Source organism: Gymnoscopelus braueri (genome assembly GCF_963280865.1).
Source record: "Gymnoscopelus braueri genome assembly, chromosome: 3".
Taxonomy (NCBI): domain Eukaryota; kingdom Metazoa; phylum Chordata; class Actinopteri; order Myctophiformes; family Myctophidae; genus Gymnoscopelus; species Gymnoscopelus braueri.
Window position 1 is genome coordinate 6,968,868 of NC_137612.1, and position 71,807 is coordinate 7,040,674.

Consider the following 71,807-nt stretch of genomic DNA (forward strand, 5'->3'; position numbering starts at 1 on the left):
GGTACTATAGGCCTACTGTGTGGTGATACTTTTATCTTGTGGTCACAACTGAAAGTGAACCAACTGGTTTTATGCAAACTGTGGGGCCGTTTTCTCATATATATGGGTGGAAAACTCATACTTTAAGTCCAAAACTGTGTTCAGGATACAAATTGAAAAATAGCAAAAGTAGCAGATCTACAAGCTCTTGCGGACTTGCAGAGTCTCCTACCCGGTCATCAAATTATTGGCTCAGGAATGCGACAAAAACACAGAAATCTCCTTGAATTCAAGGCTGCATGGGGTGTGTAATTGATAGAAAAATAAGTACTTTTTAGGGGTGAACTACTCCTTTAAAACATCAAGCACAGGCTTTGCCTGCCCGACGCAGACCTCTTGCACTCATGTATGTGTGTGTGATAAGTTGTTGCCCTCTGGTGGTCACAGTGTGGAAGGACTGGATACAGCTTGTTTGAGAGCTGTAGCTATAGTAGGGTTCACTGCTGCTCCCAAACTGCAGGACATTAATACATAGAAATATTTCCGTTAGACAACATTCAACTCGGCCACAGAGGGAAGCCGTTTGTACTATTGAAACTATACATAAATTCACAGTATTTCATTAAATACACAGATTAAATGTATATGAATAATATGTTATATGAATGCGCAAATATGACGTGAGAGCAATAATGTCCGCTGTGTGAATATAGTCTATAGAGTACAGAAGTCCTGACGTCACTATAGTTCATCCCCTGGGTCGTGGAAGTCATTTCTCTATGGAGAATAACATTGGGTCATCTTAGAATCGTCTCATATAAGAATTGTGGTCCAAAAATAAACAAACTGTCTCGGCGGTATTGTCAGGGAGCTGGCTCTCTATCGTTTATGATAGTCACTCATATTTGACACAGTCTGTTTCTGGCGAAAATGTTACTAATTCGGCGGAAGTATTAGCGTTTTCTCACCGTCAGTTGATGCTGCATATCCATGTGAGTCAAACCGCCGGGATCATTTGCTTATTTTTGGAACACAGTTCTTATGTGACGCAATATTAAACACGTCTATGGGAATTCAGTATATGGGGGGGACAAACCGCGACCCAGGTAGGATGCGTAAATTACGTCAGACTTCGGTGCTCTATAGCAGGGGATCTTCAACGTTTTCAGGCCAAGGACCCCTTAGCTGAGAGAGAGAGATGAAGCGGGGACCCCCAAATACATGTTGTATAAAATCATGTTGCATATTAAACATTTTCATAGATAGCTTCATACTATTCATAGACGTGTGTATTTTCAGACAGTTAATCACTTGAACCCTCAATACTTAGAAAACTCTCATCTTTTTTTTCCCCTACCCCAAAAAGCTGAAAATAGCCGATCTACAAGCTCACAACGCCTCGCAGCGCGAGGCGTTGTGAGCTTGTAGATCTGCTATTTTCGGCTAACGTTCCCTTCAGAATAAAGTGGTTAATGTAAAAAAAAAAAGTTCCTATCACACAAAGATTTGGCGGCCCCCCTGTAGTATCTCTGAGGACCCCCTGGGGGTCCCGGACCCCCTGTTGAAGACCCCTGCTCTATAGCACCGTCAACTCTGAGAGTGTACAAATGTAACCAAATGGACCCAAGGTGTGTTGTGTTGTCTGTGTGAACAGCCTAGAGCCAAACAGAGCTGACCCTGAGCTGTTCCACATCTGTTGGGCCTTGTGTTGCAACAGTCACATAAACAACCGTCTGGAGTATAGCAATAACAACAATACAATAACAGACCTACAGTATGTTCAATTCCTGGTAGGATACATTTATCTTTTATACTAAAAATGGTTGAGTTTATGCTTGGGTGTTACATTACAAATGGTTACATTTAGGTATAATGTTACAAACGGCAGTGGTTAGGCATAACGTTAGACATGGTGAAAGTTTGGTATTGGTTTGTGTTGCAATCCATAACCTTTGTGTTCCCACCAGCATCTGAACCCAGCACTCCCACGAGGGAGAGAGCAAACATCTAGCGCTGAAGCTATGACAGAATCCCTGCTCAGCCAGGGGACATGTAGGGTTTATGAGCTTCAGTGGTGGAAAGTAAGTAACTAAGTACATTTACTCAAAGTACTTTACGTTTACTCAAGTGCAATTTTGAGGTACTTTTACTTTACTGGAGTATTTCCAATTTTCTATACTTTTACCTCTACTCCAATACATCTCAGAGACAAATGTTATACTTTTACTCCGCTACAGAATATTTGAAAACTTTAGTTATAGTTACTTTGTAGATTTTGATTATTATTACAAAAAATACATTAACTACTTTTTTTACTCAAGTACATTTTTTTATTTAACCTGTAATTTTCTGATGAGCTTGCACTAGCTGTGTTTGGTGCTTCAAGGGCAGATGTTTACAAAGATAAAACTGCATATCATGCAAAAACATCTAATACCTTTCTCCTAACTGCTATATAACGAGAGAAACAATTAATCATGTTTTCTAAATCCATTGCATTCACAGGGGATGTAGCTCAGTGGTAGAGCGCATGCTTTGCATGTGTGAGGTCCTGGGTTCAATCCCCAGCATCTCCAGTCCTTATACATGATTAAATAGATGGACAATCCTTCCTGTTCTGTGCTGGTCAACAGGCCCACGGCTGAATGTGCTCGTGCATCTATTTATAACAGTAAATCTGTACCTCGCTCTTTAGTTGCCCTTGACGAGACAATGAAACTCTTGCCAAAGGTACAGCCACGTATTCTGCATTCTAACCGCTCTTCTTGTGAAATGAGCACAGGGAGGTTTCTGTCTGAGGGATATTTAAAGAAACTAATTCATAGTGTGCATAATAACACACACAATTAAATGCTTTTAAAAAAAGATCATTTTAGTTCCAGTTGCAGTATGGCGCCCTCTGCTGAATAACTCTTGGCATACCATCTACTACCGTTTATCACTCTCATTGTCTGACTTTTTAATGCCAACAAAGGAAGTTGAAAACATGTAGTAAGACTGTTTTGCTTTACAGTCACACTATTGCTCAGACAACAGAGCTCTCGTTCCAAATATATCTACATATAAGCATATATCAAAATATCAAAATATCAAAAATATTCAAAATAAGGTACAAGAAACACAAGACCGTTACTTCAAAATAAGCCGTAGAAACACAGATACCGACAGTTTAATGAGCTGATGGGAGAAGTACATGAAACATTCAGGGTGGCGGTACTGGTACAGCAGTAGTAGCAGGGAGAAAGCATACATATATATAATACACCCGAAATAATGATAATTGGTGTTTTTTTAATGTCTGTATAGACAACATTTAATAAAGGCCTTTAAATCCACCTTGAGTGCCTGGACCTGGATTTTTGTATGCCTTTTTTTTTTGGCATATTTTCTCCTCTCTCTTGAACATTATTCCCTTCCATGAGCACCGGTGGTCTGAGGGATACCAGTAGCGATCTCCTGTTACTTATTTTTTTCTACACCCCCAAATAATGTTCAATAGTAATACACTGTAAGAAAAAAAACACCCCAGAAGAAATAAAAACACAACACAAAATATGTAAACTATAAAATAAACAGTTTTGACAGGTGATTTAAATTTTTTTTATAGATGATAGCGAGTTTGCAAACGGCCTGATCACCTTTTGTCTTCAGTGTGGACAAAAGGGATCTAAAAATGCAAAAACGTGTTGGTAAATGAACAAACACTGTCTGGAAATCTCTGTTGGAACTGTTACCCCCGCGACCCGATTCCGGATAAGCGGTTGAAGATGGCTGGATGGATGGATCGAGCCTATCCTATGAGCATGACCACGGGTTACATAATAATAATAACAAGGAGAGCTACAGCAAAACAAATATTTACAATGTAGACAACAGGAGTGATGATGTCTCTGGCTGTGTTGGATTTGGATTCATCCTAGAATTCACAGAGTAGAGAAAGTAGTGAAAAAAGACGTCAATTATAGCATCGAGGTACAATTGAAGCTGGTTGTATTGAAGTTCATGAGACGTTTTGCTTCTGATTTAAATATGCTCACATAACAAGTCATTCATGTAATTCAATATATAATGCACCGTTTCCCAAACAGTGGGTTAGGGACCCACTTTTGGGTCGCGGCCGCATTTTTAAGGGTCACGACTCGAGACCCTTAAAATTGGAATTTGTTTCCTAAATATATCTTAAATATAAAATATATCTATCATTTCAAAAGATTGTAAAACTAAATGAAACAAAACAAAACAAAAACTGTCATAAATAAAAAGAAAAAATCAAACATCTGTCAAAAATAATTTCATAAATAAAATTGCAAAAGATACACTAACTTTTTTTTGTTCTATTAAGTAGTAGTAAAAATAGCAGATTGCGACGCGTTGTGAACTTGTGGATCGGCTATTTTCACTAGTTTGGGTCCCAGGATCTTGAGCTAAAATGTTTGGATCTTGAGCTACAATGTTTGGGAACCACTGATATAATATTCATGACAAGTCATTCATGTAATTCAATAATATAATGTGTATACATCTCACCTATAGATATTCCGTCCTGCAACAGAAAGAAATTCCAAAAAGTATTATACTGCGCTCTAATCAACCACTGTTAAAAAAAAAACTGTAGGCCTACTGTATTTACAGTGGTGTAAAGTAACTAAGTACATGTACTCAAGTACTGTACTTAAGTACAATTTTGAGGTATTTTCTACTTTACTGGAGTATTTCCAATTTTCTGTACTTTTAATTCTACTCCACTACATCTCAGAGGCAAATATTGTACTTTTACTCCACTACAATTATTTGAAAACTTTAGTTACTAGTTACTTTGCAATGATCAATTATTATATTATAAAACATACATTAACCACTTTAGCCCTATTTTATACACAGGCTATTTGAAAATAGACGATCTACAAGCTCACAACGCGTCGCATCGCGACACGTTGTGAGCTTGTAGATCTACTATTTTCTAAAAAGATCTAGAAGGAAGGAAGTCAGTCGGGCAGCAGCAACACTGAAAATTAAAAAGACAACACAGCAGATTGTTACTGTCATAATGGGCTCATGTATACACGGCCCCTAAGACTTTCAGAGACTTACAGTTTTGTATTAGGTTTATGCTCCGTGTTTGTGTCCTTGTTTGGTGTTTATTCCGGATATTAAGATGACAGCCAGAGTGCGCAAGATCATCACTGCGACAAGAGCGAACACACACACACACACACACACACACACACACACACACACACACACACACACACACACACACACACACACACACACACACACACACACACACACACACACACACACACACACACACACACACACACACACACACACACACACACACACACACACACACACACACACACACACACACACACACACACACACACACACACACACACACACACACACACACACACACACACACACACACACACACACACACACACACACACACACACACACACACACAATTGTATCACATTTGACTTGCAATTATCTTGAGGTATTGCACACTCTATTTGTCCTTTAATAAATAATTCAATATCAAACTCACAATAAAATATCAATGCACAGTAAAGTGCTGGGTGCGTACTTATTGTGAGTCCAATCTGAATATTGTTTAGTTTGTCGACTACGCCACCTTTTTTATAGAGGAGGGTCCTTTAAATACACCTTTACTTCTACAGGCTTTCACAGGTTCGAGTTACTGGTAAGTTTCAATACTTTGGTTTTGAGAACACAACACTTTAGAAAATTCCCCTGACTGAGAAACTGGACACGGATGCAAAATGTATCAAAAAGGTAAGTATATTTATTGGTCCCTAATACAGTGGCTTCTGTGCCTTAAAAACAATCAAAATAAACACTATACTAATAAAACCTAACTAAAACACAACAAAGCAATTTACACAACAACTATAAAATGAATTATAAAGTTGTGCAAATTACGCAGGGCTTGGTCAACAGGTTTTCAATTAGCAGGGGTTTCTGTGCAACAATACTTCATAAGAAAAGTGCTGTGCCAATAAAGTGCTTTGAGATACTCAACACGTTTCGTTTCAGGGGGAAATGCTGCATGTCCATATATGGGGGTAGGTAGGAAGAGGGTTTTTAGGCCAGTCGTCTTTGTCTTCTTTTCTTCTTTCTCTCCTTCTGCAATGATAGAAACTATGACCAGTTCACTGTGCATTGGTAACGTACATGCGCGTTTTCACAGTTGGTGGTTATACAAGGATGAACGTTGCATGGATCGGTACTTACTGACAGGCCAGGCTTTTACACCTGGCGCTGAGTAGGTTGCGTATGCAACGTTTATCACCACTCTCCGTCTCAGCGCTCCTTTTATGGTCTGGTCTCGGTTCGTATGGTCCTCTCCTTATGGTCTGGTCTCGCTCTCTCTTCCTCCCCTTCGGTTCGATCGTTCCTCCCTCTTTGCTCATAGATAGGTACACCTCGGCTTCCAACTGCTTGGTGGCTGGTGTAACTCGCTCAAGTTCCCTCACTTTATTCCGGGGCTCTCATACAACCTCCTCCTCTGCTTCCTCTCTCCGTCTGACCCTCTGTCTCTCTGGGGCTCTGCTTCTCCTTTCAACTGTCCCGCCTCCTCTTTTATACCTGTCAAAACCACACCTCTCTCTTCCTTCATTTGTCCGTGGTGACATAATGTCTGGGGACATTGGCCATGACCGTGGCCTTGGGCGGGACCTCGTGACCACCTCTCTGCCACTGAATGTCTCTCAATGAGTGAACCAAGGGACCGGGGGAAAACAATTGTAACCCAATGCAGTGCAAAACGGTTGTACAAAAATAATAAGATGGTGGTTAAATGAGCAAATAATTATACATTAAGCACCAATAAAAACATTTACAAAAGTTTTAAGAAACCCCCGTTTCACCTTTGTCACACACACACACACACACACACACACACACACACACACACACACACAAAGAGAGAGAGACTCACGCACACACACACACACACACACACACACACACACACACACACACACACACACACACACACACACACACACACACACACACACACACACACACACACACACACACACACAAGATATCATTCCTTTTACCAGCACTCACATGTATGGATTCCAACTGATAAAACAAAGCCAAAGCAGCAACATCAGCTGACAGAGACATCAAATTCAGAGGTTGGAAAGAATCCTTGAGTAGATCGAGTATGTTTTTTTTTCATCTTCTTGAAAGAGAGAGAGAGAGAGAGAGAGAGAGAGAGAGAGAGAGAGAGAGAGAGAGAGAGAGAGAGAGAGAGAGAGAGAGAGAGAGAGAGAGAGAGAGAGAGAGAGAGAGAGAGAGAGAGAGAGAGAGAGAGACAGACAAACAGAGAGAGAGAGAGAGAGAGAGAGAGAGAGAGAGCGTTTGAAAGCATGACTAATGACAAATAAACTCCCATATCTGTTGGGTGAACAATGTGAAACAAACACAGCAGCAAGATGTGTGAGATCTGTTGTGACAAGGAGAAGGATGTCTAATGGTCAACTGTAGCCTGAGTAGACGATAAAATGACCCAATTTATTCTTTAAAGTGAAATATCCATTTAGGTATGGGTTTCAAATGGTTAAATTCATTTTGATGCCATATTAACACATTTTACTAGGGACCCCCTGAAACACCATCAAGGACCCTCTGGGGGTCCCCGAACTCCACTTTGAGAACCACTGTTTTATGTCATGACACCATGTTGTTAGCACTCACATTTGTGACCCACTCCAGGAACTTCTCTACCGCAGAAAGGGCCTTGATTGTTTTTCCCACAGTATCCCAGCAAGTATCACACGCCTAGAAAATGTAAAGTACAGTTGTTGGTTAACAAACTAACAAACCTAAGGAGCCTACACGTAAATGTGAAAGTGACAAATAATGTAAAAAAAATTAAAGTCATTTGCCATGCCAGCCTGAGCCTCACCCCCCGAAACGGAGAACTGGTCCAAATCAAGGTGTGGAAAGGAATGCTGCCAACCATGAGCAGACAGACAGACAGACAGACCGGTTAGTGCACATGAAATGATAGAAGTTCATACGTCAATGCAAATAATTTAACCCATTAAGACCGGGGAAGTATCTGTGTCATTTTTAGATTTATTTGGGCTATTCAAAAATAGTTTTTTTTTTAACACAATAACCTGGTGTTTTCTTTATTATTATTTACAGTAGCTCTTCTAGCCCCCAATAACTCACATCTGGCCATCAAAGACCACAGGACCTTTTTTATTGTGTAAAAAAGACATATTTAGCCACCGAACAGAATGCCCCCGCCCACTGTAAAAAAGATCGCAAAAATTGCTAAAACTATAGAAAGCAATAAATGAAAAAATATATAACACTCATCTTTTATTTACTTTAATTACAAGCTCAAATATAAACCTTGGTTGTAAAAAAACTAAATTGTCCTTTAAGACAGACAGAAGTCACTTGAGGGTCCATATTGTACCAAGTGTTAAGTCTTGTCTTTATTGTTGAAACAATTAATATAATCATTCATACTTTAAGATCCGGTGTCTTTGTGTGTGTTGCACTTACATGCTAAACAGAGTTCCAACACTCAAGGACAACTGACTTAAAAACCATGAGGTTCATGCTCAGCTTCATTCATCACAAAGTCAAATGGATAACTCAGAATGAATGAAATGGACTCCTGCTATTATCAACAATGATTAAAAGCAAACAGTCTTACCGGCGATCCATCACAGTCCAGTAGACGAGACAAGTTATCATCCAGCAAGGTAAATGTTCCAACAGAACGCTTTGTCTGGGGGTCCCGCGCCTCCAACATAAACCCCCTGAAATACCTGGATGGACTGCTCTGTAGATGCACTGGGAAATGAGTTGGACAATTAAACTGATGCTTTAATTCATATATATGAGACAGAGAGAGAGAGAGAGAGAGAGAGAGAGAGAGAGAGAGAGAGAGAGAGAGAGAGAGAGAGAGAGAGAGAGAGAGAGAGAGAGAGAGAGAGAGAGAGAGAGAGAGAGAGAGACTGTATCTGTACCTGTAATCAAGTCATCCATGTTGGAGTGAGTGAATGTGATCTTAAATGGTGGCTCACTGCTCTGAGGCTCATAATGTGAGTCGTGTCCATGTTTAAGTTGTGGAAACATTGATTCACAATCCTGTGGGAAGTTCCTGAGACTGAAACCTGACACATTTGTAAAGATGTGAAGGATCATTGAAATGCCAACGAATCCAGAGAAGATATACATCTGGAAAGAAAAACATTAACATATGTAGAAACATTACATTTACAATAATAGTTCCTCTAAACTGGATCGCTCAAAAAAGCACAATGGCCTGTTTAAAATGAGATCCCCACGCACTCAAATCATGATGACATTTAAGAAAACAGACAGATATACAGTACTATGCAGAACATACAATCAGCTTACAGGTTACTGGTATGAAAAACAAGAAATATGTACAATAAACAGTTTGAGGAGGGGGGGGGGGGTATCTGTACTATTGAGGAGCATTTACAACACCGATAGTTTTTCCCCCCCTCATCAATGGTGATGAAATATTAAATACAGCAGAGCCTACATAGGCAGCATTCCTCTTACCTTAGAAAAGTGCAACTTGACAACCCAGATGAGTCAATAAGGAGCTTAATGAGTTAAATAAACGACCACCGCTGGTTGTCTGGATAAACTGTAGTAAGAGACTCCAGAGGAAAACTGTGCACTTATACTGTATGGAGGTTATTAGTACAGATAGTAACCATCTCCACATCTAATTACGGCGTTATCTATAGTTATGGAAGGCCAAAGTACACACACATGTGCAGTATTTACAGTAACACAGTGCAATACAAATAGCCTCGCGTAGCCAGACTATATCACTGCATGGATAGAGTCTGGTGCTTCTATGAGGACGTTTTTTTTCCAAGGGGGCGGGATCAAAACAATGGCTCTGGACGCAATTGGTTAGACCTACAACCAACTACTAATCACAGTCTCCCATATTTAAATACTGGGCCCTGATTGGTCACCCCAGACTTCTGGAGCAGGAAATGGATTCACAACGGAGCGGTGCCGGACCCAGATCGCAGAGTGCAATCTTTTTTTGCACTGGCAGATTCGTCTGGTCCCAGGCTACATCATGGGCTACACACACACTCGGTATGCACACATGCACATGCGCTCCCATACGCACGCACGCACGCATGCATGCATGCACGCATGCACGCACACACGCACGCACACACGCGCACACACACACACACGCACGCACACACACGCACACACACACTATATGTTCTGCCAATGATCCTGTCCTTGCGGTACTGCTGGATGGATTATAATCAACTTGTCTTGAAGGACCTTCATCTTCTCCTGGCTGTGGGAGTGAGAGAGGTGAGCGTTCAGATCACCACACAGACATGATGATGTCATGGGCTGTTACTCCCATAGCTCCTCCCCCCATCACCACACAGACATGATGATGTCATAGGCTGTTGTTACTCCCATAGCTCCTCCCCCCATCACCACACAGACATGATGATGTCATGGGCTGTTACTCCCATAGCTCCTCCCCCCATCACCACACAGACAAGATGATGTCATGGGCTGTTACTTCCATAGCTCCTCCCCCCATCACCACACAGACAAGATGATGTCATGGGCTGTTACTACCATAGCTCCTCCCCCCATCACCACACAGACATGATGATGTCATGGGCTGTTACTCCCAGCTCCTCCCCCCCATCCATCATCATACCTCTTGTCATTGGCCAGACTCTCAGGTTTGGCCTGCTCTATGAGTAGATGTTCCGGTCGCTTCTGAAACTCCTGGATCCCTGCGTAGCGGCGTACATCGGCACGTGATCCCTGAGCTGAAAGGACAGCAGTGTCAGTGGCTCTGATCACCCATCTTCTACACTCAAGCATACAGTTGCTGCCTAAAATTAATAGGGGATGTAGCTCAGTGGTAGAGCGTGTGCTTCGCATGTACGAGGTCCTGGGTTCAATTCCCAGTATCTCCAATCTGAAGATAATTATGGAAACATCTGTCACCAAAACCTCTTCTCCTCAATGGCTGGAGCGATTGATCTGCATTTTGCACACGGGCATTGACCATTAGCATGTGCACGGAGCAGTGACGCCCGTTTTTCACTCTCCCAAAAATGTAAGCTGTTTATTAACGCTTTTACGTAAAATAATTCGGGGTATGGTAAGCTATTCTTACAGCCGTCGCCATGGTTACAGCCCCCCAAGCTATGGGATGAATGATCAACCTGCGCATACGTCAAATCCATATAGACCCACTCTGTTAGGCTGTTGCCGTCTGCCACTTATAAAGGACTTTCATTTACGGGCCGTGTACACTCACACTGTTTTTTAAAGAGGTGGTGCCATGGTTTTGCACTTTTTCTGTTTTTCATGTGTCTATGAAGTTGATAGAACTTCATTAAGCCCCCTGGTGGTGTTTTTATGGTGTTTTATGTCTTCTCTGACTACTTTGAGTTTCTTCCTGGAGGCTGAAACCTTGAGGGTCAAACGTGCCAATAGAGAAACAGCGCTTTAGTGACATAGTAAAAACATACCCTCCCCCTCATTATCATAACACGGCAGGTGTGAGCATGAGGAGGAGGAGGGACAAGGACAGGTGGGTGGTGCTAAGGTGGTGGAGGAGGTGCTAAGGTGAGAACCAGGTATACTTAATGAACTGGAGGCGTGTCCACATAAAAACATAATTTTAACACTTTCTGTACACTTTTTTGAAAAAATCTTCCTCCTAGTATAAACATAATACCTGATGATTATGTTTTAGGGGGGGAAAAATCACTGAAAATCACGGCACCCCGTCTTTAAGAGAGGGAGGGCGCTTTGGATATCATCTTCATGCCACAAGCACGCAGATTCACACGCAGGATGTTCTAATCCAGGTGCGACGGGTCCGGCCGTGTGAAGATAAAGATAACAGATAAAACTGAAGATCATGCAACTAGTAAAAAAATCACACCCTGTGTGAAGTGGGCGGTGTCTTGCTAGCTAATCACAATACTGAATGGAGTCAACCAATCATGTACAAAAGATAAATACATTTATTGAAACACTCTTTATGATGGACGAAACCATAACTTGAAAAAAACAAAATTATGTTTTTTTTCAAGTTATGGTTTCTTATATAGGGCTATGCACATGTGTCATGTGACACTGGCCAATCACAGTCCTGAATAGATTGTGATTGGCCAATCACGGTGCAGGATAATTGTACAAATTTCCAAACCTCACTTATAGGGGCGGTTTCACAGCGCAGGATATTTGTACATTTTTCCAAACCTCACTTATAGGGGCGGTTTCACCGCCCAAAAAATATGTCCGACCTCTATATAAAGGGAGAAACAATAAATCACGCTTTCTAATGCAATGCATCAATAGGGCAGGTGTTCTCAAAGTGGTGTCCGGGGACCCCCAATTAAGGGTCCATGAGAGGGTTCCAGGGGGATCCCCAGCTAAATGATTCATAGTTAGGAACCAAAATGGTTCCTTTACAGGTCTGTACGAGAGTGTACAAACGGAACCAAGTGGACCCTTGGTTCAATTTGTGCACTCTCAGTTATGAGGGTCTGTGGCCTAATAAATACGAAATTGGGGGTCCTTAGAAATGTATACAACTGGGGAGGAGCGCATGCTTCGCATGTATGAGGTCCTGGGTTCAATCCCCAGCATCTCCAGTCTTTAAAGGATTTTGAATAGTGTAACACATACATGGGCAACTGGTGGCCCCCAACCTCACCTAATGCGGCCCGCAGGTTAATATTACTACTTAAGAGACTTCATTTTACTGATATATTATTGATTTCAGCTGTTACAATTCCAAACATGCAAACATGACCCGCTTTAATTATTTCAGTCTATATTAGTAGCTTAATGACTAGTATAAAAATTCTATTGTCTTTTTTATGTCCAATGTATTTGTATTTAAGTTCATAAAGGTAACATAAGCATAACTAAATGCATTTGAAATTAACTTAAAAAATGTACTTTTCAGGATTCCAATTCAAAAATAGCAACAAAAAAAATCTGCATTCCAATAAAAAAATAGCTAAAGTAGATCTACAAGCTCAAAACGCGTCGCACTTGAGCTTGTAGATCGGCTATTTTTGCTACTTTTGTGTGACATAGAATGGCGAAAAAAGTGAATATACGGAGATTGTGTGTGGAAAGATAGTGTGGAAATATAGTGGCCCTCTCCATCATCAAAGTTGCATCACCCCTGGTGTATATGTACCCTGTGTATTAGTCTCTTGAGACAGATTTGCTCACATAATTTTCGAACGCTTCCGCTGAACAGTCTGTGCAACGGAAGCACTGAAAATGCACACAGCTTAAAGCAGATGTCCGCCTCGATCCCCCCGACTTCCATTTCATCTTTGAAGTTGTGTAAATGCTACTGTAAATTAATCAAATTAGTCGAAGATTATCTGGTCTTGCTGCTCAGCAGAAAAGGAAACTCAAAAATATATTTTAAAGATATTTTAAAATATATTTTCTTTTCCTTTTAATGGAAATGACAAGTGGACTCGCAAGGGTCCACTTGGTTTCAGTTATACACTCTCAGAGTTATGGGGGTCCATGGCCTAATGAATACCAGCACCCACACATGTGGCACGGGTGGTGGCTCCCCCACAAAGGACTACACCCCAGAAGAGGAGCTGACCCCTGGCCTTACAGTAAATAAAGGCAGGCCAGTGGTGGAGGGGATCTCTGTGCCCCTGGCCTGAAGAGTCTGCCCCCTTCAGCAGGTCGGTCTACATTTGTTCAGAAGGCCATCGTTTAAATGGTCAATTAAGTTACATCCAGTGCAGGTGTGATTGTTTTTTGCACAGGTGCTCTTAATGAGAGCTTTTCTTTCAGTTTAGAACAAGGACTTTTTAAGGACTCTTGACTTTTTAATAAGTTATAAGTTCACTACCTGCCTAGGATTGAAGATGTGTGCATCACTGACCCAAAGTAAGTCATCCAAAATGATGTTATTTCTGTTTTGCTTCATCTAAATGACAGCGTGGTTGGGCTTGATTTCAACTGGCAACCATGTGCTGAATATACTGTATCCATGTGATTTGATGCTACAGAATGTGAGTGAAATATTATAGTTTCCTTATGTTATAGCAGAGGTCTTCAACAGGGAGTCCGGGACCCATAGAGGGTCCTCAAAGTTACTACAGGGGGTCCGCCAAATCTTTGTGTGACATGATATTTTTTTACCCTAGCATCCCTTTTCTGAGGAGAACTTTAGCCAAAAATAGCAGATCTACAAGCTCACAACGCCTCTTGTAGATCTGCTATTTTTGGCAAAGAGGTTTGGTGTAGAGGGGAAAAATAGCAGACCAAGTAAAACAAAAAAGATGACACACAATTTTATACATAGAGGGGGTCCCTGCTTCATCTCTCTCTCAGCTAGGGGGTCCTTGGCCTGAAAATGTTGAAGACCCCTGCGTTATAGTATTTGCTGGTAATGATAATTCCTTTTAATGTGATTGATACATATGTGAATATCTTAACTGCATTATTAAAGGTCTGACGTTGTCTTGCAGAGTCAGGAAAGACCATGATCGTTGTGGAGCCACCAGATGATCCAGTGAGTATTATAATTTAATGACACCTGTCACCACTAGGTCAATAAAGGCTATTACATTCCACTGTTCTATTGAATGTGCAGGTGGAGGGCATTTCTGAAGAGGAGGCAGATGATGAGGAGGAGACTGCGTCGGTGCAGGTGGAGGTATCTGTAAATAGCCTATACTTTTTAAGTGCATAATGGCTAAGAAGTCAGTGATGTGGTTGTCATAGAAAATATAATTTCCTAACAGGAACCAACAGATGCAGAAGCTGGACAGAGCCAGTCTGAGGGCCAGCCTGGCAATGCAGTGAGTATTAACTCAAGGACATGAATTCACCCCCAATGTACAATTCCTGCTGATTGATAATGTGTTTTAACAGAATTCACAACAAACTATCAGAAGTCTCTACGCCACACACCTAAAAAAACAGATTGAGTTGGCTGATCTCCAAATAAGAAATGAGAAGCGAAGACTCCAGGAGACGGAACTGGATGTGGAGCTAAAAAGGCGGAAGATCCAAAAGTTGGACCTTGAAATCAAAATACTAGAAAAACAAGTACGATCATCATTTCAATGCACAATGCTCATGTAAGCATGACTTATAACACAATGTAGTAATCATATTTCCACCCCTCTCTCCCAAGGTTTCAGCTGACTAAATAAAAAGAAATAAAAAATGCACGTCATCTCTCTCATTATTGTACAGTGCACTATAATTATTGGTCCACAAGTAGTCTGGGACCAAGGTTATTATAGTCTTAACTTTTTCATTGGTTTTATTTTGTTCTTAATTTTAAGGTCAGTTTAATATTACTTCTGAATGTGGTTTATCTTCTTAAAGCTTAAAGATAATTTGAGTGTATTTTTTTCTTTTTCATAATGCATTTGTCAGGTGTGAGATTCAAAATAAGGTCATAAGAGTGTTGTGTATTTTCATTATACTTGTAGTTTGAGTTAGTTGGAAAAGGATTATACAAAAATTAAAACCAAATGGTGTGCTTCAATGCCAAATAAGGTCGACACAAAGAGTAACCTAAATTATGCTTTTTAGGCCAACTGCATGTTCAACATAAATTATCCTTCAAGGAAATAAAAAATATACGCAAAAATAGTTATTTGTGTATTGTTCCCTGACAACTGTCCCTTCAGGGTTGTCTGGGAAATCATCAGTGGTGGAAAGTAACAAGTACATTTACTAAAGCTCTGTACTTCAATACTTTTACAAAACATACATTAACCACTTCAGCCCTATATACATTTTGGCCATTTGAAAATAGCAGATCTACAAGCTCACAATGCGTCACAGTGCTACACATTGAGAGCTTGTAGATCTGCTATTTTCAAAAGATATTTATACATTTGAAAAGTTGTGAAATGGGACATTCTGCATAATGAGTACTTTTAACTTTTGGTACTTTAAGTATATTTTGATGCAAAAAAAAAATTGGCATCAAATTTTGAACTTTTACTTGTAACAGAATATTTCTATATTGCTGTATTCATACTTTTACAATGGATAAAATAAATGGGAGTACTTTTTCCACCACTGGAAACAGGCCTACACCATAAGGTGAAAGTAAGGCCACAGTACAATTGCGCAGTACCTAACTCAAACAGTGAGAGGCAGCAACACGCAGATGGGCGTCTAGTCTGCCGGAAAGATAAATCAAAGGGGAAGAAGAAGAACTCTCTACGTCACTTCCACAACAACATCAACATGGTGGTTGAGAGGAAACCCTCCGGTCAGTTTATAAACCCTTATAATTATTTTATTCTTATTGTATATCCTTTTATATCACATCATAATAAAGTATAAATGTTTATTCTGCTTGTGGAGATAATTATCAGGCTGTTTTCAGGCGTTTTAGTATGATAACCACAACCTATCCGCAAGCAACTTAGATGCTATAAATGCTAATGCTATCTGCATCCATCCAACAGTTCATTCATCAAACAGAAAAGTCATGTTATATCTGATTCAAAAATAGCAGATCTACAAGCTCGTAGCGCGGCACTCGAGCTTGTAGATCTGCTATTTTTGAAAAATCGTGAAAATGTGTGCAAATCTTTGAATATGTATATTTTTTAAGTGAACATTTGTAACTCAAATCTTTGCTTCTGGGGGGTCCCTGGAACAACATATTTTGAGATGGGGGTCCTTGACATGAAAAAGTTTGAGAACCACTGTACAAACATCATTTTTTTTCCAAAAAACAGTTCGGCTTCAGGTCTCAATGGTAAAACTTATGTTACTATATCAGTGGTTCTCAAACTTTTTCATGTCAAGGATCCCAAAATGTATATGAATTTGGCAGCGGACCCCCATCTCAAAATATGTTGTTCCAGGGACCCCCCAGAAGCAAAGATTTGAGTGACAAATGTTCGCTTTAAAAATATATATATTCAAAGATTTGCACACATTTTCTCGATTTTTCAAAAATAGCAGATCTACAAGCTCGTAGTGCGGCACCAGCCAAAGTGTAAAATAATGCTTTTTTTTTTTTTTTATCTCAAATCAAAAAGTGACACAGATGCGTTCCAGGTCTTAAAGGGTTAAGAGCAGTGGTGGTGGTACTTAAGTAAAAGTATCAATACTGCAATGTAGATATACTCTGTTACTTACAAGTAGAAGTCCGGAATGTTTTGGAGTAAAAGTATAATGTTTCTCTCTGTCTCTCTCTCTCTCTCTCTCTCTCTCTCTCTCTCTCTCTTGCTGTTTCTCTGTCTGTCTGTCTGTCTGTCTGTCTCTCTGTCTGCCTGTCTGTCTGTCTCTGTTTCTCCGAATGTCTGTCTGTCTGTCTCTCTCTCTCTTTCTGTCTGTCTGTCTGTCTGTCTGTCTGTCTGTCTGTCTGTCTGTCTGTCTCTCTGTCTGTCTGTCTCTCTGTCTCTCTGTCTGTCTGTCTGTCTCTCTGTCTCTCTCTCTGTCTGTCTGTATCTCTGTCTGTCTCTCTGTCTGTGTGTCTGTCTCTCTGTCTCTCTGTCTGTCTGTCTGTCTGTCTGTCTCTCTGTCTGTCTGTCTCTGTTTCTCTGACTGTCTGTCTGTCTGTCTGTCTCTCTCTCTCTCTCTCTCTCTCTTGCTGTCTGTCTGTCTGTCTGTCTCTCTGTCCGTCTCTCTCTTGCTGTCTGTCTGTCTGTCTGTCTGTCTCTCTACCTGTCTGTCTGTCAGCTCGTGTGGAGTCCGGTCAGCGTAGAGTTCTAGATGAAGCCACCAGACAGAGGAGACTGAACAGACAGCTGGACGCTCTGGAGAAAGACAACTTCCAGGTGTGTGTGTGTGAGTGTGTGTGCGTGCGTGCGTGCGCGTGTGTGCGAGTGTGACTGCGTGTGTGTGAATGCAAGAACGCTCGCCCCAGAACACGCTCACCCCGGGTCAAATCCGGTGACCTCGGAATGGTCTTATCCTAACCTTAATCCTAAAGACATAGTACAGTATTTTTTTATTTATTATTTGGTCATTTATCAGTCATTTTTAAAGTTATTTGTCATATCTGCCCTGCATGTGCAATTTTGATTTACAAAGCCTAAAAGCCAAACAGAAAATACGTTTTACTTCTATGTTCCAATGTTCAATGCCAAAAACACATTCAAATAGTTAATTGCAATTATATGTGTGACTATTAATCGTCAACGACTAGATTAAATAACGCTGGTTTCCATTAGACACTTGTTTATTGTCATAATGCATATGCATTGTAGTGCAATGATTATGGCATAAAAAATATCATTTTTATTTCTTAACTTTTTATAGGTAAATCAGAACTTTTAATTCACAGATGACAGAATTATCACAATACTCAGTGAAACTGATATACAATAGAATATACAAAAGATTGCTATCGGGCAGAAACCTTGTCCAACCATCTCCATATTTAAACGTTTTAACATTATTTTTACGTAAATTAATGCCCTATGTATGTCATTATACAAGAGCGTCACACAAAAGTAGTGAAAATAGCAGATCTACAAGCTCACAATGCGACGTGTTGTGAGCTTGGAGATCGGCTATTTTCACTATTTTATAACATTGTGTTATGCCGAAACTAGTGACCTATCTAGATGAGTTACCTGTTTAAAAAAAGAAGGGGTTTACTTTGGACATAAAAGGTTTCCACCCGACTGAGGCCATTGATTGGTTGACATTAATAATAATAATGTTTGTGTTGGTTTCCAGGACGATCCACTGTCCTCACTGCCTCCCCCGGGTCCTACTGCCCGCCTGCCTGCGTTCAGCGACACAGAACAACCTGGTGAGACCCCCGCTCGCAGAGCCGTCCTTTTCTTGCACTATTATGCCTGAACTGCACCTACCTAATCTGCTGTATATAGAATATACTGTTAAGGGGGGCACGGTGGCGCAGTCGGTAGCGCTGTCGCCTCACAGCTTGAAGGTCCTGGGTTTGATTCACGCTGTGGGTGCTGGGGCCGTGTTCTCTCCTCCGCGTCATCAGTGCCCTGTGTGGAGTTTGCATGTTCTCCCCGTGTTCCCTAGGGTAGGCACCCTCACAAAAACATGTAGTAATCCTGGTCTCTATACTGCCTCCCCCTGGTCAGCCGCGGCGCCTGATGGAGGGGAAAGGAACTGGTTGGAATAACGTGTTCCTTCCACGCGCTACGTCTAACCAGGGAACCTCTCCCCTGTCGGGTGATAAGAAGCGGCTCGCTAGCTCTCATGCATTGAAGGAGGCATGAGCTTGGCTCTAGGCTCTCCCTAGGCTGGCAGAGGGAGTGTAGCGCCCAGGATTACATAGGCAATTGGCACTGGATGAAAAAATGGGTTACAAAATCGTGGGATAAAAACAAATTAAGTAAAAAAAAAAGAATATACTGTGAAGATGTTTACAAAAAGTTAGGTGGCAGCTACAGGGAAAAAAGTGTTGGTGTATACGATATACCAAGTTTTTATGCACATGTACATTTGATGATGCTTGTATTTGATTCTGTTTTTGCTCTCCTTTTGCGCTCTTTCTTTTCTATAAATATTTTTACGATTTCTGTCATTATTCTGTTGTTGTTATCGATGCTGCTGCATTGTCTGAAGGAAGCCAAACCAAAATAGGTTTTACTCTTATGTACCTGTACACAAGATGTAACAATAAAGTACAACCTTGAACCAATATTTACAAGTGACTTTACAGAAACACAAGCCCAAAGTCGCTTATAATAAGCAGACATGGCAACACTGGTTCTAATCTAGACCTAACCGTTTGTCTGTCTCTCTCTCTAGGTAAGAAGAAGAGGAAAACCAGAGGAGATCATTTTAAACAACGTTTCAGGAAGAACTTCAGCACTCTGCTGGAGGAGGAGGTGAGACTGATCACTCTGATTGGCCTGTCTGTCTGTCTGTCTGTCTGTCTGACTGACTGATTGTACAAACGAATGCTTGCTACCACTTGATCAGACCTAAAACCTACTTTATTGACTACTTTTTGATGTCATTTTAGTCTGTTTTTTGAATACAATTCCATTTAGTTTTAGTCATATTTTAGTCATCTGAAATGTTTTACTGTTAGTCTAGTTTTAGTGGACTATAAAGAAAAACATTCACATGGATGCAACTGGGACGTATCATCAGTGTTGTAGCCTGGGGTCGACGGGTGTTTCGGGTCTCGCAAAACATACACCCTCGCCCAGGTGACCCAGCCGGGATTGATCAAGCCCCGCCTTACGTCCCAGGTAGCTACCCACGGTCAGTCCTCTTAGGGAAAGACAGGGCCACTCAGTCCGCTTCTCCGGAACTACTCTGCCGGGACTGGGGAGAGGAGAGGCTCTGGCACGTGGAGGGACTAGGCTCTGTGGATGGCCTCCTGGCCTGGCTCCTCCTCTGTCTCACCAGGTCCAGGACCTGAGCGTGGCACCAGACTCCCCCCGGCTCCAAACATTACCTTCTGGCGTGATGGTGTCTTGGGCCGTGGTGGTACTGCAGGCTCCACTCGCGGCTTGCTTTGACTGGCCCTCCTTCAAGGCCTCACCGTGGATTTGTTGGGCTTCTTCTTCCTCACGGAAGACCAGTGGTGGAAAAAGTACTCAAATTCTGTACTTAAGTAAAAGTACCAATACTGCAATATAAAAATACTCTGTTACAAGTAAAAATCCAAAATTTAAAATTTACTTGAGTAAAAGTACAAAAGTATTGGCATCAAAATGTACTTAAAGTACCAAAAGTAAAAGTACTAAATATTTGAAAATAGCCGATCTACAAGCTCACAACGCGTCGCGATGCGACGCGTTGTGAGCTTGTAGATCTGCTATTTTCAAATAGCCTATGTATAAAATAGGGCTAAAATGGTTAATGTATGTTTCATTATATCATAGTTTATATCTGAAAAGTAACTAGCAACTAAAGTTTTCAAATAATTGTAGTGGAGTAAAAGTACATTATTTGCCTCTGAGATGTAGTGGAGTAGAAGTAAAAGTATTGGAAATTGGAAATACTCAAGTAAAGTACAAATACCTCAAAATTGTACTTAAGTACAGTACTTGAGTAAATGTACTTAGTTACTTTCCACCACTGTGAGCCACTATAGATAGAATAACTATAAGATCTGCAGTTGATTTAGTCGACTAAGGTTTATGTTGTTGGGCCTTGATGGCGTCGTAATGTCTGATTTATACTTAGCTGTGAAAATATAAAAAAACGTTTAAAAAATATTCCAAATTCTTTTCCCTAGATGTTATTGGAATTAGCCGATGTATAATAGGGTTTCCTCGCTTTGCCGGGGACCCTCTGGAACCCCCTGAAGGACCCCAGGTCCTATACATACATATATATATATACGTGTTTTTATTGCCTACTATCCTGTCACCTGACCTGACTGTGTCTGATTGGTAGAACCTGTCGGAGCGCCCGGAGCCCAACTACCAATCGGCTGAGGCCCCGCCCTCCTCTCTGCCGCCCCGCCAATTCTGCTCGGCGTGCGGCTTCCCCTCGCAGTACACCTGCACCTCCTGTGGAGGGCGCTACTGCACCACCAAATGCCTCCTCACGCACAGAGAAACCAGGTACATATTTATGTGTGTGTGTGTGTGTATATATGCTACAGCATTGGTTCTCAAAGTGGGGTCCTTGGGGGGGTTCCAGGGGGTCCCCAGCGACATGTGTTAATATGGCGTTACAATAATTTTAACCTTTTATACTTTGGATATTCAAAAACAGCAGATCTACAAGCTCATAGCGCGGCACTATGAACTTGTAGATCTGCTATTTTTGAAAAATCTATATTCAAAAATCGTTATTCAAACCTTTGAATATATATTTTTTTAAAGTGAACATTTGTAACTCAAATCTTTGCTTCTGTGGCGGTCCCTGGAACAACATACTTTGAGATGTGTGTCTTTGGCCAATTACATATCATTTTGGGGGTCCTTGACATGAAAAAGTTTGAGAGCCGCTGTGTTACAGTACATGTGAGAAACCAGTATAAGCAAGAAAACAACGGAACTGGGAGCCGTACTTTCGGCACGGGGGACGAACCCTTTGAGTCCCTATTTTTGCTGCTCTTTGTGTGACCCTGTGCTATGACGACAGCAACCATGTAAAAGTGTAGTAAACTGGTGTAGTTTTAACAACATCTCAAGCTTTTGTGTGTAAACGGGACAGATTTTCAATATTCAATATGTAAATATTTTATATTTTTTTATCAGACACCCAATCAACTTCAAACTACATTTTAACCATGTTGGAGTCATTTAAAACACGTCCCTGCTTCTGGTGACCGATATTGTCCTTCTAATGAATGTTAGACTCATTGAAAACACACGACCCTGCTTCTGGTGACTGATATTGTCCTTCTAATGAATGTTAGACTCATTTAAAACACACGTCTCTGCTTCTGGTGACTGATATTGTTCTGGGGTGGACGCAAAAGTGCCTGAGTACTCACTTTCTGTCTCTCATTCTGTCTGTCTGTCTGTCTGTCTGTCTCTCTCTCAGGTGTTTGAAGTGGACACTATAGCTGTATCCATGACAGCAACAGAATGGAGGAGGATTATGGGATGGTGAGACCCGAGCGGCACCACGTGTTAGATGTTAGAGGTCACAGCTACATTGTGTTGATGTATTTTTTTCTTTAATACTTAATAGATTATTTAATGTTGTTTAAACTGAAAATTAAAACATGTAAATAAAAAAGGATAACTGTAAGAATGTCTGTCTTTATAATGTTTGATGATTTCACATCAGAGAAGCCCAGGCTAGTTGGCTCGTTTCAAAATGGATTTCTTGCTGCGCCAAAGAAGAGGAAAAGGTAGCCGTGACTGACGCACGCTTTTTGCGAAATATGTAGGGAACTATTAGAGACATTACATTAAAAATCTATGTTAATTAGCTGCACGCCGGGTGGTGTGAATGGGGCTTTAGGATAGTTGTCCTCAATGTCCTGGAATTCACAACAGAAATATTTGAATGGTTTAAAAAAAGGTTTTAGAGTTAGGCCTACATTACAATTGGTAAAAGAGTCAGGTTGGGATTAGGGTAAAGGGGTTACAATTAGGCATTTAGAGGTTAGGGTTAAGATTAGCCATTTAGGGTTAAGATAGGCATTTAGATGTTAGGGTTAAGATTAGGCATTTAGAGGTTGGGGTTAGAGTTGTGTCTGATTTATACTTAGTTGTGCGCACCGAATATATGTCCAGTCTTTAAATCATTCATAAACACTGTAGATGCTGGGGATTAAACCCAGGACTTCATACATGCGAAGCATGCGCTCTACCACTGAGCTACATCCCCTGTGCTATTAGTACTCAAACTCACACAATTTCGTCTGTGATGCATTGTGAGTTTGCAGATCGGCTATTTTCGGCATAAGGTTTATGGTTAAAAATGGCAACGTGTGTGTGTGTTTGTGTGCTTGCGTGCCTGATATTTAATACATTTATGCCTAAGAGAAAGCATTATTGAAATAGCCGATCTACAAACTTCAAGTTAAAGGCCCTGCACTCAATCATTCAGTATCGTTGAACAGAGACTGCTAATAGATTACGAAGATCTTTTCCCATTCATTTTGATCAATATTTCAACTGCTGACCTCCAAAGTAAGAAGGATTGTCTATCCACAGGCTAGCAGATAGATAACGCGCTATTTATAATCATCTACTGTATAAAGATTGGAGATGCTGGGGATTGAACCCAGGACCTCATACATGCGAAGCATGCGCTCTACCACTGAGCTACATCCCCTGTGAAAGCATGCCTTTAGAAAACATGATTTGTTTCTCTCGCTATATAGAAGTTGGGGAAATTGTACTAAGATGTTTTGCGTGATCTTTAGTTTTATCTTGATCTATTCTGTCGTCATGGCATCAGGCACAAACAAATCAGTCAGCTCCATATATGGGCACAAAAGGGGCATGCCCATATATGGGCATATACTGATGACATCATGGATCTCCATATATGGGCATAAAAGGGACAAGGACTGACAGATACAGCGATCTCCATATTTGGGCATAAAAGTGACAAGGACTGAGATCTCCATATATGGGCATAAAAGGGACAAGGACTGACAGATACAGAGATCTCCATTACATTACATTACATTACATTACAGTCATTTAGCAGACGCTTTTATCCAAAGCGACTTACAATAAGTGTATTCAACATGGGTAGGGAACGAAAACTACTAATCACCAGAAGTCTTTAGTGCATTTTCTGCAAAAACAAGCAACCAAGAGTATACCTAGCGCTAAGGTAAAAGTGCAATATATCAGCTACCTATTTCCTTAAACAGATGAGACAAAATAGCTAAATCAAATGAGCATGAGCTAAAACAAATAAGTGTATCGACTAAACAAGATCCAATAAACAATACAACAATAGAAAACAAGCGTTCGTACAACTAGTTAACAACAAGTAGGTCAGGCAGAGAGGAAGGGTAGTGTTTCCTGAAGAGGTGGGTTTTCAGCCTGCGGCGAAATATGGGCAGTGACTCTGCTGTCCTAACATCAGTGGGAAGTTCATTCCACCACTGTGGGGCCAGAACAGAAAAGAGTCGTGACCGTGTGGATCGGCCAGAAGGACCCTTGAGTGACGAGGCAATCAGTCGCCCCGAGGTGGCAGACCGAAGTGGTCGGGCAGGGGTGTAGGCATCGACCATAGCCCGGAGGTAAGAAGGAGCTGTTCCTTTCACTGCCCTATAGGCTAGCACCAGGGTTTTGAACTGGATGCGAGCCGCTACGGGGAGCCAGTGTAGAGAACGGAGAAGGATGGTTGTGTGGGAGAACTTGGGGCGGTTGAACACCAGACGAGTCGCAGCTTTCTGAACAAGCTCCAGAGGTCTGATGGCAGATGCCGGAGCACCAGCAAGGAGGGAGTTGCAGTAGTCCAGGCGGGAGATGACAAGAGCCTGGATGAAGCCAAAGGGACAAGGACTGACAGATACAGAGATCTCCATATAAGGGCATAAAAGGGACTAAGGACTGACATACAGACATCTCCATATATGAGATATGGCGGTGCGATGTAGGTGTGAGGGCCGGAACTGTAGATGTTTGTGATTTTTTTCCACATTTTCATTTATTTTTAAAGTTTTTTTTGGTTTCACTCTAAACTCTAGAGTTTAGAGTGATTTTATTTAACTATTTAACGCCCCAAACGTAACGTCCAAACCTGTAGTTAATAAATGTAGTAGAGGTGCTCCGATCAGGTTCTTGGGGACCAATCACCGATCATCTGAAGCCTGATCGTCCATTTAATGTTTTCATTTAATTTCATTTAATTTTTTTTTTTTTTAATTATCCTTATTATTATTATTCATTTATTTATTGTGTAGCAATAGAAGACAACATGTCTCAAAACACTGGCTTAAATAAATATGAATTCAAGAAAGTAAGACCAATACTGACAATGCCGATCCGAACATTGGCTTGCAGTTATTGCACATAGCCAAAACTAAATAATAATATTAGGCTGTGGTGGGGAAATACATGCACAGGTATTTGTCCACACTAAGTTTCTTTCTTGCTGCTAGCATGCACAAGAAATTTGACGTTTGTCCCATTTGATGCATGTCCCACCCAAATGTCTGCCCACATTTCTTGTTTGTGAGATATGCATTTGAGAAAACTCTATATTTGGGCAAAAATACATATAATCTTGCTTCATCAATATGACATCATATTGAGCTCCGCATGGCTCCATATTTGGGACAGACTGATCGGTGGGACTGTGGATCTGAGATTATTAATTCACAATTAAGATGAATGAAATATTCAGCCCCTTCCAAAAAAAAAGTATAAAAATCACAATCATACAATCAAAAAATATTCAGGGATTTTTCTTCCTTGGCCTACTGGCAGCATGGACAAAAAACAGCAAAACCAGTCAGTCGCTGTCACACAAAGATTTGGGACACAGTATGTATGTGCTTTTCATACTGTACAGACAAAACGCTCTTCCAGACAGCTTGCCCTTTAGGCGCTATGCCGTAACAAAAAAAAAAGAAAAATAAATTCCACTCCTCTACCTTCTTCATCTGAGGACAGATTCGCCCAGATTGCCTTTAACGTCAGACACTGTAACCCAGAACATGGCATACAAACATTAAGCATAGGACGTCAGGTCCAGGGACCACTAGCGGTTGAAATGTGGGTCAAATATTGTACACTCTTGAGACCACAGTGTCTATTGGGGTATTAGAGACAATAAACTGGGGGTCCGTGGGCTAATCAAACTGTGGGCCCTTGAAATGAGTATGAGTACAACAATGCTTGTGTAATTGCTCAGTGGTTTAATCATCAGAGGCAGGGCCGGTGCTACGAACTGTTTCGGTGCCCCCCGGGACCGTTTTGTCAACGGGGGGGGGGGGGGGAGGGGGGGAATTGACACTTCACCGCCACGGTTCACTGTTCTAGCGGTCCTTCAGCAGCCGCTGCTTCTAAATTTCGGTGCTAGTTCTGTCTTCTTTCACTTTCTCCCCGCCGTTTGGTGCCCCCCCAAGGCTGGTGCCCTGTGCTTCAGCACCTAAAGCCCTCCCGTTAATCCTGCACTGATCAGAGGAGGGGGAGGAGTCTGGCTCGATGCTGTAAGCCATGAAGAAGGCGTCGGGGTGGGCGGGAACGAGGGGATGCCCCGGCGACACGACCTCGAAGCCCAGGAAACCGAAGGTTCGCAGCAGGGCGGCCCTGTCGTGGCGCTTCTTGTGGAAACAGATGAACACTCGATCTTTCCGCAGCTGCTCTTCCGCAAACTCCAGCAGGAGGGCGAAGCTGTCTTTGCTGCCCTCGGGCAAAGGCCCGGGAGGGATCTCGACGTAGAGGTGGCCGCCCTTCAGCGCCGCCCTCCAGACGCAGTGCTTGGCCCCCGTCGAGCGGCACGGCGCAAAGAGCAGGCAACGCATTCTGCAGTTGGCGGGCGGGGGACTTTCCAGAACCAGTAGCTTGGCGTCGGAGTAGAACAGCTGCAGCTGATCATCGTGTCGGCCACCCGGGATCTTTAGCGGTGCGTGGGGGGTGTCAGGAGCACCACAGAGGCCCCGGACCGGGGTTACTGCAGCGGGGGGTGGACCTCGTGATGGGGGAGGAGGAGGTCCCTTCACTTTCAGGTTTACTGCTCTGTTCGGTTTGTAACGACATGTTGGATAAGTCTTTCTCTTTCTTTCGTATGAAACAGTGGCTATTCAATATTGTTTGCAGGTTGGATTTAATCATGTGGTAATCTTGATGAATCTCCTTTGGATCTTCTCGAAGTCAAACGATTGGGCTGTGTTTTGTCTTTCCTCCCTGCAGCTGCTAATGCTATATATGGGCTAGACCCCCCGCAGTGAGTGATGTAATCGTGACGTCACTGGAGCGTCATTGTCGTGTCACGAATTCCCCGCCTCCTCATTAGGGAGAAGACCGGAAGACACTCCCTTCTGCACGTCTTAGCCATTCACAGCGAATGCCTTTTTTATATGAGCAACTTTTTAGCAAGACCCGTTGTACCCGTCTGTCTGTCAGTGTCCCCTTTATGCCCATAAATGGAGATCTCGGTATCAGTCTGTCTGTCTGGATGTGACCCTTTTATCTGTCTTAAGTGTCTTATGTGTCCCTTTTCTGCCCATATATGGCGAGCCCAAACGCTGGTCTGACCATACTCTATGGGGATTTGCGGTTCTATCAATGTTTTATTTCTGTGTGTATCGATATCCGCGATACACACAGTTAGCTTGAATTTGATTGGTCATAGGACAGATACACAGACACACGCTCACACGCACAGAGATTTGCGTAAGTTATAGATCATAATAAAACATTTTCTATTTATTAAACTACATTATGTGGCTCTCAGGATCCACATGGGAACGGCTCCATTGTGGATCTGGGACTATGTGACCAGCCTGTGACATCACTCATCTGTGACATCAGTCATCTTCAGTGACATCACTCATCTTTTGTGACATCACTCATCTATGATGTATCTATGAAGATACAGTAGTCCAAATTTGGACATGGTTTACAGCCCCATTGACTTCCATTATAATATTAAATCTTTCCAAAAGTATAAAACGTGAAAAAAAATAAAGCAGCAGTTAGTGAGATTGAGATTAGCCCCAGACCAAACAGACATGGCTAGCTTCTTGCAGAGCCACAGCGTAAAAGATAAATACATTAATAAATAGAAATAGACTTGCCCAAAACTATAGGGACTCCAGGATGAAAGTGGATAATACGGTTGTAGTCCAGTTCTTTCTTTTTTTAAACTTTTATTTAAACAGGTGAAGTCGGTCCCATTGGAGCTGATTCCACGACCATGAAAACTCAAAGCCTTCCCCCCATATTCTGTGGACAAACGAGGGACAAGTGGCGGGTTCAGGGAACGGAAATTAAAAAGGGTTAGGGTTTGAATAGCCCAAGTGGACCATTGATGGCTTCATACTGTAAATGAAATGTGCCAATGAAGGCAACTGCAATGGGATGTTGACGCCAGTATTGCAATACTGTCCTTTAGTACATATTTTCCCCCCTCAATTGCTTGTTTCACCATTGAAGTTTCCTCTTTTTTTTATGACATGAGCTCCTCAAAGGTGAGCCGTCTCTGTCTACTTTTTTTAATTTCAAGGAACCCCAGTTTGAGATGCATCTTTTTTTGAATATCAGGGACCCCAATCTACACTGTAAAGTCCTCAGTGTTTAACTCTGTCTGATTAAAAATTTGGACGCCCGGTGGTTCCCGTGACTAGACGAAACAGTGGTCTAGAATAGGATATTTTCCCACATCATTTATATATATTCTTTGAATTATTAACTTCAATTTTATAATTGAAGTCAATTAGGCTGACCTGAAATCTTGCTCAAGCCTGTGACTGGCATCACAGGCTGGCATCACAGGCTGGCATCACAGGCTGCCCACATACAGTATGAAGTCCAAGTCCACCACATGATTCCCTGAAATCCACATGATTCGATCTTTACATTTTTGTTCAGTTCAGTCAGCAAGACAAAATTAAATGATACATTGTGTGAAAAAAGAAAAGAAGATATTTTGCAAGCATTGACTCAAGAAGATTTGGCATTTTTTTTTAAAGTTTTTTAAAAGTCATGCATTTGTTTCAAAACCTTCCACATGCATGAACCAAAACGAGCATGCCCCAACACAACTGGGCTTGGGGTATCACTGGCACGCTTGCAATTTGAATGTTTTGTTTTCCTAGTGGCTCATCTCCGTTATTTCTTGCTGTTTAATCAGTTGGCTTTTTTCAGGACCAACTTGTTCTTGATGTGTCCTTGCTTCCTGTGGGAAGTCTTTTTGGATGTGTACGCATGCTTGGGATTGAAACTGCTCAGTTTGTGGTCCAGAGGTTCCCTGTTCTCCGGGTCCTTGACCTTGTAGATTCGGACCAGCCAGTGTTCTGAGGTAAACGCCTCCTCCAGATGTTTGAACGTTATGTCTTTGCTGCCGATCACGTAGCCGCGTGCTCGGTCATAGCCGGGCTGTTTCTGGGGGTTCACCTGCAGCTCCCCGAAGCGATAGTAGCACATCTTGTACACGAGGGAGTTGAACATCGTGGTTGTACCGGCCTCATCCACCCTGTACTCTCCCTGGGCGGTGAGGTAGTCACTCTCCCTGATGTCTTTGGGGTGTTCCCCCTCCGCTATCCGCACCATCCACAGGAACTTGCTGATGTCATCACCCTGGGCCATCACTCCCCCAAAGATGACTAGAACATAGTCTACATCCAGGGACCTCAAGATCTCATAAGCTGCGCTCTCATTGGACGCCATGGCTTTTCCCACCAGTGCTATATGACTATTGTTCCATGTGTTGTTGTCGACTATCGTGGTTCTGTTAGCCATGCCGGCGATCTGGTAGCCGTAGTCCCACCACGACATGATCCGTGCGTGATCATCGGTGTTCTTTCTCAACCAATAGTACGCCTCCCTGTAGTCATCGATGATGTTGGTCGATCCATCACGGTTCCCTGTAGTCAGTACCACACTGGGGTGGGAGTAAGCAGACTTGGTGACATTGGTACAGTGCATGGCAAACAGCACGAGTAGCATCAACATCGTAACGCACACTGCGGTCTTGGTTTTGGACCCAAGACCCTTCTCTATCTGCTCTATCTCTGGCTTCTGCTCAGGCACATGTTGTTTACGCACCTTTCCAGACCCCTCGATCTGCCCTCTCTCTGGCCTCTCCTTCTCGAGCACATGTTGTTTACGCACCTTTCCAGACCCCTCGTTCTGCCCTCTCTCTGGCCTCTCCTTCTCAGACACGTGTTGTTTACGCACCTTTCCAGACTTATCAGAGAGCTTCCCAGAGTTCCTCTTGTCCTCTGCGGGGGGTTTGTCGTCTCTGTTGGTGTCGTCCGCCAGGTAACAATCGAACACGCTGGAGAACGCCACCGCGGACAGAACGCACACCACCGGAGTCAACGTCAAGATCAGCCGCGACATTACACCGGCGAAGTACACCGCACTGATGGCGTACAACGCAACGAAGACTCGCTCGTCATTGATGTTCTTGATGCAGAACCAGAGGCCTGCCGGGAAAGTGCACACCAAGACATGCAGGTTGAAGAAGAAGGGCCACCAGGTTGGCGTTTGATGCTCTGCCACCGACGCTATCAAGGGGATGTGGACCATAGCATAGCCGGTGTCCCAGAGCGAGTAGAAACGCCCGCTCCACGGAGCGATGTAACCGGCGTACGTCAGGTAGATGAGAGCGAGGGTGCCGACGACGGCCGCGGTCGGGATACAGAGGAAGAACAGAGTCAGGAACTCCCGTCTGGTCAGACGATCCCTCAAGTAGTGGATGAAGGCGTAGGCCTGCAGCAGGCCAAACACACCTGCAGCGGCCATGTGCTCGCTGGTCCTGACTGGCTGGAAGCCCACAAAAGGAATCTGCAGGGAAAGCACAAGGCCCATGATGTAGAACGTACTGTAGGCCACGTACACTCGACTGCTATAGCGCTGCATCAGCAGTAGTACGAGCACATGCAGAGGGATCAGATTGATAATGAACACATAACCTCCCCATGCAGATACCATGTAGAAGTAAGAGATACTGCAGAAAATGGTCCAGAGCACAGAGCCGGTCTTCACTGATTTCACCCATAGGTAGTAGGTGAACTGGAGGGCAAAAATGGCAATGCCCTCGTTGTCGTAGGAGCCCGCCACCGAACGCTGGGTGTAACCGGGCACGATGGCGATGAAGCAGGCGGCCAGCAAGCCGGCGCTGTGGCTCCACAGCTCCCTGGTCAGCAGGAACGTGGAAATGGAGGTTAAGCCACTGAACACCGGCGCCAAGAACACACAAACGTCACGGATGTGAACGGTGATGTGCAGCAGGTTGAGGACGTAGTGGATCAGTCCCGCAGTGACCATCAACCCTGGAAATACCGTTCCCCCGACAATCCTGCCCAGCGGGTACCAAGCTCTCTCGTCGAACCAGTTAAGGAACTCGTAGAAGCCATTGGTGGTGAGATATTGCGTTGCTCTGTAGTTGAACCACGGGTCAAACTCGTGGATGATGCTCTCGAACCGGATCACTGCAAAAAGTCTTGAGCTGAATCCTACCAACCAGGCCAGGAGAAGGATGGCAAACGAAAGTAAAGACAGCCACCCGGACGCTTTGTGCTTCCCATCGCTGGATGTGTGGTGCTCCGCCTTGTCCGCTTGATTTATGCGGGGTGTCGGTGCGTTCGGCAAAGTGCGCCCTCCTGCCATGCTCCCTTGTGGCCTGCTTTAATGATTTTCACTCTTCTTTTCTTTCCCAGTCCCTTTGTTTTAATGAAGAAGTACCATTAAAACATCACCCAAATACTGACTCTCACTACAATTCTCAAACTACTTAAAAACCTGCCAACGACTGAACAACGGTGAAGAGGGCACACCTGATATAATATGGCTGTTGCGCTGATGTCACAATGACGTCACTGCGGGGACCCGGGCCACTGCAGTGGTGGGTGGACCTCATGGGACTGGAGATTTATTTGTTTTGGTCCAATAACAGCAGGGCTTCATATGGATCTCAGACAGTCTACAGTATGACACCAATCGTCTATGACATCACTCCATATATGGGCAAGGTCTCTGCCCGATTCGACCAACATTCACTTCCTTACAGACGGCTAGATAAAGAAAATGACGTCGGCGTCTCTTCCTTATAAAATAAATTCCTTGACAGACGGCTGAAAGAATCTAGCTGATGATGTCATCCGAGCCATTATAAAAAGTGATTTAAAGAAGTGTAGAACCTGTGACAAAAAAAGTTAGCCTATAGTGACAGCGAGCGTGTACAAGAAATTTGGCAAAGATAAGCTCCAAGATAAGCTCCGGACAGACACAGACAGGCAAGACAGACATGTAACTATTTATATGTCTGTCTTGCCTGTCTGTCTGTGTCTTTCCGGAGCTAACTTGTCCTGTCACTAGGCTAACTTAGAGCCTCACCAATCAAGCAAAGCAGGATGTAAAGCTCAATGTATGGCACTAAAAGGTTTGGTAACAATCCAAGTATCCAACCCTATTCAACCTTACAAGTTAAATATTTCCTTCAGTGTCCATGATAGCTAATTTGTGATTGAGCAGTAGTACCTTCCGAACCATTTCACAACAATAAACCCTATATAGCAGTTCAGAGCATATTTCGGTTCAGTACAAAACAAACTAAAAATAAATCCAAAAACAGAACATATTTTTTTGTGTGCTGTGTTGAATATTAAGGATTGACATACTCCTGGAGCACAGAAGAGCAACAAACACTGTGGAGGCCTACTCTTACGTATGGTGTCGTATAGGCTGGTTTAAATGATGGAAATGGAGGAAAAAGGAGAATTCTTGGCAGGTACGCATGCACGCGCACGCACATTTCTTTCATCACTCCAGCTTTTAAGACTTATTCTTTTTATGAATTACACAAAATATTAATTTCATGTCATGTTAATGTGGTGGGTTCCCTTGAGGAAATTAGCACTTTGAGCACAGATGACAGACCAGTCTATGTTCACTATTTGTTCAGCACAAAGTAGAATTTACACATTAGTTCTAGGTCTAATCTAAGCAAGTGCGAGAGCAGGCGGCAGTGGCGGGCGGCCCCTCAATACAGAGGCCGCCACTGTATTGAGGCTGCTTACAGTATAATTATACTCTCTTTCTTTCCCTATCAAGCAGAAAGAATCAGATCGATTCTTACCTATACCAATCACAAGGTGTTTTAATCTTTATGAGTATCCTGCATCTATCATCAGCATTCATGTTGCTGTCCTAATATGTCCAGTCTTCTCGTCTTTATTTGAATCGCAGACCTTTAGTGACCAGGACAAACCAATGTCTTGTAACTGGTCAGTGTGACCTTTCCAGATATCATGTGTCATCATGTTTCATTACTCTTAATGTAGCAGTTCAAGCAGACAGTGGTTAAGCAATCTACTAACTAGTACTAGTCTGTAGTCTGACCAATAATCATATGTCTATGTATTTATTCAAATACATGCACAGTATAGTATGAATCTTGCATTCTACCACATAGTATAGAAATTCCCTAAAATTAGCATGTTCGTTAAAAAGAAAAAAAAAGAGAAAAAAAATACATCCTTCAGGATACGCTCCTTGACCCAGGCAGTTGGCATCATAGATATAGAAACCTCATTGGCCGCTGCAGTTCATTGGAGCGACCTGTATTGCGGCCGCCATTTTGGAGAAGACAAGCTTCCTGACTACTGGCCAATCACAGCGCATCTTTTACGGTATCTTTTCCGGTATTGGCAGAATCTAGTTGTATAAATATATTTTTTATACAACTAGATTCTGCTACATCTGTCTCTGGCAAAACTGGCAAAGCAGAGATGCCTGTAGTCATGCTGGCCGTGCTAACAGCTGATGTATTTCCACTGGGCGAGTTCGCCGAATATGACTTGCAAGACTGATCCTTCACGATGGGGAAAAAGTAAGGGTGGTCCATGGCCTCGCGGGCAGTCAGTCGGACCTGGTGGTCGTAACGCAGCAGCTTGTCCAGGAAGTCCAGAGCCTCGGGGCTCACCAGGTGCTGGTTCTCACTGTTCACAAAGCGCTCCCACTTCTTACGAGAATGTCTTCCTAGGATGTTGTTGAAGCGAGCTTCTAGCTCGATGTTGTACTTGTCGATGTAGTCGTACAGGTCTTCGGTACCGAGTACCTTGGCTATTTTCACCAACTGGTCATAGTTGTCGTGACCTTGGAAGAAATGCTCCTTCCTGAAGATCATGCTGGCCAGCATGCAGCCCAGGCTCCACATGTCCAGACTGTAGTCGTACATCTGATAGTCCACGAGGAGCTCTGGGCCTTTGAAGTAGCGTGAAGCCACTCTCACGTTGTATTCCTTCCCTGGGTGGTAGAACTCGGCCAGACCCCAGTCGATGAGACGCAGCTTGCGGTGTTGGTGATCGATCATGACATTCTGCGGCTTCACGTCCCGATGGATGATTCCCATGCTGTGGCAGCAATCCAGGGCCTTGAGAATCTCGTACATGTAGAATCGGATGTCGTGGTCGGTCAGGTTCGGGTAGAGTTGCCTGTTGTCTGTGTTGTTAACGTGCTCGAAGACCAGGGCGGGCGTTTGAGACACAGGGTCTTTAACGATATCGATCAGGGAGATGATGTTGGGTCCTCCGCGCAGGTTCTCCAAAATCTTGATCTCACGCTTGATTTTGATCTTATTCTTCACCGGCTTGAGTATCTTCACCACCACCATCTCGCTGTTTGTAACGTTGATCGCCTCAAAGACCTCGCTGTATTTGCCCCGCCCTACCTTCCTAACCAACTGAAAGTCATCCTGATTTCCCCATTGGACCACCAGGGACTCGTAGTCCCAGTACTCCCTGGGCTGGTGCAGTGTGTTGACCTCGGTGTACACGCGTGCTTGGCTTGGCATGAGTCCTGCCATGTCTGACAACTTTTGCAGCGTTGGTGGGTAGCTGCTACTGGCAACAAAGATAGGGAGGCAGGGAGTAAAAGGATGGGTTGGGTTATTTTTGTTCCAAACAGGACAGGGGGTATGGGGGGGAGGCTTTGGCTGTTGTGTGGGGGCCTCTATAGGGACTTCTTTGGACAGCTATCTGCCCGACTCAACAATCAAAACTCTTCCCGTTGCAGCTGAGTTTTTACCAGGTTGGTGACTCTGTACGGTCGTCCCCGCATCGCCAGTGGATCCACTTGTGTGTGCGATTTCCCGCGTTCTCGGAGACAATATGGCCGAGCAGCGCTCCTATTTACTCAGATGACAATCAATCTGGTCCCTGTTGATGTCAACAATGACATCATGAGGAGGGCGACCAACAATGGTGTCCCTTCTCGATGATGTCACTGGTAGGCAGGTTTCTGAAGTGTCCACAGCCCTCCTCTGAGAAACAGACTGAGTAGTCACAAATTGTACCATCGTATAATGAGCATTAGTGAGGACCACTTATATGAAGATAGGTTGAAAATGGGTGAAGTGGTCTAGCAATACCACATGTAGAAATGCTCTGTTACAAGTGAAAGTCCTGCATAAAACTACAAAAGTATTGGTGTTAGTATATACATAAAGTGCCAAAAGTAAAACTATTATGAAGAATGTCCCATTTCCCCTTTTTTCAAAGCTTTCCAAATTTGTCAAATCTTTAAAAAATAGCAGATACTGTTTACAAGCGTACAATGTGTCACGATGCGACGCATTGTGTGCTCGTAGATCAGCTTCTCGACTAGCCTAAATGTAGGGATTAATTAGTTAATATATGTTTTGTAATTGTAAAAAACAATGGTTGAAAATATCTCAAACATGTGACCATTGATACTTTTTAATTATTAGATGTGTCAAAATAGGTTTGGATTTTCTATTAGCTAGATATTAGACTATACAGTAAGCATTTAGGTTGTTGGTTAGACTTAAATTAGGTATGATATTTGTATTATTAATTTGTAGGCAGCTGTATGTTGTTTTTCTCTTTGTCATGTTGTCACTGTGGTGTATTTGTAAGTGGGACTATATACGGATGGAAATTAGCTTCTAGCTAAATCCGGTATATTTACATTCCATTAATGTGCACTGTCCCGGTAAACAAAAGAAGAAAGAAATAATAAACCTCCCAAGTAACTTGGTCACACATAGATGGACACACTCATGGGTGGGACTTGGGAGGCTTGTTGATGCAGTAGAAGTGGAGCTCTGTTCGGCTTGGTCACGTTGGTGAGGATGAACACAGATTCTAAGCATTGTGAGCTTGGAAGGTTTTCGAAGGTTTTTGAAAACGTAACAAAATGTAAAAAGTTTTTTTGAAAATGTGTGAAAATGTTTTAAAAATGTTCTCCAATGATGACATGCCCAAAACACGGATGCCAGGTTGACAGTGGTTAAATCGCAAAACCTAAGAAAATGCCCAAATGTTGTGTTGTGAACTGCGGAGACGATATCTGAAAAAGCCCAAATGGTGTTTTAGCATGTTTGTCATGTTGGTCCTCCTACATGGCTACAGGCAGTGGTGGAAAGTAACGAAGTACATTTACTTAAGTACTGTACTTAAGTACGATTTTGAGGTATTTGTGCTTTACTTGAGTATTTCCAATTTCCAATACTTTTACTTCTACTCCACTACATCTCAGAGGCAAATATTGTACTTTTACTCCACTACATTTATTTGAAAACTTTAGTTACTAGTTACTTTTCAGATATAAATCATGATATAATGAAACATACATTAACCACTTTAACCCTATTTTATACATAGGCTATTTGAAAATAGCCGATCTACAAGCTCACAACGCGTCGCGATGCGACGCGTTGTGAGCTTGTAGATCTGCTATTTTCAAATATTTAGTACTTTTACTTTTGGTACTTTAAGTACATTTTGATGCCAATACTTTTGTACTTTTACTCAAGTAAATTTTTAATTCTGGACTTTTACTTGTAACAGAGTATTTTTATATTGCAGTATTGGTACTTTTACCTAAGTAAAGAATTTGAGTACTTTTTCCACCACTGGCTACAGGCCACATACAGAAAGCCTATCCACACCCATGTACACTTGGTTCATTTCCTGAACCTGTGGAAATGAAGTTGCTTTGCCATCAGTGCGGTGCGGCAGCGGGTACAGGTGTCCCCGGGGTGTTGCTTGTAATCATGCTGGCCGTGCTAACAGCCAGTGGTGGAAAAAGTACTCAAATTCTGTACTTAAGTAAAAGTACCAATACTGCGATATAAAAATACTCTGTTACAAGTAAAAATCCAAAATTTAAAATTTACTTGAGTAAAAGTACAAAAGTATTGGCATCAAAATGTACTTAAAGTACCAAAAGTAAAAGTACTAAATATTTGAAAATAGCCGATCTACAAGCTCACAACGCGTCGCGATGCGACGCGTTGTGAGCTTGTAGATCTGCTATTTTCAAATAGCCTATGTATAAAATAGGGCTAAAATGGTTAATGTATGTTTCATTATATCATAGTTTATATCTGAAAAGTAACTAGCAACTAAAGTTTTCAAATAATTGTAGTGGAGTAAAAGTACATTATTTGCCTCTGAGATGTAGTGGAGTAGAAGTAAAAGTATTGGAAATTGGAAATACTCAAGTAAAGTACAAATACCTCAAAATTGTACTTAAGTACAGTACTTGAGTAAATGTACTTAGTTACTTTCCACCACTGCTAACAGCTGATGTATTCCCACTGGGCAAGTTCACCGAATATGACTTTCAAGACTGATCTTTCACGATGGGGAAGAAGTAAGGGTGGTCCATGGCCTCGCGGGCAGTCAGTCGGACCTGGTGGTCGTAACGCAGCAGCTTGTCCAGGAAGTCCAGCGCCTCGGGGCTCACCAGGTGCTGGTTCTCACTGTTCACAAAGCGCTCCCACTTCTTACGAGAATGTCTTCCTAGGATGTTGTTGAAGCGAGCATCTAGCTCGATGTTGTACTTGTCGATGTAGTCGTACAGGTCTTCGGTGCCGAGTACCTTGGCTATTTTCACCAGCTGGTCATAGTTGTCGTGACCTTGGAAGAAATGCTCCTTCCTGAAGATCATGCTGGCCAGCATGCAGCCCAGGCTCCACATGTCCAGACTGTAGTCGTACATCTTATAGTCCACCAGGAGCTCTGGGCCTTTGAAGTTTTTTGAAGCCACTCTCACGCTGTATTCCCTCCCTGGGTGGTAGAACTCGGCCAGACCCCAGTCGATGAGGCGCAGCTTGCGGTGTTGGTGATCAATCACGACGTTCTGCGGCTTCACATCCCGATGGATGATTCCCATGCTGTGGCAGCAATCCAGGGCCTTGAGAATCTCGTACATGTAGAATCGGATGTCGTGGTCGGTCAGGTTCGGGTACAGTTGCCTGTAGTCTGTGTTGTTAACGTGCTCGAAGACCAGGGCGGCCGTTTGAGATACAGGGTCTTTAACGATATCGATCAGGGAGATGATATTGGGTCCTCCGCGCAGGTTCTCCAAAATCTTGATCTCACGCTTGATTTTCATCTTAATCTTCACCGGCTTGAGTATCTTCACCACCACCATCTCGCTGTTTGTGACGTTGATCGCCTCAAAGACCTCGCTGTATTTTCCATGCCCTACCTTCCTGACCAACTGAAATTCGTCCTGATTTCCCCATCGGACCACCAGGGACTCGTAGTCCCAATACTCCCTGGGCCGGTGCAGTTTGTTGACCTCGGTGTACACGCGTGCTAGGCTTGACACGGGTCCTGCCATGTCTGACAACTCTGGCAGCGGTGGTTGGTAGCTGCTACCGCCAACAAAGATGGGGAGGCAGGGAGCAGAAGGATGAGAGGTTGGGTTATTTCTGTTCCAAACAGGACAGGGGGTATGGGGGGAAGGCTTTGGCTGTTGGCCACTCTACGGACTCCTTTGGACAGCTATCTGCCCGACTCAACAATCAAAACTCTTCCCGTTGCAGCTGAGTTTTTACCAGGTTGATGACTCTGTTCCCTCATTCCCGCATCGCCAGTGAATCCAGTTTTGTGCGATTTCCCGCAGTCTCAGAGACAATATAGCCGAGCAGCGCTCCTATTTACTCCTAAGATGACAATAAATCTGGCCCCTGTTGATGTCATCGATGACGTCATGAGGAGGGCGACAATGGTGTCCCTTCTCGATGATGTCACTGGTAGGCGGGTTTCTGAACTGTCCACAGCCCTCCTCTGAGAAACAGACTGAGTAGTCACAAATTGTACCATCGTATAATGACCATTAGTGAGGACCAGTTATATGAAGATCGGTTGCAAGTGGTCCTTTAAGTAAATGCAGCAATACCACATGTAGAAATACTCTATTACAAGTGAAAGTCCTGCATAAAACTACAAAAGTATTGGTGTTAATATATATGTTAGAGGGAAATTGGAAAACCAGTGAAATTGAAAAAGGAGCGCTCGTTTTCACCCCCCCTCGCTTCCCCCTTTGTTATCGATTCACTTTGATTGCGACTGGTGACGTTAATCTGTCTATGTAATCAACACACCTGTTACGTAGAGCCCCCCCCCCACACACACACACAGACACACACGCATGCACATGCACACACGCACACGCACACGCACAGCGCACACGCACACGCACACGCACACGCACACACACACACACACACACACACACACACACACACACACACTATGTGCACAGGCAGAAAGCCCTGTCTGCCCGCTAATTAGAGTGTCGTGGATAGTAACCCATGAAAATATCTATTCTCCCCCTATCGGTTTACAACTCGGACGGCGCTGATTCGACTAGCAGACCATCGGCCGGTCGGCGCGGGCCATGTTATTGGTGTTAATATATATATGTTAGAGGGAAATTGGAAAACGGGTGAAATTGAAAAAGGAGCGCTCGTTTTCACGCCCCCCTCGCTTCCCCCTTTGTTATCGATTCACTTTGATTGCGACTGGTGACGTTAATCTGTCTCAGAGGTCGCGTTAGACCGGTAATTGACGGTTTTGACCGATTTGTTAGGGCAAAGACCGGTAAATAAAATTCCCGTCGGACATCCGGACCCGTAAAAAATAAAACACAGCCATTCATTATTATCACCGCACCGCACATCAAACACATTTCAAATCAGTCTGTCATACAAGCTCACTGTTGCAGACACTTTGCCTCTAGATGTCGCTGTCGGATTGAGTGTAGTAGAGTAGACTTGTCACGTGCCTAAAATAGCAGATCTACAAGCTCACAACACATTGCGCACCTGACATGTTGTGAGCTTGTAGATCTGCTGTGTTTGGAGCGACTCCAGAGAGCGACGTTACGCCATCAAAACACCGGTCAATGGCATGTGGTGGTGGTCCGCTGGTGGTCCGCGTAGACTACACGATTAAGACAATTTAGAATGGCGAAACAATCGTCTCTTAGTGCATTTTTCGGTTGCAAAACGAACAGAAAGAATGAAAAGCAGCCCCGTTTATCTGATGCAGAGCAAGAAGAAGTAGAAGATGAGCCCCCTGCGTCTGCAATACCTGCGCTGCCTGCAGGAAGCAAAAGAGGTTTCAAGGCTGAATGGAAAGAGACATACAAATGGTTAAGATGTGAAAAACATGATGGCGAAGTTGAGAAAATGTTCTGCTCGTACCGTGAGAAAACTGGTAGGAAGAATGGGTTCACAAAGGGATCTTCAAACATGAGATCTTCAGCGCTTTCTGAACACAGTAAAGGTAACGACCATATTGTTGCTGTGGAGTTAATGCGCCAGCAGGCAGCGATGAAACAGCACTCTGATACGGCTTTACAAGCGTCCAGCAACACACTCGATTCGCAGCTGAAAGTAGCTTTCTACATGGCCAAACATGATGTTCCCTGTCATCAATTTGAACCACTGACTGAGCTGCTGAAAGTTGTCAAAGCCCCTGATTTCTTAACGGCAAAGGGCATTTACAAACACCACGACTCCTTTGATGACATGGAGAAATCACTGGAGTCTGTCATTATGAAAGAGATGGATGAAAAAATACAGAAGAGTGACTTCATTGGTGTCATAATTGATGAGACAATTGATGGATCGAAAACTGATTATGTATCTGAAACTGGAAAATGCAGGGAAAGTTGAGACCTGTTTTCTTGGGAATTATACTGTTGAAGCTGGAGATGCACAATGCATATATGACATGGTAGTGGGTGCACTGGACGAGAGAGGGGTAGACATGAGTCGGGTCACTGGTCTGGGCTCAGATGGGGCCAGTGTTATGACAGGGAAACGCGCAGGAGTAGGCGCTTTACTAAAAAAAGTCAGTCCCTATTCCATCCAAGTGCACTGCATTGCACATCGAGCTGCGTTAGCAGCAGTTGATGCAGCGAAGGCCGTGAGCAAAATAGATGACTATAAACGTACTGTTAGTTCAGTATACTCATTCTACAAACACTCTGCCACACGAACCAACCGCCTCCGCCATTTTGTGGCCCTCAGCGACGAGGACACAAAGAGCCTGAAACAACCATGTGCCGTGCGCTGGCTTTCCCTGCATCGCGCAGTAGAGAGCATCCAATCCAGCTGGCCTTATGTTGTCAGGGAGCTCAGTGAAGAAGCTGCTGGAGGTAATGCATCAGCACAAGGAATCCTGAACAAGATCCAGACCTTCTCATACATCGCCCTTACTCATGCTCTATGTGACATCCTCCCTGTCATGACCAAGCTCAGTCTTGTATTTCAGAAAGACGATGTCAATCTTTTCACTATCCGCCCCATATGGTGCAGGCGTCTATCACGGCACTGTCACAGCTACGTGAAGCCCCAGGCCCAGAGGAACAAAAGTTCCATGATGAGTGCAACAATGATGTCTACAAAGATGTGACAATGACACAGGCAGGTGACCGGTATGTTACAGCGTTCAAGACGATCAAGGAGCGCTACATTGTCCATCTGATTGATGGCCTGAAGACCCGCTTCCCCGAAGAGGACCTAAATCTTCTTAATTGCCTAGATGTAATCCTAAACCCAGCTAGATACCCACAGAATCCGGGTGAGTCCTGTTATTGTGGCTATTGCAGCCTTTATTTCATGTTTAAATCATTGTATTCAGCCATAACATAACACATTAAATGAAAATGATATAGGCTTATAAATAAAACTAATACATTTAATAAGACACTTTAAAACGATTTAAAGAGATAATAAGCCCCACCTGTAGTAGGCCTAATACATACATAAAAAGATAAATAAAAAGCCTAAATGGATGACTGGTTGAAGCCCTCTAAAATAGGGTATCTACTGGTTTGGATTATAGGCTAGCCTAATAATTATTGGCTACTAATTATCTTTCATTTCCACACAGATCTTCGGCAGTATGCTGCACCAGCTGTGGAGCGCATTAAGGATTATTTCACAGGCGACCCAGGACTAATCAATGGCGCAAATGCAAAACGCGACGCTGTTCCAATGATGACAGCTCTCCGAGGCTAGGGAGGCTTGAGATTTTTAACGGTGTGTGAAGTTTTGATCCGAGAATTCCACGACATTTATCCGGACTGGGTGAAGGTGGCAAAGGTGGCCTGTGTCATTCCAGTCTCAAGTGTGCCAGCTGAGCGTGGATTTTCGCTGCAGAACCGGATCAAAATTGGACTCAGAAGCCGCCTGAAGGAGGAGAAGGTTACACGTCTCATGCGTATTACAAGTTGCACAAAAGATTATCAGACATTCGATTTTAAATCAGCAGCTACTCAATTCAATGAACTGAAGCCTCGCCGCAAATGAGCATATGGACTGATCATTTTTCTTTTATTGGCCTACTTTAAGCACTTTTTTGTCTTCTCAAATTGATAACCACCCTACACTGACTGTAGGCTATGGATTGCAATATTGGATTGTTTTAAGAAGACCGTTACTGTAAGTAGGCTGCCTGAACTTAACAGGCCACAAGCTAAGCTTATAGCCTAATAAGCATTTTATTTTTATATTAATGAAGTTAATAGGCCTATGTATGTTATGGCCTCTGCTTGATAAAATCAGCATTGTTGTCTTGAATTGCCTTTGTTACGTACCTTTGCTGTCAATGTGAAGAAAAATACAGAATAAAGGCCAATAAGAAAAGATGTGAACATTGTTATTCAAATGTGTTAAAATTAACAAATGCAAAATCAAAACAGCTTGTTTTGATGATAAAATCATTACACACGCACAGCTACACACATAGCTATACGCACATCAAATGTGCACCTGTACACGGTCTAGGCCTAATTAATCTGGTTGTGCAAGATGAAGTTCTTATATTCCTCGATTTTCAAATAGTTTTCTATCAAAAATATAATAATAGGCCTACTATGCTGTATCATAATATGTTGTTAGGCTGTATAGCTACATGCACCTGCATGTCAATCATGCATCGAAAATGGATGACCGTTTTTTTAATTCAAATGTCCGGTAAACTTTAATCACGTCGGACAGCCTGTCCGGCCGGAAAAAATCCTAGCGCGACCCCTGATCTGTCTATGTAATCAACACACCTGTTACGTAGAACCCCCCCCCACACACACACACACAGACACACACGCATGCACATGCGCACACGCACAGCGCACACGCGCACGCGCACACGCACACGCACACGCACACACACACACACACTATGTGCCCGCTAATTAGAGTGTCGTGGATAGTAACCCATGAAAAGATCTATTCTCCCCCTATCGGTTTACAACTCGGACGGCGCTGATTCGACTAGCAGACCATCGGCCGGTCGGCGCGGTCACTAGCGCCTGGAGGCGCTCGGGCGCGCCTCCTCGGCCTCAAGGTCTGCTGAGTCAGCGCGCCTCTTGGCTAACCGCTTCATTATCCAACCTGTCATAGAATATTTGAACAACAAAAGCCAGGTCCGCCTCGCATCAAAGCCCCGCCTCGCGCCGAAGCCCTGTGCGATAAAACGAGCATACCTTTCCAATTTCCCAACGAATGCCAATTTCCCTGTGAAATATACATAAAGTGCCAAAAGTAAAAGTATTATGAAGAATGTCCCATTTCCCCTTTTTTTCAAAGCTTTCCAAATTTGTCAAATCTTTCAAAAATAGCAGATAAACAAGCGTACAATGTGTCACGATGCGACGCATTGTGTGCTTGTAGATCAGCTTTTCGACTAGCCTAAATGTAGGGTTTATAGGGATATTTCACCCCAAAAAAATCTATCGATTAGTCACCCCATGGAGACTTCAATTCACGGATATTCTTCTGTTTTTGTCGCATTCCTAAGCCAATAATTTGATGACCAGCGGACTGGTAGGCAGTATTTCTGGTAGAGACACAAAGGAGACTATGTGTCTCCTACCGGAACCGGAACCGGAAAAGAATGCGACAAAAACAAAAAAGATATTCATTCATTCAAGTCTCCATGGAGTGACTAATCGATAGAAAAAAAGTAATTTGGGGGTGAACTATCCCTTCAATTAGTTAATGTATGTTTTGTAATTGTAAAAAACAATGGTTGAACATTTCTCAAACATGTGACCATTGATACAGTAGGTATTTAGGTTGTTGTTTAGGCTTAAATTAGGTATGGTATTTTGTATTATTAATTTGTAGGCAGCTGTATGTTGTTTTTCTCTTTGTCATGTTGTCACTGTGGTGTATTTGTAAGTGGGACTATATACGGATGGAAATTAGCTTCTAGCTAAATCCGGCATATTTACATGCCATTAATGTGCACTGTCCCGGTAAACAAATGAAGAAAGAAATAATAAATCTACTAAGTAACTTCAGGTCACACAAAAATGGACACACTCATGGGTGGGATTTGGGAGGCTTGTTGATGCAATAGAAGTAGAGCTCTGTTCGGCATGGTCACGTTGGTGAGGATGAACACAGATTCTAAGCATTGTGAGCTTGGAAGGTTTTCGAAAGTTTTTGAAAACGTAACAAAATTTAAAAAGTTTTTTGAACATTTCTGAAAATGTTTTAAAATGTTTTCCAATGATGACATGCCCACAATACGGATGCCAGGTTGACAGTGGTTCAATCGCAAAAGCTAAGAAAATGCCCACATGTTGTGTTGTGAACTGCAGAGACAATATTTGAAAGAGGTGGTGCCATGGTTTTGCACTTTTTCTGTTTTTCATGTGTCTATGAGGTTGATAGAACTTCATTAAGCCCCCTGGTGGTGTTTTTATGGTGTTTTATGTCTTCTCTGACTATTTTGAGTTTCTTCCTGGAGGCTGAAACCTTGAGGGTCAAACGTGCCAATAGAAAAACAGCGCTTTAGTGACACAGTAAAAATATACCTTCCCCCTCATTATCATAACACAACAGGTGTGGGCATGAGGAGGAGGAGGGACTAGGACAGGTGGGTGGTGCTAAGGTGGTGGAGGAGGTGCTAAGGTGAGAACCAGGTATACTTAATGAACTGGAGGCGTGTCCACAGAAAAACATAATTTTAACACTTTCTGTACACATTTTTTTTTTTTAAATCTTCCTCCTAGTATAACCATAATACCTGATGATTGTGTTTTAGGGGGGGGGGGAATCACTGAAAATCACAGCACCCCATCTTGAAGAAGCCCAAATGGTGTTTTAGCATGTTTGTCATGTTGGTCCTCCTACATGGCTACAGGCCACATACGGTAGGAAAGGAGAGGAAAGCATTTCCACACCCATGTACTCTTGTGTGTGGAAAGCACTTTCTGACAGGTCATTAATCTTCACTGATAACATGCTACAACATTTATGGTCTGTGTGGTTAACAGATTGATTGATTGATTGATTGATTGATTGATTTATTAGCCTCACTAGCCAGGCTTCGTTTAAATCAAGACTGACATGGCGACGGGGCTCAGTACATTCGGCAGCAGGTCTTCAATATTTCAGCCTCGGGCAATTTGTACAGTATCATTAGAGGTTCACATCTAGAGTTCGGGCCACTGCGCGGCCCTCACACCTACGTCGCAGCACCTATTATATTGCAGCATATAGCATATATTTTATATACAATCTTATATAAGCATCAGTTTTGTCATTGAGACTTTAGTTTTCGGACTCTCATGAGGAAGGCCACCCGATAAGCGGCCCTTATTGGACCAGCAGTTGCCTGTCTCACCATCACAATACCAGGCGGGCTCATATTTTTGGGGTTCATCGTTTTGTTTTGTTGTTTCTTTGCAGCACCCGTGCCAACATGCCTGGCTGCGACGGGTCTATAGAATAAGCAAACAGCAACAACAGGGGCGCACAAACATCGTGAACATACAGTAACTTTGGCTGTCTCTTCTTCTCTTGGGCAGGCCGCTGGGAAGCCTGTCCTCTGTCAGGACCCCAAAGGGGGAGTTGGGGGCGGGGGGGCACCGGGCAGGGGACCACCGGGCACTCTCCAACCAGTGTTGCCAGGTCCGCTTATTATAAGCAACTTCTAAGTTATTATAAGCAACTTAGCCATGAATTGGTCCGAAGTTGCTTGTAAATATTGGTAGTTGCAGGTTGCGTTTTTTTGGGCTTGTTTCTGTGGGCTTGTTTTTGGGCTTGTTTCTGTTTCAGTGTAGTTGCTTATTTGGGCTGCTTTCCTAAATGTTGTTTAAATCAAGGACCCCTCAAATGAACATTTACTTGATTTGAAAATATGTTGTGCCAGGGACCCCCATACGAGATGTGTGTATTTAGAATGTCTCAAAAATATCATCTTTTCTTTGAAAATAGCAGATCTACAAGCTCACAATTCGGCGCATCGTGACGCTTGTAGATCGGCTATTTTTAAAAAAAGGTGCTCATGTGGTCTATAGTCGCTTCTTTTGGGCTTGTTTTCATAGACCCGGTTGCTTGTGTCACTCGCAAAATCAGGCAACACTGTCTCCAACTCTGTCCCCATCAGCTATGCTGCCTATTTCACGAAAGCAGAATTAGGGGTTAAGCCTGGATTTAACACCTATCCTGGCTTAATTTATCCAGGATTAGCCATGAATTGGTTTCATGAAAGGTGAATTATCCTCCTAACAGAGCGTTAGAGAGAAGTCGCTAACGCTCTGGTCCAGAGCGTTAGCAACTTCTCTCTATCGCTCTGTTAGTGCTCTAATAGGTGCTATTCCCATGGACTGAAACTTCCACTACCGTGCAAGTTCTCCAACTGCAGTAAAAAAAAGACGGAAATTATTTTATTTACTCCACTGCCCCCTCTACAGATCTGGTCAATACAAATTACCATTGACTAGAGAGAACTCGCTAACGATCTGGACCAGAGCTCGGTTGGGGGAAGGGAGCCTGTCTTTCCAGCCTGTGACATCCATCGTCAGCCCACCGTCGACCCACCCTCTAGGCTATTTTAATATAGGATTCTGTTCACATAATAACTGACGACTGGATCTGTGAGAAATATTTCTCCACTTGACCGCAACAGCATTTGTCTCAAAAGTCTCACTTTGTGTGTTCGTATAGTTTCATAACGACTTCCCTTCCTGTATTAAAATGGTCTGAAACTGTAGGCACCGAACCTGTATTATCAGCCTGCTTTCGCACCCATTGCCCCGGTCTGGGTCGAAGTGTCCCTGAGCAAGACACTAAACCCCTAACAGCTTCCTGAGCACTGTATTAATCGCACCCACACTACCCCAATGCGGAAATATACGGTGACAGAAAATACCCCAATGGAAGGACTGCTTTTCATTCACCGACCACCATCTATAACCACAGCTGTGGGGACCAACAAAAGATGTGGTTTCCCAGTGGAAAAAAAAGAGAAACAGTGCACCTATTGCAGTGGGCCAGGACCCATTTTAGGGTCGTGGAACCATTTTTATGCGTCATAAGTACATATATATATATATATTTTTTTTAACATTTACTTCAAGTTTTTGTATTGTAATTTCAAAGGATTTAAAATAAATAAATAAAATAATTTCGGAAATGTTCATGTTGTAAGCTTGTAGATTAGCTATTTTCATTATTAAATAAGGCCTAATTCATAATGTATTTTTTAGTTTGGGTCCTGTGTTCTATTGGTCCTTCTCTGGGGAGGACTCCTCTTGAGATTCTCCGGTGAGATCCTCCGGTGACGTCTCCTCATACCTGAACATCTCGGTGAGTTCTCCTTTGAAGATAGCAACAAGAACTGGAAGCCCGACACAGGCTGGAACAAGGTACAACAGAGCAGGCTGGGCGTGTTTGAAGGTGTGCATGATGAAGATGGTGAGAGCCAAACCCAAGATATACGCCAAGAAACTAGAATAGAAATATGTTTTCCCATTCTTTAGGCTGACATCAAAGCGTAGCAACAGAGCAATGAAGATACCTGGAATGACAATGTCTCCCAGACCCAGCATGGCAAAGTTACTGGCCTCCAAACCTCTCTCCAACAGGTCCTGAGGAAAGACCAGTTTGATTGGGGCATCGATGGACTTGGCCACGGTTACCATGACATCGGTTACAAACACCCAGAAGACATCGTAGACGAAAAGCCCCCCCAGCAGGATACAGCCGGTACTGACGTTGTTCAGGTGGAGCATTTCCACTCCGTTAAACGCCAACGCCAAACCTAACAGGTTGTTGGCTACCCAGTGCTTCTTGAGGAGGTACCAGACTCCAACCACGCCGCTGGGGATGAGACACACCAGGTCCTTGATGTCTAACCCACAGCTGGCAATCTCTTCCTTGGCCTCTCCGGTTCCCTGTGTAAACAGCAGTCCATACTGTTTGTTGGGCAGATTGGATGGGAATACCTTGGTCATCAGAGGACTCATGGTGTGAGACAGAGCAAATACTCCCAGAGCAAAATAGAAAACAGAGGACATAGTTAGTAGCAGGTCCAAGTATTCCTGAGGAAAGACCTTGAAGAGCAGATAGAGGCCAAACAGAAAACAACTTGCTACGATGGGAAACCTGGCAGCATCCCTGCTCGTTAGAGTCTCTGGCATGTCTGACGGATCCTTGGACTTGGAGCGGCTGACAGACCTCAGCGCTCCGAAGAAAATCGGAACCAGGGCCATCAGAACCAGACTGCCGTATGCTAGCGCCGTTCCCTCTGTGGAGGCCACGAATTTGGCCATGGTGGTACCATTCACAGCCTCGGTGATGTTGGACCCCATGGTGTTCACAACTGAACCTGGATCGACCTCTGCCATGTTTCAGTTCGGTGCTGGAGGATAGAAAACAGATGTCACAATATTTACTTCAAGCTGTAAGAACTAAATCGTCTTAATCTGTGGTACAACGTGTTCTGCCACATGTTACTGAAACTTTCATTTTATACTGGAAGTCAATGGAGAGGCAAATAACTTCATATTTGGAAGTAGACATGATGTCACAGTGTCACTATATGATATGATGACATCAACATGATGTCCGATATCTACATTATTTCGCGGGGACCTTCACAGTGGGTGTCGCGTACCTATACTCTCTTCTAAACTGAATGGTCACGCCTTCATAAAATGTCACATACTATGATTGATTGGAAGACGAAGTGGGTCTAAGCTCTGTGGGGTGCAGTGCTCTGCCCTTCAGCATCTCTATGACCAGAGGACAGTGAAAAAAGCAGGAAAGATCGCGAGTGACCCAACTCATAACCTCAGCACCTGCTTTCAGGTCCTGCCCTCGGGTAGGAGATATGCATGGTGCCTCTATTCAAGAAGGCAAAGGGCAGTGCCAGTTTCATCCGCTCTGGTCGAACTGGACTTGCTTGCTAATGTATGCTAATGTATGTGAATATGTGCACACGCACACACGCTCGCGCACACACACACACACACATTGACCTGAACAAAACGATATTTACTTAATAATAAAACATCTGATCTAATCTAATCTTTAAAATCAGGCTTCATTCCTTAGCAATAAAACAGTTCCAGCTAAAAAAACGTATTACATTATTAAAGGGGAACAGACTTGTTTAGAAACCTGAAAGGCCTACTGTTAAATATAAGACATTTTACCCAATGAAAGTTAACGAGAAAAGAAAAGAAGAATGGCATGTATAGCCTAAGTAGAAGAGTGTAGACACTACGCGTCGGTGCCTAATCACCCTGTCGGGATTTATTTATCAATAATGACCGGCTACCCGTCAATTATCACGCTTATTACACGGCTACTTAATGGATACATTTATAAATCAACCCAAATGTAACAACAAAACAAAGTATTTCCTGGCTTATGGCAATGAAAGTATTCCATACTGTAAGTGTTGCGCTGGGCGGACACGGTCGCCTCGGAAAACAAGGAAGTGTTGGATACAGCATAAAATCAAGCAGTGCAGCAGGTGCTCTGAGCCTTTGATTAGACAGAGGTCTGTTATAGAGCGCAGCAGTCATTATTCAGAAATAACACACCGCTGAATTCAGCGATTGGCCAATCAGAATCAAGCATTCAACCAAGCAATAATTAAACATAATAATGTAGTATATCAGACTCAAAAAATATAACCCTTTTCTTTTGTGTAAATGAATGAATGAGAGCAGGCTGGCATGGCCTCATGCAGGGGCATTATGTTACTGGTTGATATTTAATGTGAACAATAGATATGATTGTATTCAGGTTTTTTGATTCATTGAATACTTTATTAGTCAGAAATGTAAACAGCTCGTGGTATAGTCAGACATTAAGGCTAAAAGGATAACACAAAACAAGTATTGTTTCCATTGTGGTCCTATGTATTCAGTTGTATATGTATTGAGGTGAGGGTATAATTCCTGGTACTTAATGTATTACAATGCACCCAGTGTTTACAATAGACACCACCCGCCCTCTTTGCAGAAGGTTTGCAACAACTGTTTGTGTCCTCACTGCCAAGATCATAATATTCTGTAATAGATCGAGTGTTTGAATTGTGACAGAACTATAATATAATATAATAGCTATAATACACTTTCCATGTAACAATAGAATTATAAATCGTAATAATAAATGCTTTCAAAGCATGCATTGAAGCGATGTTCAATGCAAAGCATTGAACTAGAATTAGTGAATTAGTTAATATACAGCATCACAATCATTTTAACCACTTTATCCATTTATACGTTGACTATTCAAAAATAGCATCTACAAGCTTGTAAATGCAGTAATTTCCAGATTTCATACTTTTGCATAATTTATGGACATTGTGCTAATGAGGAGAGGTTGCACGACTGCACCATGGTAATAGATTAATTTCTGGACATCACAAACATGAATTTAGACTCTTGGATAAGTTATTTAAAAGAAAAATTATAGCGATTCCCAGTTTTTGGCCAATAATGAGCTAATTAAAGATAAATAAGTGACAATTACTCCCACCACAATTTGATGGATAGGCCCCTGAAAAGTAGGTGTGGACGATTTTATGGCCAGGAGTAATCTTTTAATTAAAAACGGTTAATGGTTGGAATGGATTTAGGACCCCTAAAAAACTATAATTAGACATCCCACAAGTTCATTTTGGCTAATTGTAATGTATTTATTTTTTTGCCCAGGCCCTCCGGGTACCCCAACTTTGATTGGCTCTCACAAACTTTCCCAAGGGAGTTGGGCTGGAACAAATTGAGAGGTGTTATTAGACACCTTTATGAACACATGTGTGAATTATTTGACAATAAAGTACAACCTTGAACCTTGAACCTTGAAGAAAGCTATTGGTAAGCACTTATTTTCCCGATTGGTCAGAAATTTGGCAAACTTTATGCAAAGCTTCAAATGTAAATTAGATTGCATGATATGTAGACAGAGGCCAGGTTCATTTGATGACCTGGCATCCTAGATAGTTTGTATAGTTTCAATGTGCAATACATTTTTTGATATTATGCTGTTTAGACTGATGATGACATACGATCCTAGGGTATTACCTGGTGTTTACCTTGCTTACTGTAAATCGCTCTGGATTAAGAGCGTCTGCTAAATGCCTAAACTGTAAATTGTAAATTTAGTTTTTGAACAAAAATAACAGCTCAATTGGATGCATTGGTATATAAACAGTGGTGGAAAAAGTACTCTAATGTTCTACTTAAGTAAAAGTATCAATACTGCAATGTACTCAAGTCAAAATTTACCAAAGTTTAAAAGTACCAAAGTATTGGCATCAAAATGCGCTTAAAGTACCAAAAGTAAGAGCACTCATTATGCAGAAGGTCCCATTTCACAAGTTTTCACGCGTTTTCAAAGAAATCTTTTGATAGCTGATCTACAAGCTCACAATGGACCTCATGCAGCAATAAGTTCCTAATGTTTCCTCTTACATTTCTTCCTAAGTGAATTCCTAAGAGAAGTCGAGTCAGATTCATGAAACGTTCTTAAAAGGCAGAATTGTTCTTATGATGATGAATCCCAATCCTCGTAACTTGAAGGGGTGCACCAGTTAATCCTAATTACCATAGGGAGCCGCCCCACCAATCCCCACCATATAAGGCATGACTGCATGGCTCTGCCTGCAGTCACACCTGTGTGTGATTGCTGCACACAGAAATCACAGGAAATCACACACAGAAATAAAGTTGAGAGAATTAAGTAAATAATACCTAAACTAAAGTCTAAAGATGGTTGAACACCAGACTTCAAACATGAAGTTCTGTGGAGGTACTTCTGAAGTGAACAGCAAATTATTTGATTTAATTAATGAATGTATTTCATTATTTCTCTCACATTAATCAACATATCACCAATAGACATGAATGCAAATTTGCTGAAATTAGCATGTTATCCATATTTCATGTTCAGGAGTAGCGTTAGTAGTGGATATAAAACATTTTATTACTGAAAGCTGGTGAGTGGATATGGAGGGTCTTTAAGGTAGCAGCTGCTTGGTATGTAATGGGGTGGAAATAGGGGTGTGGTGGGTGATATGGTGGTGCAAGGAGGGGTGTAGGGGGCTGTGTGGGGGGTATGGGGATGGGTGTGACGGGTGGGTATAGGGGGGCTTTCAGGTAGGAAGGGGACGGGAAAATGGGGGTGTGGCGAATGTCGGGGATATGGGGGGGCGATGAGGGTGGGTTGGGTGGGGGGTTATGGGGTGGGTATGGGGCTTGGGCTTCAACTCAACCGGGTCCGTTTGGGTTAGATTGTAATTTCAGACCTGTTGAAAACTCTAAAGCAGTTGTTCTCAAACATTTTCATGTCAAGGACCCCCAAATTTACATGCATTTGGCTGCAGACCCCCACCTGAAAATATTTTCTGCTAGGGAAATGTTTTCAAGATTTATCAAAATGTTTCGAAAATAGCCGATCTACAAACTCAAAATGGCCAGTAATGGCCAAGAGGAAAATAGCAAGAGTCGCATTCTCCGGTTTACTTCCCGTTTCTGCGTGACGTAGGTGGACACCTTTTTAGGAGACAGGAAGCAAGTTGGAGCCTATTGATTCCAATGGAAGAGTGAACGTGAACACAGCTTCTGAACCATTCTTTAGCTCCATGGTCACTGAACTAAATATTGGACCCGATTGCACAAAAAATATGCACGATTTTCATACTAAAATGGCTTTTTTTTTTGTGACACAAATTAGGAGAAAATCTATTTTGTTATCCACCTTTCTCTATCCTAGCAACACACTCTCGCGAGATCTGGTAAGATATCTGAAGAGTCCATCTGCAGTCTGACGGACGAGACATAGAGGGCTATCCCTTATATTATATTGTATTATTATATTAGATTTGAACTCTATGCTCTGTCCCCATAAGATATTCTAAAACTGATAAACTGAGATTCTATATGTGAATGTGGTAGGCCTACGTGAAATCATTATGGACATTTCAAATAAATATATACCTTGTAAATAAAAGGACCTGTTACAATGTTGAGCAGAAACAGGAGCATATCTAGCAGAAGATTAGACTGAATAATACGTGTGGGTTTGTGGTGGGATTTTTTGGGGTTTCTTTAAAATCATCTTTGCCAATAACAGTGCACTTTCAAACATAAAGCATTTATTTTCTTTAAAGAAAATACACAAATGCACATCCACATGACGTTGTCAGCCAGGGAGAGGGGAGGGGGAGGGTGGTGGGATGGTCGGGGGAGAAGCAAACCACGCCTATTTAGGAGACCATTTGTAGGATTTGTGTACTACTTCGCCTCTAGTGGCTCCAATGGAGATTGTGTATCTTTCTATATTAACAATCTTTGGTAATGGGACACGTTGTGAGCTTGTAGATTGGCTATTTTCAAACAAAGTATAAAATAGGGTTAAAGTGATTAAACTGTTCCTCGTTTGCTGTGGACCCCCTGGAACTCCCTCAAGGACCCCTGGGGGTCCCCAGACCACTTTGAGAACGCGTTTATAAACTTTTGAGGTTTATAAGCGCTCATGTGGCCTGTATAGTGCTTCTTATAATGCTTCTATTGGGCTTGTTTTCATAGGGCTGGTTGCTTATTTCTCTCACAAAATATGGCAACACTGTCTGATGCCTTCAGTTTCATTTCATCTATCTGGATGGAACACCTCGAACACAGTGAGTGAGTCTCCTTGTTTCATTTACTATAGTCATATAAATACTCAAATAGATAATTTCAGACTATAGATGAAACTATAGATGGGACAGACTTCAGATTAAAATTTGTTTAAAATCATAAGGATCCTCATCCTAACTATAATGTCATGAATTATGTCTGCAATGACTGGCATAATCTAAAGTAGCTGAGTGAGTTGTGTACTGTACATAAAATATTTATAACCAGTGGTGGAAAAAGTACTCACAATTTTTACTTAAGTAAAAGAAGTATCAATACTGCAATGAAGAAAAAGTCTGGAATAAAAAATTTGCTTGAGTAAAAGTACAAAAGTATTGGTATCAAAATGTACTTAAAGTACCAAAAGTAGAAAGTACTGCTTATGCAAAATTTCACAACTTTTCAAATGTAAAAATCTTTTGAAAATAGCCGATCTAAAAGCTCACATGAATGCATCGCGAGATGTTGTGAGTTTGTAGATCTGCTATTTTCAAATTGTGGTTAATGTGTGTTTTGTAATGATAATCAAAATCTACAAAGTAACTAGTATAACGTTTTCAAATAACTGTAGTGGTGTAAAAGTACAATATTTGCCTCTGAGATGTAGTGGAGTAGAAGTAAAAGTACTGAAAATTGGAAATACTCCAGTAAAGTTAAAGAGGTGGTGCCATGTTTTTGCACTTTTTCTGTTTTTCATGTGTCTATGAGGTTGATAGAACTTCATTAAGCCCCCCGCTGGTGTTTTTATGTCTTCTCTGACTATTTGGAGTTTCTTCCTGGAGGCTGAAACCTTGAGGGTCAAACGTGCCAATAGAGAAACAGCGCTTTAGTGACATCACAAAGCCCACACCCTCCCCCTCATTATCATAACACAACAGGTGTGGGCATGAGGAGGAGGAGGGACTAGGACAGGTGGGTGGTGCTAAGGTGGTGGAGGAGGTGCTAAGGTGAGAACCAGGTATACTTAATGCACTGGTGGGTGTGTCTACATAAAAACAACATTTTAACACTTACTGTACACTTTTTTTTTGTTGAAAAAAATCCTTACATAATAATAATACCTTATGATCAGGTTTTAGGGTTGAAAAATATCATGGCACTCCATCTTTAAAATGCCTCAAAATTGTACTTACTGTAGGTAGAGTACTTGAGTAAATGTACTTAGTTACTTTACACCACTGTTATAACGCTTATCAGGCCATCGCCTATTTGTTTCCTCTTCTCACTGAAGCATCTGTTTCATGATGTCTCCACCAGACACTGTAACTATAGCGACAGTAATGAAATAAAATAAACACACATGCATGAGTTTTGACATTATTCTTTATCAATAACAATATTAACTATATGAGAATAATAAGAAATTTTAAATAATTGAATTCAATTCCAGTTTGTGATTTAAATGTATCTAAAGTTGGCCCTATTAAGTTGTTCAACAGGGATGTCAAGATATAAGAGAGGCTGTGATGAGAGCCGCTCAGTCAAGATATAAGAGAGACTGTGATGAGAGCCGCTCATTCATTCACTTGACACCCTACCACCAGTTTGCCTCTGTGTCCCTTTTTATTATAATGAATTAATTTATATGGTTCTTACCTGACTGATTATATCTACAGGGTTAATGTGTATAAGCAACAGTGCATTATTTGGTTACATTTCTTCCACTCCCCTGTTTACTTCCTCAGGGGAGAGAGGTCTAGGTGCCTTTGTGTTATGTGTAACAACATTTGAATTGATAATTATTCATACTGCATAATTCTGTTACCCCAGATTAACTTCCACAAAGTGTGAAGCATGATTATGGCATCTCAATGACTTATCAAAACCAGAAGTACAGGGGCTGCACGGTGGCGCCTGGTCGGTAGCGCTGTCGCCTCACAGCTAGAATGTCCTGGGTTCGATTCCCGCCGAGGTCGCTGGGGGCGTGTCTTCTCCTCCGCGTCATCAGCGCCCATACCCTAGGTGGGGTTGGCGAAAGGGCCTTTCTGTGTGGAGTTTGCATGTTCTCTCAGGGTAGTTAATACCCTCACAAAAACATGTAGTAATCCTGGTCACTATAACGCCTCCCCCATAACAGCCGGGGCGCCTGATGGAGGGGAAGGGAACTGGTTGGAATAACGTTTTCCTTCCACGCGCTACGTCCAACCAGGGAAACTCCCCCGTCAGGTGACAAGAAGGTCAGTTGGCTCTCATGCATTGAAGGAGGCATGAGCTCGGCCCTGGCCTCCCTAGGCTGGTGAGGGGAGTGTAGTGCCCAGGATCACTTAGAAAATTGGCACCGGGTGAAAAATAAGGGTTACAAAATCGTGGGATAAAAAAATATATAAAAAAAAGTACAGTACTACTTCAGACCCACAGCAATTTAACAGCAGAGCTAATATTCCCCACAAAAATATCAGATCCACAGCATGTTCTCATAAACAGTCAAGTTTAAGACAGACAGTGAGTTTAGTATAAATGTTAGTATTCAACACAAAACAAAGCATCAACATTTTATGTCCATGATACATTTCTATTTATCAGAATTAAGTATTTTAGTCAATAGAAAATGCATTGTATATAGTATATATATTGTATGAATAATTCAAAAACCTTTGTTTTTATTCTCATTGTGTAGAAATGGCATCTACCAGCAGTCTCCTGTCTGAAGAGCAGTTTCTGTGTTCCATCTGTCTGGATGTGTTCACTGATCCAATCACCACTCCATGTGGACACAACTACTGCAAAACCTGTATCACACATTACTGGGATAGCAGTGTTGTGTGTCAGTGTCCACTATGTGACAAAACCTTCTATACGAGACCAGAATCCTCTGTTAATAAAGTCCTCTCTGAGATGGCTGATCAGTTCAGGAATTCAAAGAAGCTGAAACAAACTTCCAGCTCAAACCAAGAACCTGCTGAACCAGGTGAAGTCTCCTGTGACTTCTGTACTGAACCAAAGCTCAAGGCTGTGAAGTCCTGCCTGGTGTGTCTGGCCTCCTACTGTGAGACTCACCTGGAGCCTCATCAGAGAGTAACAGCGTTGAAACGACACAAACTAATCGACCCTGTAAAGAACCTGGAAGACATTTTGTGTAAGAAACATGACAGACCTCTGGAGCTGTTCTGTAATACTGACCACACGTGTGTTTGTCAGTTCTGCACCGAGGCAGACCACAAGTTACACCAAATTTTATCTCTGAAAGAGGCATATGACGGAAAGAAGGCTGAGCTGGGAAAGACAGAGGCTGAAGTTCAGCAGATGATCCAGGAGAGACAAGTGAAGATTCATGAGGTCAAACACTCAGTAGAGCTCAGCAAAAAAGATGCAGACAGAGAGATAGCAGACAGTGTGAAGGTCTTCACTGCTCTGATCAGCTGTGTTGAGAGAAGCCAGGCTCAGCTCATGAATGTGATTGAAGAGAAGCAGAAAACAACAGAGAAAAAGGCTGAAGGCTTCATTAAAGTTCTGCAAAAAGAAATCACTCAGTTAGAGAAGAGAAGCTCTGAGCTGAAAGAGCTCTCACACACTGAAGACCACCTCCAACTTCTCCAGAACTTTACATCCATCATCACCCCTCCTCCAACCACCAAGGACTGGACAAAGGTCAGTGTCCATCCATCTTCATACGTGGGGACTGTGAGGACAGCTGTGACTCAGCTGAAGGAGACACTCTGTAAAGAGATGGAGAAGCAGTGTGCTGGAACAGCCATGGTGGCTGGAGCTACAGCAGGAGAAACCGAACATGATTGTCCAAGATGTCTTGAATCATGGAAAAACATGAAAAAACTAAAATGCGGCCATGAGCTTTGTAAGGAATGTAAGATACGGCTAGTGGAAACCATGAGGCCCGTCTGTCCTTTGTGTAAAGATGTCTTTGGGAAGATAGAGGGAGATCAGCCACATGGAACCATGACATGGTCTTCTTATAGATATTCATCCTCCCTCCCTCACTGTGGCATAATAAACATTAACTATAACATTCCAGATGGAACACAGACGGTAAAAACCTGTAGTTAAGAAAATTATATCATACTGTCTATTCTATGTTAATTGTGAGTATATTAATGCACAGTGGTGGAAAGTAGTAAAGTACTGTATTTAAGTACAATTTTGAGGTACTTTTACTTTACTGAAGTATTTCCCATTTTCTATAACTTCTTTTTTTTACTTTAACTTCTACTCCACTACATTTCAGAGACAAACATTGTACTTTTATTCCACTACAAGTATTTGAAAACTTTACCGGTTACTTTGTAGATTTGAATTATTATTACAAAACATACATTAACCACTTCAGCTCTATTTAAACTTTAGCTATTTGAAAACAGACGATCTACAACCTCACAACACGTCGCAACGTGAAATGTTGTGAGCTTGCAGATCGGCTTGTAGATCTGCTATGTTTTTTTAATACATTTTAGACATATGAAAACTTGTGAAACGGGACACTCTGCATAATGACTACTTTTACTTTTGGTACTTTAAGTTAGAGTTTTCCCGTTACCGATACCAGTATCGGAAAAGCTGCTGCCGATACTGCCTAAAATGCTGGTATATAACCTTTTCATGTCAAGGACCCCATAACTCTTGAGTGTACAAACGGGTCCATTTGGTTCCATTTGTACACTCTCACAGACCTGTAAGGGTCCATTTGGACCCCCTCAATGAACCCTGAGGATCCCTGGACCCCACTTTGAGAACCACTGTCTATTTGTTTTTAAAGATTATTACATGTATGGTATGTAATAATAAGGTATGAGATCTGTACTCTGTATCGACTGATGTGCAAGTTATGGGGATCGGTATCGGGAAGAAGAAAATGACAACGGTACAATTCTACTTATTTTGATGCCAATAGGCCTACTCTTGTAGTTTTACTCAAGTACATTTTGTTAGCCGGACTTTTACTTGTAACATTGTGTTTCTACATTGTGGTTTTAATACTTTTATTTAAGTAAAAAAATTGAGTATTTTTTCCACCACTGTTAATGCATTTTAAACACTCATCCTGTACAGGAGAATCATCCCAACCCTGGAAAGAACTATAAAGGCATTAAAACAAGAGCTTTTCTACCGGGCAACAAGGAGGGCAAAAAGGTGGTCTGGCTGTTGAAGAAAGCATTTGACCAGAAGCTAATCTTCACCGTGTGGGAGGACCAGGTGATCTGGAATGACATTCACCACAAGACCAACTGGCAGGGAGGACCACAAATGTACAGTACTTCTGTTTAACATTGTTTTAGTGAAGTGTTCCTGTAGATCTACTGTGATGTCATGTGACATTAAATGGATACTCAGCCATGTTGTTGTGTTGTTCCCACAGGAATGGTTATCCTGACGACAACTACTTGAGGAGAGTGAGGGCCGAGCTGAAGGCTAAAGGCATCGAATAATTATCACTTACATCCTGGTGTCCCTATTTTGGACATGCTGAAAATTACATTTTTGAAAATAGCATTGTGTTGCAGCATAATTATTGTAACCTTGCAGATCTGCTATATATTTTTTTTAAAAAGCTATTTGTCATATGACAAAGTATGTACAGTAGTACTTCAGTGGTTAATGAGGATTTAGCATGGCATTTGACTATTTACAGTACTGGGAAAAACTCATCACAATGTTGATGATAATACTATAATAATTCTATGATACTGAATTCCTCTAATTTAGTGTATTGTATGTTAGGGAGGTAGAGCATCAGTTAAAGAGTAGATTTCGTAGGTGCATTGACAGCACAAATAACATACATAGCATAGTAAGTATAATATATAGTATATAAATGTTTACAATCTTTACAATATTGTGTATGATAAAAGCAGCTCTAAGTCATGTTTTATAATAGTAGTAGTTATAGTTAGAATAGTTCTGTATATTCATAACGAAAAAACATCACATGGATGCACCTGGGACGTATCATCAGTGTTGTAGCCTGGGGTCATAGGATGTTTTGGGTCTCGCAACAACATACACCCTCGCCCAGGTGACACGGCCGGGGTTGATCAAGCCCCGACTTACGTCCCAGGTAGCTACCCACGGTCAGTCCTCTTAGGGTGACAGGGCCACTCAATCCGCTTGTCCGGAACTACTCTGCCGGGACTGTGGGGAGAGGAGATACTCTGGCACATGGAGGGACTAGGCTCTGTGGATGGCCTCCTGGCCGGCTCCTCCTCCGTCTCACCAGGTCCAGGACCTGAGCGTTGCACCAGACTCCCCCGCTCCAAACATTTCATTCTGGCGTGATGGTTTCTTGGGCCGTGAGGGTACTGCAGGCTCCCCTTGCGGCTTGCTTGAATGGCCCTCCTTAAAGGCCTCACCGTGGATTTGTTGGGCTTCTTCCTCACGGAAGACACAGGCTGGGGCGCCAACCCAAACTGCTCCCGGATGCCGTCTACATTCCGGCGGTCACCCGTCTCTCCGGTGGTCACCAAACTATTCCTGGTTGTCACGTAGTCTATTCCTATGAGCCACTATAAATAGAATAACTATAACGAAAAAACATCACATGGATGCACCTGGGACGTATCATCAGTGTTGTAGCCTGGGGTCATAGGATGTTTCGGGTCTCGCAACATACACCCTCGCCCAGGTGACCCAGCCAGGGTTGATCAAGCCCCGACTTACGTCCCAGGTAGCTACCCACGGTCAGTCCTAATAGGGAAAGACAGGGCCACTCAGTCCGCTTGTCCGGAACTACTCTGCCGGGACTGGGGGAGAGGAGATACTATGGCACGTGGAGGGACTAGGCTCTGTGGATGGCCTCCTGGCCGGGCTCCTCCTCCGTCTCATCAATACTTAGTATTAGAGTACTTAAATTGAGTTAAAAAGAGTAAAAATACTTAACAGTTGTTAAAATAGAAACCTCACATCTCTGCATTTCAACTTTTTCTTTTTTTGTAAATTAATGCCATACGTTGTCATACAACAGTCACTCGGAAGAGACCCCGGGGCAGACCAAGGACCAGATGGGGGATTACATCTCCTGGGCCTGGGAACGCCTCGGGCCAAGAGGCAAATACCAAGAGTCACGATCTCCGGTTTACTTCCCGTTTCTGCGTGACGTAGGTGGACGCCTTTTTAGGAGACAGGAAGCAGGTTGGAGTCTATTGATTCCAATGGGAGAGTGAACGTGAACACAGCTTCTGAACCATTCCTTAGCTCCATGGTTACTGAACTAAATATTGGACCCACAATACCACAATATGTACAAGATTTTCATACTAAAATGGCTTTTTTTAGAGACACAAATTAGGAGAAAATCTACTTTGTTATCGACCTTTCTCTATCCCAGCAACACAGTCTCGCGAGATTTGGGAAGATATCTGAAGAGTCCATCTGCAGTCCGACGGACGAGACATAGAGGGCTCTGTCTGTCCTTATATTTTATTGTATTATTATATTATATTTTAACTCTATGCTCTGTCCCCATAAGATGTTCTAAAATCTGATAAACTGAGATTCTATATGTGAATGTACAGTAGTAGGCCTAAGTGAAATCATTATGGACATTTCAAAAATTAAATACAATGTGTGTTCCAATGCTCAATAATATCATTTTCCATTATTAACTGTCTTGGTTGATGGGGTATGATTTGGGTATCATGACATTTTGCTAAACATTCATGCTAAACACATTATAGTCTATAGTGGTAAAATATATATATCTTATAAATAAAAGGACCTGTTACAATGTTGAGCAGAAACAGGAGCACATCTAGCATAAGACTAGTGTGAGTTTGTGGTGGGAATTTTATGGGTTTCTTTAAAAGCATCCTTGCCAATAACAAAACATGTAAAGCATTTATTTTCTTTAATGAAGAAAATACACAAATGCACATCTACATGACGTTGTCAGCCAGGGAGAGGGGAGGGGGAGGGTGGTGGGATGGTAGGGGGAGAAGCAAACCACGCCTACTTAGGAGACCATTTGTAGGATTTGTGTACTATTTCGCCTCTAGTGGCTCCAAATGAGATTGTGTATCTTCCTATATTAACAATCTTTGCCTCGGGATTACCCAGGAGGAAGTGGCTAATGTTGCTCAGGAGAGGGAAGGCTGGAGCTCTCTGCTGGAACTGTTACCCCCGCGACCCGACTCCGGATAAGCGGTTGAAGATGGATGGATGGATGGATGCATACAATTAAGATGCAAAATTGCAAATAGAAAATTAATACAAAATATAGCTGCAAGCAGCAATAAGCGGTTTCGAGGGATAAGGCAGAGGCAGGCAGAGAGAGAGAGAGAGAGAGAGAGGCAGTTAGAGAGAGAGGGAGCGAGCGAGAGAGAGAGAGAGAGAGAGAGAGAGAGAGAGAGAGAGAGAGGCAGTGACAGAGAGATAGAGAGAGAGAGAGAGAGAGAGAGAGGCAGTGGCAGTGAGAGAGAGAGAGAGAGAGAGAGAGAGAGAGAGAGGGAAAGAGAGAGAAGAAGTGAACATGCATTAATTAACAAAGTCATGATTTTGGTTCAGTAAATTATATTTGGACTGGTTAAATTGGGGTTTGGGACCTACAGACTTGCGGGTAGACAGTGTAAAGGATAAGGATAATTCCTTTAACAGGTCCGTTCATGAAAGTCCTTGCGGTCTTGTTTCCAATGAGGGCCTGTGAGCAATTAGGGGTTAAGAGTCTTGCTCAGGGACAAATTTCATTGACACATTTGCTGGCCTGGCCTGGAATCGTACCTGGGGCAACCAGGGCCTCTGGCTCCCTAGGCGGGCTCACTAACCACTCAGCTATGGCCGCAGTACTGACTGAGCCATTGGGTAGACAGAATTGGATTTCACGTGTGATAAGTTATCATACAGCATGGGTTGCTTGTTATATATGTCACAGGTAGATTGGCATTCCAGGTAGATTGGAAGTGGAGCGCTTGTTTTTAGGCTCGGGGCGGGGCTGCGATGCGAGGACGACGACAACGACAACATGAATATACATACTTACTGGCCTCAGTGGCGCACTTCGAAAATCATTGGACTCCCCATCCACTAGCACTGGGAGTCTGGGTTTGACTCCCGCTCGGGACATTACTTTTTCAAACAACCGCGGACAATTTTTTTTCGCCGATAAAGTATAGTTTTGGACCATGACGGAGGCGCTCCGACTAAGGAGACCTTGAGGCCAAGGAGTCGCGCCCGAGCGCCTCCAGGCGCGAGTGCCCGCGACGACCGGCCGATGGTCTCCTAGTCGACTAAGCGCCGTCCGAGTTATGTACCGATAGGCACAGAATAGTAAATGATGTTGTGGGGACTGCGTTTGCCCCGCTATGGTTTGCCCCAACTGCCACTCACTGCATAGCCCGCCAGCCCCGCCTCCTCAGTCTCGCCCCCTTGTTCGCGGGTGTGTGCGCGCGCGCGTGCATGTGCGCGTATGCGTGTGTGCGTGCTCGTTTGTGTGCGTGTGCATGCGTGCGTGTGTGGTGTGGGACTCATGTGTGGCTTGCATTGCCCTCTGGCGTTGGTTCTACAGAATTGCCTGGGGGGCGGACGGGCGGTGAAAACAAGCGCTTATTTTCCATTCTACCTGGAATGCCAATCTACCTGTAACATATACATACAAGCTCATAACGCGTCACATTGTAGATCGACTGTATGTGGTTACTGTAGGTGTTGTATTAATAATTACATCTGAAAAGTAACAAGTAACTAAAGCTGTCATATGCTGTAATTGTAGTAGAGTAGAAGTAACACAAATGGAAAGTAAAGTAAAAGTACCTAAAAATTGTACTGTGCTTTGTAAGCACTTGTATTGGTACTTGAGTAAATGTACATGTACACTTTTCAGCACCATTGAGGAGCCAATGACTGACAGGCGAGGTATCACCAGGTGCACTAATTGCTAGAGTACAGAGGGACATGGGTTTATATTAATGGTATTAACCCAAAATGTATATATCACACAGCTTAAATTTTTTGATTAAATCGGAGAGTGATGGAAGGTTGCTGACTAGATGACTCTTTTCTATACCCACCCTCACTAACCTTAACCTCAGTAAAACAACGACCTAACCTCAAGAAACACTATTTGTAAAATGAAGAATTCCAAATGATGATCACTTCAACACATTGTTGGGGACAGGGATCGAACCAGCGACCTATGGATTCACAGGCTGCCTCTCTTCTCATTGAGCTAGAGATATGGCCTCCCTGATGGTGTCTGTTGATATCTATAGGTTTTTCCGTCCGTTATGAACCAAGCCTCTGTTTCCCTAACTATTGTAGATCACTGGTTCACAAAACATTTACCAATAAAGTTTTCTTTTTGTCTCCTCGGAATGGTAACTAGTGAAAATAGTCGATCTACAAGCTCACAACACGTTGCTATCTGAAAAGTTGTGAGATTGTAGATCGGCTATTTTCACAAGAAAGTATGTCATACATAAAAAACAACTACTCTCAAAAAAGCATTTCATGTTATTGTTTAAAAATGTCTGAATTAACAGGGTCATGTTTTGTACAATGCAATTTAAATGTAAACTCTATTGAGTGGGGTTTGAACTGGGGACCTTCGGCACATGAGGCTCACACTCTACTGATCAAGCTATTCAATCCACAGCCTCAGATAGTGAGAAAGGAGAATCCAACAAAACAAAAGGGCAAATGAAATACGTCATACATTGAAAATAACTACTTTCAAATAAGCATTTCCCGTTATCTTTAACAATTGCACATGTATTCATTGATACAGTCATGTTGTGTGCAATGCAATTATAATGAAGTCTACATGGGGTGGGATTCGCACCTGCAACCCTGTGGTTTCAAGGCAGATGATTAAGCCATTGGACCAACAGACCTGAACTGGTGAAAAGGGAGTTCACAGAGATGACACACTTTCACGCCAATTGCTCAGAAATCCTGGGTTTAAATGTTTTTCAAACTGCTCAAAATTGCAGACAATCTAAGGGCGGAGCTCACTGGGCAAAGTGATAGATGTGTTCCTCATGAGTCAAGGCACATGTGTAAGCAGGTTTAATGGCTGTCGGCCAAACGAGGCATGACTTTTGCCTGTTTAAAGTTTGCATTTTCAAAAAATTGCTATAGCGCCCCCCTTTGACCAATTGGAGTAAGATTGGTTTCAGTGATACTTGGAATGACCCTCTACATTATTGCAAAGTTTCAAACAAATGTGAGTCTGCATGAACGTGTTAGGGGCAGACGAATAATTGTCATAAAACTGCAATATTAATTGCCTCATAAAAGCTTAATGTTTTCACTTATGGAAAATCCGCTTGCTCACGTTTGTCGGCATAGGTCCAAAGTACATGTGTAGACAGTTTTGTGCAGATTGCTCAAAAATCCCAGAAAGCTATAGATTTTTACTGTTTTTCATATAATTCAAAATGGTGGGAAATCTAAAGGTCATGAGGAGACGCATGTGTGTATCGAGGTTTCATGGCTGTAGGTCAAACAGGGCATGAGTTGTACCTGTTCAAAGTTGGCATATTTCAATTGAGTGCTACAGCGCTACCCTTTGGCCAATGGTTGTGAGTTTCGGGTCTTCGCCGTTTGGCATAGCCCTCTACCATATTGCCGAGTTTCGTAAAAAGCGACCACGCGGTTGGGCCAGAACTGAAAAAACGGCGGAAGAAACGGTACAATCTCAATAAGGCTTCGAGCCTGATAGGCCTCGAAACCTTAATAATATGCCTCACAGGTTCTTGAGAGACTTGTGGGTGCCCGTAACCTTACACATCAGCTGATTTGTGAGATCACAGAGACAGCAGTCTAACTACTGCTTACGCTCCTCCCTTGCACTCCAGTGGACACACAGACTCCTCAGGGCAGAAACAAGGCAAACACTGACTCTGTAGAACGCTGTACTGAATGTACACAACACATTGAATCACACAACGTCACTTTAATTGATTCAAAATGCTAACTTAGGTCAAGCTGAAACGGGCGATCCATTTGGTAATGATGGCAGACACTTTACAACCAGACTCGACCAAATAAGCTCAAATCTAAAAACTCTGTTTGGAATGTGCTTGTTGTCGCATTTCTCGTGTACTTTCTTTATTTCAACCTTTCAACCTGGTGTCCTTATTTTGGTCATATCATTATAGGTGAACATTTTTACAATTGGAAGTTGTTTTCAGTGGTGGGAAAAGTACTCAAATGTTTTACTTAAGTAACAATCAATACTGCAATGTAGAAGTACTCTGTTACAAGTAAAGGTCCGGAATTTAAAATGTACTTGAGTAAAAGTACAAAAGTATTGGTATCAAAATGTACTTAAAGTACCAAAAGTAAAAGTACTAAAATGTTTGCAGTTTGCAATGTTTGCAGATCTGCAATAGCAGATCTACAAGCTCACAACACGTCGCGATGCGACGCGTTGTGAGCTTGTAGATCGGCTATTTTCAAATAGCCTCGGTATAAAATAGGGCTAAAGTGGTTAATGTATGTTTTATAATGTAATAATTTATATCTGCAAAGTAACTAGTAACTAACGTTTTCAAATAATTGTAGTGGAGTAAAAGTACAATATTTGCCTCTGAAGAAACCTGTCCTTTGCCTAAGGCGCACTCTGACATTAACACGGCCCTGAGTGTCCGTCCTGATACCTCATACCAAAGACTCTGAAAAATGGGATCCGATGCCACCCTGCTTGGCACTCAGCACCAAGAGTTGGATTGATTTATATCCTTGCGAAATACCAGTGTTGATTTTGACAGCAAATTTTGATTTAGTTTTAGTCAGTCTTTTGAATAAAGTTCCATTTAGTTTTATTAGTATTTTAGTCATCTGAAATGTTTTACTGTTAGTCTAGTTTTATTCGACTAAATACCATAAGATTTTAGTCGACTAAATCTACAGTTGATTTAGTCGACTAAAATGTATTTTGGCGGTGCCTTGATGGTGTCGTAATGGCTGATTTTACACTTGGCTGCGTGCTGAAAATAGCCGATCTACAAGCTCACAACGCGTCGCGTGACGCGTTGTGAGCGTGTAGATATGCTATTTTCAGAGCACAACACCTGACACCAAACATAAAATGACTTAGTCCTGTCTTAGTTCTACTGGATCTCATTTTAGTCTAGTTTTTTTCTAGGCCACATGGCTTGGCAATACTACTGTATATAAACAAAGAGTTCACACAATGAAGTGAGAGTAGCTGCCGGACATACAGTTCCTGTTTTTCACGCTGCGGAAAAAGGGAGTGTCTCATACATACTGTATAACCAGGTTGATCAGGTCCTCCCTGGCTGTCAACAAGACACTTTTTAAACTGCAGTGCTCCTTGCAAAGTGCTCAAGCCACACAGACACCATGGCCTTCGTGAAGGAACTACTCATGATGCATGCGGCTTTCGCTCTCATTTCACTGGGTGAGTTATGTAGTAGGCCTAGCATCTTTAATCCATTAAAGGGATAGTTCACCCCCAAAATGCCTTTTTTTCCCTATCGATTAGTCACCCCATGGAGGCTTGAATTAGTGGATATTTTGTTTGTTTTTGTCGCATTCCTCAGCCAATAATTTGACGACTTGCAGGCAGAGACAGAAAGAGTCTCCTTTGTGTCTCCTACCCGAACCGCTGCCTACCGGTCCACTGGTCATCAAATTATTGGCTTAGGAATGCGAGAAAAACAAATCGATAGAAAAAACTATCCCTTTAAGACCGGGAAAGCATCTGTGTCATTTTAAGATTTCATTGGGTATTCAATAATAGCAGATACACAAGCTCATAGCGCAAGCTCATAGCGCGGCACTATGAGCTTGTAGATCTGCTATCTTTTAGAAAAAATCTTGAAAATGTGTGCAAATCTTTGAATGTATATATTTTTAAAGAGAACATTTGTAACTCTAATCTTTGCTTCCTCGGGGTCCCTTGAACTAAATATTTTGAGATGGGGGGGGGGGGGGTCCGCGGGCCAAATACATATCATTTTGGGGGTCATTAATGAAGAAGTTTGAGAACCACTGATATAGCGACATAGGTTTTTCAGAAACCTGTTAGGATTTAGGAGACATTTGTAGATGCGTTCCTGGATTTAATGGGTTAAACCCCATTATGGTTGATCGGAGTCACTCAGGGCTCTGTACTAGTACTAGTGTGTCTTTTCTGTTTGCTGTCATTGTGGGGAAAGCTTTCGCTGAAAATAGCCGATAGACAAGCTTTGTCTATCGGCTATTTTCAGCGAAAGCTTTCCCCACAATACATGACCCTGTTTTGGGTCGATTTGTTCAAAACTGTGTTGTGAGCTTGTAGATCAGCTATTTTAGCTATTTCAGAAAATGTAACAATTTGTTGTATTTATTTTATTTATTTGTTTATTTTTTACAAATTTTAAATCTTTTGAAAATGTGTTCAAAACACCAGGGTTAATGCAGTTTACAGTTTACAGTTCAGGAATTTAGCAGACGCTCTTAATCCAGAGCGACTTACAGTAAGCAAGGTAAACACGAGGTAATACCACATGGCATAGAAATAGTATTTTAGGCATTCTAAGCAAAGCATACATTTAATGCAATTCCCAAAAAAGGTTCAAACTGTTTATATTGGACAAATATACCGAATGGAATGATTGATGGATCATTGATGATCAAATGTAGGATTGATAGACTAGGGATCTACTTACAGTATGTACATTATGGATTTTTTTTCTTTTGTTAATTGTGTTTGTTAGGTTCTTAGACATTCTTCTTTTTTGTTAAAATGTAACAAAATGTAAAATGGAAAGGCATTAATAAGCTACAAGCTTCTGCCAATACCAAACATGCAAACATGACCCGCTTTAATTACTTCAGTCAGTATTATTAGTTTAATGAGTTTTTATGTCCGTTGTATTTGTATTTAAGTTCATAAAGTTAACTTAAGTATAACTAAATGCATTTAAAAATGAATAAAAAGGTTACTTTTCAGGATTCCAATTCCAAAATAGCAAAAATAGTAGATCTACTACAAGCTCAAAACGGGTCGAGCTTGTAGATCAGCTATTTTTGCTACTTTTGTGTGATATACTAGAGTGGCATTAATTTACGAAAAAAAGTTAAAATGTGGAGATAAGAGGTTTCTGCCCGACAGCAACAACATGCAATGTGGCCCCCTGGAGTGAGTGGGAAATATAGTGGCCCTCTCCATCATCAAAGTTGCCCACCCTGCCCTGATCTAGGATAATAGGTAAACCAAGAACCTAACATCAGTCTCTAAACAGTATAATAATATCAAAACATTTATAATCTGTTACTATGCTTTCAGGTGAAGGCATAATGATGGGTAGTGAGGTGAAGCCTCACTCACATCCCTACATGGCCTCTATACAGGCCCCAGAGAGAGGGGGCACCATGAGACACGTGTGTGGGGGCTTCCTGGTGGACCTGCAGTGGGTCATGACTTCTGCTCAATGCCTATGGTGAGAAGAACAATATGTACCGTATCTCTGTTGTTTGTTTGTTCTGTCTATTTGTTATACACTCTGTGTGCTATCAACAGAGAGTCGTCACCTTCTTAACAAGGCCTGAGGTTCCGATCCTACAAATGCCTTCTAAATCCTAACAGTTTTTTGAAAAAAACCTATGTTACTATGTCAGTGGTTCTCAAACTTTTTCATGTCAAGGACCCCAAAATGTATATGTATTTGGCCCACGGACCCCCATCTCAAAATATTTAGTTCCAGGGACCCCCAGAAGCAAAGATTTGAGTTACAAATGTTCGCTTTGAAAAATATACATATTCAAAGATTTGCAAACATTTTCACGATTTTTCAAAAATAGCAGATCTACAACCTCGTAGCGCGGCACTCGGTCCTGCGCTATGAGCTTGTAGATCTGCTATTTTCCAATAGCCAAAGTGTAAAATAATGCTTTTTAGCTCAAATCAAGAAGTGATACGATGCGTTCCAGGTCTTAAAGGGTTAAAATAAGGCCTACGTAATTTTCTTCTAGGAAAATGATATTTTTGCCTAAAATCGGCTCTCCGTGACACAGGCCACCTCTGTGGTAAAATCACCTATATCCTTATTGAAAAAATCATGCTGTTCCCACAAGGGATGCACCGTTATATCGGCCACATATCCCGGCTCCTCCTGTCCACATGTCGAAGTGTCCTTGGGCAAGGCACTGAACCCTACATTGCCACCAATGTGTCGGTCGGCGCTAGCTTGCCACCATTGGTGTGTGAATGTTACAGTATGTGGGAAGTGAGGACGCTGGCGTTGACTGTTCGCCGCTTCACCTCCCAAAGTATGAATAAATGAACCATTGTAAAGCGCTTTGAGTAAGTTTGAGTACTTAGCAAAGCGCCGTAAAAATGCAATTCATTATTATTAGTATTACATATCGATACCGGTCGATATTTGACGTTATAGGTCAATATCGGTATCGGCAAATGAAGCTGATAAAGCTGTTGATAAGCATACATTTTACGTTAGTTATGTTGGTGTGTTGGTTATTTGCAGCCTACCAAGCTGTGGATTCTGAACAGTTATTGATTATAATGAAGATTTATGTGTTTCCTCTTGCACAAAAGGGGGAAATAATAACACTGTAACAGAGAAGTCCTCTGTTACTGATGTTGGCACTTTATAGTATTTTGCACAGTAGTATTTTGCACAATTAACACATTGAATGCCAAAAACGGTCCGGACCGTTTTTGAGGGTCCAAACGAGAAGTGCCGAAAACGGTCCGGACCGTTTTTGACCCAATTCTATTTTTATACATGTGGGCCACGTGGGGCGCTAAAACGAAACTTAGACATCACCCAAGGAGTTTCTGAGAAGAAGAGGCTGGATCTGGCTCCATGTCAAAAATCCTTCCGGTCGGCGTTTTCAATGTTATCTCCTTGATTAAAAGCTTAATATCTCCATTTCTTTTTAATGTGGTGGAAACGAGCCGTTTTCGATCGGCGATCACGCTGCAATGGAGGATCGCGTTGGAAATATTATTGTTCCAGGCGTTAGTCGGGACCCTCCGCCGTCTCGCACGCACGCTTTGTTTACATGCACTTCCGTGTCTGGGCTTCTCACAGCACGAAATGTATAACGCAAGTGGATGGAAGAAATGCTGGCACTCAACGTATAATATTTTAATAAACCTCTGGCACCCAATGTGTTAAGTCATGATTTTAAGTATTTATTTAATTATAATCATGGGCAAGTGCAATGTGTAATAGGTATGAGTGTGATAAGAGACCAAGGGCAATATGTTTGAGTAGTGCAATATGGGGAATACTGGGTGATTATTGAAAGCTTAACATACTGTATCCCTGTAAGTTGTGCTGTTGCCAGAGTAATTGGCCTGGACCAAGTCAGAAGGGCAGAGGGGCGGGGGTTGTAATGTGTATTTGGAATTGCTAGGGATATTGTTGTGTAATGTAGTCTGAGAATCATTGGTGTAGTTCATGGAGTTTTAATAGGTGTTATGAGAGTTAACGTTATCTGTATTTATGTATGTGTATTATTCAGTAATCTACCCCTTGACATGGTTGAGTCCAAACTAATTGCCTCGAGCTGAGTATAAAAAGTTGCCAGCCACAAACACACTCAGTTGGTGGTAGGATGAGAGCTGGACGTCAC

The 71,807-nt window shown here is 42.4% G+C and overlaps 7 protein-coding genes and 1 pseudogene across 8 annotated transcripts in view; 3 read left to right on the forward strand and 5 right to left on the reverse strand.

Moving 5' to 3' along the window:
* Positions 1 to 16,287: 16,287 nt before the first annotated feature.
* On the forward strand, positions 16,288 to 22,698 carry znhit1 (zinc finger, HIT-type containing 1). Its single transcript, XM_080423354.1, has 6 exons — positions 16,288 to 16,327; positions 17,752 to 17,849; positions 18,757 to 18,832; positions 19,810 to 19,889; positions 21,415 to 21,584; positions 22,516 to 22,698. The coding sequence occupies exons 1-6, from the start codon at positions 16,303 to 16,305 to the stop codon at positions 22,535 to 22,537; spliced, it is 471 nt and encodes a 156-aa protein (XP_080279480.1). The 5' UTR covers positions 16,288 to 16,302; the 3' UTR covers positions 22,538 to 22,698.
* Positions 22,699 to 26,049: 3,351 nt separating this feature from the next.
* LOC308082985 (ornithine decarboxylase antizyme 1-like) lies at positions 26,050 to 27,227 on the reverse strand (annotated as a pseudogene). Its single transcript has 2 exons — positions 26,542 to 27,227; positions 26,050 to 26,093 (listed from the first exon to the last, which is right to left on the reverse strand). The product of its transcript is annotated as an ornithine decarboxylase antizyme 1-like (transcript).
* A 2,016-nt stretch (positions 27,228 to 29,243) lies between these two features.
* LOC308082986 (dolichyl-diphosphooligosaccharide--protein glycosyltransferase subunit STT3B-like) lies at positions 29,244 to 31,730 on the reverse strand (the record flags this gene model as incomplete). Its single annotated transcript, XM_080425064.1, has 2 exons — positions 29,244 to 30,134; positions 30,279 to 31,730. The coding sequence occupies 2 exons, from the start codon at positions 31,728 to 31,730 to the stop codon at positions 29,244 to 29,246; spliced, it is 2,343 nt and encodes a 780-aa protein (XP_080281190.1).
* Positions 31,731 to 33,732: 2,002 nt separating this feature from the next.
* LOC308082987 (casein kinase II subunit alpha-like) lies at positions 33,733 to 34,932 on the reverse strand (the record flags this gene model as incomplete). Its single annotated transcript, XM_080425065.1, has 1 exon — positions 33,733 to 34,932. The coding sequence occupies exon 1, from the start codon at positions 34,924 to 34,926 to the stop codon at positions 33,733 to 33,735; it is 1,194 nt and encodes a 397-aa protein (XP_080281191.1). The 5' UTR covers positions 34,927 to 34,932.
* Positions 34,933 to 37,709: 2,777 nt separating this feature from the next.
* On the reverse strand, positions 37,710 to 38,714 carry LOC308081713 (casein kinase II subunit alpha-like; the record flags this gene model as incomplete). Its single annotated transcript, XM_080423332.1, has 1 exon — positions 37,710 to 38,714. One exon carries the CDS (start codon positions 38,712 to 38,714, stop codon positions 37,710 to 37,712), a length of 1,005 nt encoding a protein of 334 aa, XP_080279458.1.
* A 9,192-nt stretch (positions 38,715 to 47,906) lies between these two features.
* LOC308082988 (minor histocompatibility antigen H13-like) lies at positions 47,907 to 49,031 on the reverse strand (the record flags this gene model as incomplete). The annotated part of the gene is made up of 1 exon (XM_080425066.1): positions 47,907 to 49,031. One exon carries the CDS (start codon positions 49,029 to 49,031, stop codon positions 47,907 to 47,909), a length of 1,125 nt encoding a protein of 374 aa, XP_080281192.1.
* A 7,902-nt stretch (positions 49,032 to 56,933) lies between these two features.
* LOC308079039 (E3 ubiquitin/ISG15 ligase TRIM25-like) lies at positions 56,934 to 59,739 on the forward strand. Its single transcript, XM_080420376.1, has 3 exons — positions 56,934 to 58,301; positions 59,319 to 59,515; positions 59,626 to 59,739. The coding sequence occupies exons 1-3, from the start codon at positions 56,937 to 56,939 to the stop codon at positions 59,693 to 59,695; spliced, it is 1,632 nt and encodes a 543-aa protein (XP_080276502.1). The 5' UTR covers positions 56,934 to 56,936; the 3' UTR covers positions 59,696 to 59,739.
* Positions 59,740 to 67,546: 7,807 nt separating this feature from the next.
* Positions 67,547 to 71,807, forward strand: part of LOC308082444 (complement factor D-like) — a 12,868-nt gene continuing 8,607 nt past the window's right edge. The window contains exons 1-2 of the mRNA XM_080424196.1: positions 67,547 to 67,620; positions 69,493 to 69,646. Of these exons, the coding sequence (XP_080280322.1) occupies positions 67,563 to 67,620; positions 69,493 to 69,646 (212 nt within the window). The 5' untranslated portion in view covers positions 67,547 to 67,562. The remainder of the gene's footprint in view (positions 67,621 to 69,492; positions 69,647 to 71,807) is intronic.

Bases quoted from the DNA above. Each gene is read 5' to 3' on its own strand.
- LOC308079039 (XM_080420376.1), top strand. From the start codon at position 56,937: ATGGCATCTACCAGCAGTCTCCTGTCTGAAGAGCAGTTTCTGTGTTCC. The intron at 58,302-59,318 runs GTAAAAACCTGT...CATCCTGTACAG, and splicing joins TTCCAGATGGAACACAGACG to GAGAATCATCCCAACCCTGG. The intron at 59,516-59,625 runs GTACAGTACTTC...TTGTTCCCACAG, and splicing joins TGGCAGGGAGGACCACAAAT to GAATGGTTATCCTGACGACA.
- znhit1 (XM_080423354.1), top strand. From the start codon at position 16,303: ATGGTGGTTGAGAGGAAACCCTCCG. The intron at 17,850-18,756 runs GTGTGTGTGTGT...GTTGGTTTCCAG, and splicing joins TGGAGAAAGACAACTTCCAG to GACGATCCACTGTCCTCACT. The intron at 19,890-21,414 runs GTGAGACTGATC...TCTGATTGGTAG, and splicing joins GCACTCTGCTGGAGGAGGAG to AACCTGTCGGAGCGCCCGGA.